General features: G+C 37.1%; 2 protein-coding genes across 4 annotated transcripts; one reads left to right on the plus strand and one right to left on the minus strand.

The window, feature by feature from the left end:
• Positions 1 to 12015: 12015 nt before the first annotated feature.
• On the plus strand, positions 12016 to 13635 carry LOC127813615 (expansin-like B1). The gene is made up of 4 exons (XM_052354663.1): positions 12016 to 12220; positions 12342 to 12448; positions 12742 to 13053; positions 13195 to 13635. Exons 1-4 carry the CDS (start codon positions 12085 to 12087, stop codon positions 13390 to 13392), a joined length of 753 nt encoding a protein of 250 aa, XP_052210623.1. The 5' UTR covers positions 12016 to 12084; the 3' UTR covers positions 13393 to 13635.
• A 13692-nt stretch (positions 13636 to 27327) lies between these two features.
• On the minus strand, positions 27328 to 60486 carry LOC127813246 (uncharacterized). 3 transcript variants are annotated; one of them, XM_052354125.1, is made up of 11 exons: positions 60251 to 60486; positions 43400 to 43500; positions 42466 to 42640; positions 42075 to 42371; positions 41910 to 42003; positions 41200 to 41711; positions 40890 to 41004; positions 39270 to 39325; positions 28846 to 28952; positions 28631 to 28718; positions 27328 to 27990 (listed from the first exon to the last, which is right to left on the minus strand). In XM_052354125.1, the coding sequence occupies exons 1-11, from the start codon at positions 60380 to 60382 to the stop codon at positions 27817 to 27819; spliced, it is 1851 nt and encodes a 616-aa protein (XP_052210085.1). In that variant the 5' UTR covers positions 60383 to 60486; the 3' UTR covers positions 27328 to 27816. The 3 variants fall into 3 exon arrangements, with proteins under 3 accessions (XP_052210085.1, XP_052210087.1, XP_052210088.1); XM_052354127.1 differs by having other exon boundaries at positions 27329 to 27990; positions 41910 to 42006; positions 42108 to 42371; positions 60251 to 60484; XM_052354128.1 differs by having other exon boundaries at positions 27331 to 27990; positions 42108 to 42371; positions 60251 to 60480.
• Positions 60487 to 65080: the final 4594 nt, after the last annotated feature.

The raw sequence follows: 65080 nt of genomic DNA on the forward strand, positions 1-65080 counted from the left end.
TCCAATCCAAGATAAGAAAAAGAATGTAAATGAAATGAGAAGGAAACAAGAAGGCTAGGTGGCCGAGACGGGGGAAGAATGAGAAGAAATGGAAGAGGAAGAAGAAAATGAGAGAAGAAGAGGAGAGCTTACACGTATCAGCATCCCCTATCCTTTTAAACCACTTTTCTCATCCCTAATTTTACCCCCAAAGATTTATGCATTTGCCCTCTAGGTCCCTTTTATCAACCATTTAAATAAATGTAATTATTATACACAATCCCTCTCTTTTTATGGTTCTCTTAAATTTAACATAACACATACACACATTTAACTGGTTGCCCTTTTTCAATTTTACCTAATTTAAATTTTTTAACTTCTCAACTCATTTTAACTCTTGACTTTACCCCTTTTTGTTATTCCAGTTTATTTGACTATTTTTCCACACATGATTTAAACTACTCATAACACATTGGTTAATTTCAACATTTAAAGTAGGTAGTGCCAAAATGTAATGCACGAAAAAAATAAATAATACTGACAATAATCTAGGCCCACTAATAGGTCGTTACTTGTCTTGTTCATGTTAAGAAGTTGGAATCTAGATCTAAGAATGGTCGTTTTGTGGAATATCCTAAAAATAGTTTAAGGTATTATGTTTATTTTTTGGCTGACCAAAGAGTTATGGTCACTAGACATATTATCTTCTTAGAAGAAGAGTTCATTTAAAAGGATGGCATGGGTAAGAAAATAGATCTAGCAAGAAGAAGAGTTATGTTTCAAAAATTCCCGAACAGATTATTGAGCAAGTGGAACAACCCCATTTATCACTAGTTCTGCTAGTTAAAAAGAGGGATCAGTCATGGCACATGTGTGTGGACTATAGGGAACTTAACCAATTAAAGAAAAAGGACAAATTCCCAATACCGATGATTGATGAGTTATTGGATGAATTGCATAGTGTAGCCTTCTTCACCAAGATCAATCTGAGGCCTGGATATCATCAAATCCGAATGAGTCCTAATGATATTGAGAAGACGACTTTTTGAACTCATCAAGAGCAGTATGAGTTTCTGGTAATTCCTTTTGGTTTAACAAAAGCCCCCTCAACATTTCAATCCTTAATGAATTCAATTTCCCAAACTTACCTTCATAAATTCATTTTGGTATTTTTTGATGATATTCTTATGTATAGTAAAAATTTGGAAGAGCACTTGAAACACCTCGACATTGTATTTTCATTCATAGAACTCATAAGCTATATGTCAAAAAAGAGTAGTGTAGTTTCTGTCAGGATGAGGTGAAGTATTTGGGGCATGTCATTAGTAGCAAGGATGTAGCAGTGGAATTTGACAAAATATTGGCAATGCTCAAGTGGCCAAAACCAAAGACAATCAAGGCACTAAGAGATTTTTTGAAGTTGGCTGGTTACTACCACAAATTCATATAACAATATGGAAAGATTGTAGTGAACACTTAAAACCTAGCAAGTATACTAGTTCGTATCAAGTAATATAATGGATTTAAGTCTAAGTATCGATCCCTTATAGACTAACCTATTTAACCACTAAAATTATAGAATTACCTATCTTAAAGTTAAACTTATCAAATATTGAGAAATAAATTTAATTAATTAATTAAAATAATAAATTAAAATTGAGTTAGACAGCAGCTCAAATAAAAGAAATCAGTGGATTTTAATAAGTAAGACACATGTATGAACCTAGCTATGCAGTGTAATTATGGATTTTAAGTGAATGAATTGGTAAATTGAGTATGTCACGGCAAAATTTCCTAATGCGTTTGTTACCCTATCTCTAGGTTATAATGAGTCTATTCCCATTTAATAACTTCTTATATCTCTATGAAAGTTTAATTAAATGAAAATTATTATGATTTGTAAAATTTCTAACTTATAGTGAGACTTGTGAGTCACCTTATTGTTAAAAGTCGCACAAAGAAACTAAATTATATATTTGTTTCATTTTACTTTATGGTACCTATGGTGCAATCCCCAACTTATCTCCTCTCAATTTCAAGATTAGGCATCAAATCATGTAAATAATGATCAATCATTCATAAGCATTAAATCTAATACTACACAACTCAACATAACCTAAATTATTCAATCACATAAAATCATAAAAAATGCACCATCATACTTTCGACTATAGCATGGTCTTAGTTTAATAAATTAGTTCATGACAGAATTTGAAGAACTTTTAATAAAATTATAAACGGTATATAAACTACCTAAATCACAGTGGAATAATCGAAACCGATTTGTCTAACGACCTCCATAGGAGAAAACTATAAAAGTTTTCTTATATATTCGCCCCTTGTCCGTCCAAGGCTCGAATAGTGATGTCGAAGATAGTATATGAGCAATCAAAAACTGATTCTGATTGTTGTGTATTTTTCATAAATACGAATGAATTTCAAACAAATTCAAATTCTAAATACTTATCTTATCATTAGGGAACTTATCGCAATTCTAACAATCTTCCACTCGAGTACATAAGATAATGCTCAACTCATCTCCTCATACAGGACGTCAGGGGTGCAACATTGATGACAATGATAAGAGTACTATATCAAACAATCACCAATGCCAACATAGCACTGCTGCAAAAAGAAATAAACGAGGGTAATGTCATATATGCCTTAGATAATAAATAACACATCAATCAAATGCTTCCAATCTCTCGAGAGTAACTCTAAACAACATTTGATCATCAATCGAAGTTCTTGCACTCATGACCATCACACAGATGATTATCTGGACTATAAGTTGCAAAACTTACATGATGTGGTATAAATTATCTTTTCTAAAATTTGAATCAATCCATCTCTTGGTTCAACCACTTGCCTAGTCATGGCCCACCTAGTTGCTTTATTACTGGCCAATTGGGTGACATACTAAAGTAGTGTAACTGAACCTCAACTTCATGAAACAATTTTAGGTCAAAAGGCATATGTGAATAGGGTCCCACGTAGTGATAGAGAGAGAACAATCTTGTCACTTCCCTATAGCAGTCGTACAAGCGCATGTTGTATGACGTTGCATGCTACGGTGGAGCTCCCACTAATCAGGCATGTCACACTCAAAACACCGTACAAATATTGGCTCAATCACCACATAGGCAGTAGCCTGAGTTACTCAACTCATGAATGCTCACATCCTATTATTCTCAGGCTTAATATGGAATTCAGAATATATCCATATTTGAATTCTTTAAATAAGCCTCATCTTAGCCGTACTAAGGCCACAATAACGACCTTGAATACCCCTCATGTATCAAGGTACTTACACTAACCACATAAGTCCAAGAGTAAGCTGTCTCATCCTACACACCACAGAGGTGTCAGGGCGATCGTTTACGTGAGAGGACAGATCCAAGCCTAGGGACATTCACGAACATGTGTAACTATTTCAATGTTTTCCATATCAACAACGCAATGTCATATTATGAAAAAAGAAATAAGATAAACAAATATCCATCAACATAAATGAATATAAATGTTTTAAACAGTGATCAAATGTAGAATTGAAATTCTACGTAATCCCATACGCATCACATGAGATTCAAATACATTCATGCTATGTGGCTTTCTTAATGGGTCAGCCAACATTTCAACGCTAGGAATATAACTCAAGATCACTTCCTTGTCCCTAATTAATCCCCTAATGTAGTGATATCTTCTTCCTATGTGCTTTCCTCTATCATGGAATTTGGGGTCGTGTGCGAACTGCATCGCAGCCATATTATCGATACGAATCTCGACAGGTTCATCAGCCTGAGTTGTTACCCCGAACTCTAGAAGGAAAGCACTAAGCCAAGATGCATGTCTTCTTCCTATGTGCTTTCCTCTATCATGGAATTTGGGGTCGTGTGCGAACTGCATCGCAGCCATATTATCAATAAGAATCTCGACAGGTTCATCAGCCTGAGTTGTTACCCCGAACTCTCGCACGAAGGAAAGCACTAAGCCAGGATGCATGTCTTCCAGCTTTTGAGCTATTCATATATTTTTCTTCTATGGTCGACTGAGCAACGCAATCTTGCTTCTTGCTTCGCCAAGAAATAGAGCCTCCACCAAGAGTGAAAACATATGCTGATGTGGAGACACTATCATCTATATCTCTACCAAAATCAACACGTACTTTCATATCTTTACATTGGAAAGCTAGAACATAATCATAAGTACCATGTAGATACCTCATGATTCTCTTGACAACTTTCCAGTGTTTCTCACGTAGATTACTTTGGTATCTTCTTACTAGCCCAACGGTGAAGCAAATATCAGGACGAGTACACTTTATTAGGTACATGAGACTTCCAACAGCACTGGCGTGTATGGTTTCTTTTCCATTAGTTTCTTTTCTTCCTTTGTTTTGGGGCACTGACTAGTACTCAAGGTGCAACCCTTATCAACCAAAGTATCAACAGGCTTTAAGTTAACCATATTAAGCCATTCAAGGATCTTATGAAGGTAAGTCTCTTGAGACAAACTCAAAAGCCTCCTTGAGCGATCCCTCAAGATCTTAACTCCGAGGATATAACTCACTTCCCCTAAATCCTTCATCTCAAAGACAAAGGATAGCCATTCCTTAATGGCATTGATCATCTCTAATTTGTTTCCAACCAATAAGATGTTATCTACATATAAGGACAAAATCAAGAACCCATCTCTTATCCGTTGGACATACATATAATGGTCTTCCTCCATCATGGTCAAACCTATGGAAGTGATGGCTTCATGAAACCATAGATACCATTATTTAGACAACTGCTTGAGACCATATATGGATCGTTTGAGACGGCACACTTTGCCCTCATGCCCTTCAGTAAAAAAATCGATAAGTTGATCCATGTATATCTCCTTGTCTAGTTCTCCATTGAGAAATGTTATCTTGACATTAATCTAGTATAGCTCAAGATCTAAATGAGCAACAATGACTAGAATCACAAAAATAGAGTAAAATCTCACCACAAGAAAAAATGTCTCCAAGAAATGCATACCCTCCATTTAGGTGTATCCCTTCGCGATCAGCCAAGCTTTATACTTATCGATCGATCCATCATCTCGGCGTTAGACTTTCAAGACCCACTGGTTGCCAATTACCTCTCTATTTGGTGGAAGATCGATAAGTTCCCTCGCCTTATTCTTATCCATTGAGTCCATTCCTCTTTCATAGTGATTAACCATTGATCTCGGTTTGGGGAGGTTAAGACTTCTTCATAAGAAGTCGGCTCAGTGTCATATAACATGGCACACATAAGTACCCTTCCCTCAATATCATCAAAATGACGACGAGGGATAAGCTCATGTTGGCTATGTCGAATTACTTGAGTCTCCAAAGTACTGTCTATGAGTTCACTCCCATTAACTGTAGGAATCCTCCCACTAACTAAATGCACTTCCTATTATAACTCATACAATTGGGAGTCCTTATCAACCTCACCAATTCTTGGGAACTCATCCTCAAGAAACTCTACATCCTGAGATTTTATCTCAATCAAACCCCCACTAGGATGTTCACCATATATGACGTATCCTTTTGAACCCATAGGATACCAAATGAACACTTTCTTGCTAGCTCTTGGTCCAAGTTTTCCATACTTGTGGGATGTGCTATGAACATATCTAGCTAACCCCCAAGGCTGCAAGTGATCCAAGTTCTAGCTTCTACCAGTCCATAACTCATAAGGGGTAAAGGGCACAGACTTGCTTAGAACACGATTAAAAATGTAAACGACAGTCAACAATGCATTTCCCCATAAACTAATTAGGAGATTCATTTGTGCCAACATCGATCTAACCATTTCCAACAAAGTCCTATTCCGACGTTCTGCAACACCATTTTGTTGCGGAGTGCCAAGAATCGTCAAGTGTCGAACTATACATTTTTCCTCACATAGACTTCTAAACTGATTAGAAACATATTCACGGCCTCTTTCAGTTCAAAGAGTTTTTAAGCTCTTCTCCATCTGAATTTCAATCTCATGCACAAAGCGTCTAAAGCAATCTAAAGCTTCTGACTTATGAGAAATCAAATACACATAACCAAAATGTGAGTAATTGTCTATAAAAGTAATAAAGTATGATGCACCATGATGTGCCCTCACATTCATAGGACCGCATATGTTAGAGTGTACTAACTCCAAAGGATAAGATGCATGGGAAGCCTTACTAAAAGGTTTCCTCTTGGCCTTACCAGCTAAACAAGGCTTACACACAATGAGCCTCACTTTATTGAGAGATCCCAGTAGACCTTCTCGTGCTAGCCTTGCCAGCCTTTCTTGGCACACATGGCCAAGTCTTTTGTGCCATAAATCACAATCAACATTTATGATAAAAGAAGTTGAAGAAACTAAAGCAATAGAATGGTTATCATAAACATGATCAAAATTAAGTTTGAAAAAACCATTCACTAAGAAACCATTACCAAAAAATATATCATCCAAATAGATGTTCACACCAATATCACGAAAAAGAAAAGAATAACCTTATCCTAATAAACATGCTATTGATAATAGATTACACCAGACTCCATGAGCATACATAACGTCCTTCAGGAGTAGACTCTTGCCATTCTTCATCTTGAGCTGGAACGAACCAGCTCCAAGAACTTCTTGTGTGCCATTCCTAAGCGTGACCTATTGAGTCCCTGTTGGAACCCGATGGTAATCCACAAACCCTTCTTTCTTAACACTTATATGTTGGGTAGCTCCTGTATCCACAATCTACTCAGAACGTGAGTATGCAACTAATTGATGTGAGTAAACATGAATCAAAAGGGAATAAGAAGAGAAATGTAACTTATTCGACTCTGGACAATCCCGAGCGAAGTGACCATTCTTCTTACAATTGTAGCATTTCAGTTTAGACAAGTCTTTCTTTCCACGTGCCCCTCTCTTGGCCTTCTTGCCCTTGTTAATCTTAGGTGATGCCCTTGATCCTTGTTTCTTGCATTTGGGCCCAAAGCCCTCATGCCTATCAACCTTGGCTACAAAAGACGTTGCACAGTTCACCGCTTTGATGCACTCCACCTCAAGCTCCAAGTCACGTGAAATATCATCAAAAGTTTTGATATTTTTGCTGTGTCATAAAAAGCTTCACCTAAGACCACTCAAGGTCAGGCAAGGATCTGATCATCAGTAAGTGCTACTCTTGCACATTGAAGATCTCTAATCAGTGAACCCATCACTCTCAAATGCTCAGCCATGTTATGCCTCGGGTTCTTAACATATTGTTGAAATTTTCATTGTAAAGCATGAAGTTGTGTTGCAAATGTCTGACCAAAAGTGATTTTCAACTTTTGTTACATTTCCATGGCAGTCTAGCAAGACTCAAACTGGCCCATGAGGTCAGCCCGCATGCTAACAAGCATCGCAAGGTGAGCATAACGGTCACTCTCAAACCATTTGTCATAGGCCCGTTGTGTCACCAAGGAAACATTTTCCCCTTGCGGCATGGGATGTGAAGTCTCTAAAATGTCCCATACTTTCTCCATTTGAAATAGATATTGAATTTGCTTCTCCCATATGGAGTAATTGGATCCATCCAACTTTTCTATCCTAGTCATGCTTCTAACAACTAAACTGATGGCCATTGATCAATGAATCAGGCACAACATAAGATATTCAATGCACATGTTCAAGGTAAACAATTAAATCAAATATTTAGCTATGCATTTCAGGATCAACAGATCGTTAGGCCTGAAAGTCATCACCCATGATGCACAACTAAAAATGCTTTGACTCAATTACTTATGTGGAACTAATCCATTAAATCCAACAATACATTAGGACTCACACAAGGCCCAAGATCGGTACTAAATCGAAATTAATTATTAATAAGCAAATAAAACTAAATATTTGCAAACAACAGATAACTAATTAAGTTAATTTCTATTGAGCAAAAATATGCCACATCACATCATCACATCTATTTATAATTTTAGACTCAAAATTAAACTTATTAATTTATGGTCTAAAAGAATAATCCAAACAATTATCATGACAAAATTAAAACACATATTAAATGTCATGAAAACAATATTACTAATTACAAAAATTAATATTCCAGAATTGGATATTCAAAAAATAATTCTAGATTTTTTTTGTAATCTCAAAATGGATTTATTATTTAATTTATAATTTTAGGCTTAAAATTAAACTAATTAATTCATGGCCCAAAAGCATAATCCATATAATTAAATAAAAACCCACAATATGACCCAATACAAAATTGAGGCCCAAATGATTTTAATTAAAAACTGATCCAATTTTCAACTAAATAGCCCAAGCCTAGTTCAATTGGAACAAATCCACTAGCTAGATCTGATCTTGGATCTTTAAATGAAACAAGCCAAACCTATTTGGATCTGACCTAGTGGGTCAACCCAACACTTAGTGGGTCTTCTTCCCCATCACATCAATTAGGGTTTTCCTTTTTGAACTAGCGTCGTCGTCGCCTTCTCCTTCCCTGTCTTACTTCGCTATCGGCCACCTTTCCATCCCTTTCGCCTCTCATCGCCGTTAGCCACCTCTTCTCCTTCTTCTTCTTCTTCATCCCTCATCACCGACAGCTTTGACTGCCTGCTTGCATCCATTTACAATGGTCACAGGGGCTATCATTCATGCAAGGAAGACAAAGGAAGGAAGACCAGAAGCAATGCAGCGATGAAGGACGCCATAGCTGACGACACGCACCATCGACGATGACTAACGACACCATGGTCACTGATGTCGCCACCTTCTCTCACTGGCCGTGACAAACCAAGCCTCTAGCGACTGGCATACGCAACTGGTCATGGCCAATCGACACGCGGCTATAAACCATGGAAAAACTGCCCCACATTAGCCTGCGACGGACCTCCCACTAGCCGCGACATACGCAGCCGTCGAGGACGACCTCACTTCACGCCTCTCCGCCTTCGACACCAAAGCATCACCCGCGAATCGCAAGATACGCGACCATCCATCATGCCAGAGATTTCACAGAAAATCCATGGAAGAAGACCCATGAGCAGCAAGTCCAGCAGCCATGACAAATGTGGCCTCCAACACCGACCTCAGTCATCGTGAGGATGACCGACGAGTAGCAAGCCCAGCAGCCATGACGAACATGGCCGCCGGCTACTGCCTCAATCATATTTGTATTGTAGCGGACAAAATATAATTTTACACGTAAAAATACCACAAGTTACAAAAATTCGTGAATATAAATAGTCAATCACAACGGTGTAGACAAATAAACAAAACTCTAATACCACTAAAGAACTTTTAATAAAATTATAAACGGTATGTAAAATACCTGAATCGCAACGGAATAATCAAAATCAATTTGTTTAATGATCTCCCAAAAAAAATTATAAAATCTTTCTTATATTATATTCGGCCGCCACTCAAGTCTTCTGTCTTTCCCCTCTGTTCGTTCCCAACTCCACTGTTTATGATTATTATTATATATAAATGCATGGCCACGCTAGTCCTCCTCCAATTTCAATTCTCCTTGAATTGCAAATTATTTAATTCTACTCCACCACTATCTCCAATTGTCGCTTCTAATTTATTATATTTTATTTCGCTTGGCTGCTCTTCTAATTCCAATCTTCTAATTTATTAATTATTAATTATTTAATTATATGATAATATTAATTTTAAAATTAACATTATAAATTAATTAATTTATAGGCAATCATGATTACCCTTTGCCTTGGCTCTTTGTAGTGAGTGCATATGTGGATTCTGGAGAAGTAATTGCTTGTTCTTTTCATTAGGCCCATCCAATCACCTTCCCCTTTCTCTTCCCATTTTTGAAATTGCTTTACACCTGGTACTGCTTTCTAATGCTACATGGTGCAGTTGCTGGTTTGAAATTGAGATCTGTGAGTGAATGAGAGGAGAGGCTCCTGTTGGCTGGTACGTAGCATCATCTTCAGACAGACAACACCTACTTGAAGATAAATTAACTATCTTATGAAGGGGGTTTGCTCCTTTACTTCTTTTTTTTTATCTTGTTTACTTTCTTTTTCAAGTACACCAGTGAGCGTTGCAGTTACTTTGCTTGTTTCTCCATTTGGAGTTTCTCTGAAACAGAATTGTCTTTCCCTGACAACATGCACTGCTGCTAGAGAAAACAATGCAATGGTGATAAGTGATAACACTTCATCTTGATGGTGTGGTATTACTTGTTATGTGTTTAGATTTTAAGTATCTGGTAATTTGGGATTTGACCACCACCCACAGTGACGGATGCAGTAGTGAGCAGAGCAACTCACAACAAAAAATATTGTTGAGATTTGATTAGCACCCATGCTTATGGGGATATGTGACGTAGATCTATGATATCAAACCGAGCAATGAATGAAGAGATTTGACCACCACCCATGCTTATTGTGGACTAGCGTGAGGGAATGAACCCCCCTCCCCCTCGCCCCTCCAAGCCAAGCCATGCCAAGACATAGCTTAGAACTACTTGTCAATGAAACAACTCCAACTACCTCTACTTCGAGCACCTAAGTCTTTCTACAGTTTTTTTTATTATTATTTTTTATTTTCATTTACAAAATAAAATATTATTATGATTGACAATTATAATTTTTTTTAATTTTATATTTGACTTTTTTTCATTTATATAATTGTTCATCTTAACATCTCTTTTTTTTGGGAGGAGGGGGGGGGGGGTCATTGGAGACTTAAGTCATCGAAGATTACCAATGACTCATTTGGCCAATCAACATCTAATTGTCCTAAGTCGTCACAATATTAAGTTGTTAGCATGATTTCTAAAAAGTTTTGGAAATCATCTTTGCAATAGTAGTAGTCAACATTGGTGAATGTTGAAGGGTGACATTGCAAGAGAAGAGAATAAATATATAAATGAAAAAAACAAAAGACATGCATAAATTATCTAATATATATTTAATAGTCAATTTTATTATATTTAATATTTTTATCTTTAATTATATTATATTTAAAAAAAATTGGGGTATATAAGAAAATTATAGAAGCCCCTTCCCCTTCTAATGTTGCAAATGACAACCTCCATAGAGATGATGCCACATTGATTATGTGCAAATGACCACCTCCATAGGGAGGATGCAACATGGTTTAACATAATCATTCAATTTCACCACTTGCTTGCTTGGTGGGTTTGATAGAATGTTGTGACTTCATTGGACCATGTGACACTTTTCATTCCCTCCATAATAACTTTATGACAATGGATGAGACAATAAAATCCAAATAAAAATTGTAAAACAATGTTCACAATTTTGAAACTTGAATGTCTGATAAGTTTTTCAAAAAAAAAAATAATAATAATTTTCATATATTTGTTTTTAATTAAAACAATGCAATATTATCCATTCTAGTGTTGTTCTTTTAATTATCGTTTTTCATATATATATTGAATACATGTTTTGTATATTATTGAATAAATTTAGAGAATTTATTATTCAGTGCACACTCAAAAATAAAAAAATAATAATTATAAATTATCATCAATTGAGTGGAAAAAAAAAATAATCTAACTCATTGATGACAATTATAAACATATCACTCTCATAACTTGATTAATTTCATCCTATAGGGCCAATTGCTTGGTTAGGGTAGGATGAAATTGAGGATGTCGATGATGGAAGCAATTGGCCCGATAGATATAGAAGCACTTCAACTTAGAATCATAGTACTAAAGTACAATGATGAAAGCAAACATGCTCCTATGATCTACCTAAAAAATGCATACAGCAAGGTGAGATGGAAGTTGGACCAAGCTCATTGGTTAGGCTGCTTGCTGCTAAGATACAAATTATTAAGTAAAAAATACATATCCTAAGTGGTCTTTAGGGCCAAAAAGGTCTTATTGTTTTCCTCTCCAACGCAGTCCTAACACCCACTTGGGCTCCCCACTCCTTTAGTGGAAGACAGAGACGTGGCAATTCTATCATCCTTCAAGGCCCCCTACATCTTCACCTATAAATATATTGGGTTTCATATGAGCTTTCCGTCCCAAAACTCTCTTTATTTATTTTCTTCTTAGACAATAGCTCTCTTTCTTTTATTGCACTGTGATTTTCTGATCTAGACAACAATGGGTTTTGCAGCTAAGAGCTATTACTCGCTTCTTTGCATGTTGGTTCTTTTGACCACAATCTGTTATTCCCATAGTAATTATGTGTCTTCTAGAGCAACCTATTACCGCAGTCCTGACAACTTAGGAACTTCAAGTATGTATTACACTAATCTATTACCATAAGCACACGATATTTTGTACATGTGTATTGTGCATTTACTTATATTGATTATCTTATTGCAAAGATTGATATGCGTTTGATGATGTCAATTTAGCTGGGGCTTGCGGGTATGGTGAATTTGGACGAAGAGTCAATGGTGCCAATGTGGCAGGAGTTTCCATGCTGTACAGGAATGGATCTGGCTGTGGTGCATGCTATCAGGTAATTCAAATAAAGCACCTAGCATATTATGGAAGACCTACACTTGTAATAAGACTTGACTTTAACCTACTAGGTCTTGAAGTACCAGGTTAATCAAATTAAAAAAAAAAAAAAAGAAGAAGAAGATGAAAAAGGAACAAGTGGATAGTGATTGTGGTGCTCATGACTTTATACTACACTTTTTCTAAAAGACAATAAACAGATAGCCTATAAAATGTCATTCTTCCAAACAGTTGCCCTCGGATCTAAAAGCATAAAATAATATTTAATACTAAAAAGTTTACCTACTGCAGGTTAGATGCAAGATACCCAAACTTTGCAATGATGATGGAGTGAAAGTAGTGGTCACAGATTACGGCGAAGGAGATAGGACAGACTTCATCCTCAGCACTCGTGCCTATGCAAGATTGGCTATTCCAAATGCAGCCTCGAAGTTGTTTCCTTTTGGCGTAGTTGACGTTGAATACCAAAGAATTCCCTGTCGGTACCCAGGTTACAATCTCAAGGTCAAGGTTCATGAGTATAGCAAGTTCCCGGGGTATCTGGCTGTGCTTGTATTGTACCAAGCTGGCGTATATGACATCACTGCTTTAGAAGTGTGGCAGGTACGGTCGCGTAAATAGAATTTAGTATGTAGTTTAATGGATATAATATGCAAATTAATAAAGTTTTTGCAACTTATATCAATTTGAACTAGATTGATTGGTTAGTTGATCAATGTTATTTTCTTGTTGATTTTATTGCAGGAAGATGAGCTAGAATGGAAGTGCATGAGGAGGGCCTTCGGTACAGTATGGGACCTACCCGGCCCACCATCTGGTCCACTTACATTCAGGGCCCAAGTGAGTGACAACGGAGGCACAAAATGGGTGCAGATGACAGAAGTCGTTCCTAGTGAATGGAAGGCTGGGGTTGTGTATGACACACCCATTCAATTGTCTTAAACAAACCCCTACCCTGCAAACTCCCTATCCTTATATACATATAAAATAATTATCAAAAAGTTGTAGACAAGCTCCCAGTTGCATGTTAAGTATTAGTTACTAGTAGTTTTGATTAATAGTAGTAGTGTTTGTTCTCTAGACTAGAGCTAGTATTCTGCAGCTTTCTCGATAAAGGGTTGGTTTGTACCATGTTGAAGAATAAAAGTTTGCTTATCAAATCTATATATCAATGGTTGTATAAGATTCCAAGAGAGCATTGATCACCATGCAAGATAGCTTAAATGGGAAACAAAAATTGTTGGATTTAGATGACAGTAAGAGATCGACTTAATCTCAATACCGAGAAATCAGTTCAAATTGTTTGGCCCTTTTTGTACTACAATGTCACTGCAGAATAAAATATAGGAATTGGAAGAGATAAGTGTGTATTTTATATTCCATATTCACACAGACATAGAGAATAAAATTTCGTCACCAATACTTTATCATTAGTGACGAAAAATTACTTTCATCGCCAAGCACAAAATCATTTAGATGTTTAGTGACGAAAGGTAAACTTTAGTCACGAATGCTCTAAAATATTAGGACAACACCAAATTATTCTTTTGACTACGACATCCATGATGCATTAGTGAAGAATGTTTTTGTCATTAATGGTATTAAAAATAGCGACAAATAATTTGGTCACTGATTCAAGAACAAAAATATGGACATGTTACGCCAAAATTATTGACTTATCAATGACAAAACAGTTCTGTCAGCAATAGTATTAATTATTAGCAACCAACTTTTTCGTCAATATTTTAAAGATATAAACCAATGGTGAAAATTGTAACTTATTGGTGACGAAACAATTTTATAGTCATTAGATAACACATTTAGTGACGAAATTCTGTCACTTTTTTTAAGAATAAAAAATGTGAGCAAATTAGCTGTAAAATTAATAATTTTACATAAACTTTTACTAATAATAGTATTTAACTATTAACAAATAGTTTTATCTCTAATTTAGAGATAAAATATGGACAACAAGTAATAAACTAATTATTAATAATGAATAAACATCCATTAGAAAATTAAAATTTTTACTGGTGCTCATTATTTACAATAATTAAATAAAAAGACTAATCAATTTAAAATTGTCAAGTAATAAAAATAAAATAACAACAAAACCCGTTATACATATCTAGTTGATGTATGAGCATATATAATTGTTACTAAAAATAAATTAGCAACAATGTTATTTAGAAAATATCAACTTAATAAAAATTATATAATTTAATTGTCTAATAATGCTATTTAAACACAATGTTTGTATGAAAAGTTTATATACTCAAAAAATTATAAACACTTTCTCAAAAAATTCACAACCTTTTTTCAAAAAATTATCAACTGATTTCAAAAGTTTTAAACACTTCTACAAAGTAAAAGTGTTCATAATTTTTGAGAAATTATTAATAATTTTATGAAAAATATTTTTAATTTTATTTACAAATATAAATTGAAATGGCATTACCAAAAAAAGGTATTTCATATGATTATCTAATATATTTTTTGAATCTTTTTTAGTGTGTTCTGAGAAGCAATCAAATCATAGTTCAAATAAATCAATTCTTATAATTGATTTATATATTAATACAAATAAAATTTAAATTAAATTAGCACAAATTAAAACTGCACATTAAAATTTTTATAAAAGAAAAAAATCAATTTCAAATTTTAAAACATTTTTTGAAAAATAATTAAACTTTTATGAATTTAAAATAAAACGATCCACAAAATGTTACACTCAATAACATAATAAAACTATAATAGTAAACCATTGAACTGTAGGGAGTCGCAACCCGACAACCCTTAAGAAGAAAGCTGAGGTGGAGTCCCTAAAGAAGAGATAAAAACCTACAGAAACACAACGAGAGCATAATATACATAGATAAGTTGTCAAGTTCGGAGAAAACTATACACAACAAGAACCACTAGCCAGTCACTAGGGTATTACCTTACACGTCAAAAAAAACAAAACCACATCCTCCCGCACCCAAGAACAGCAACCATTCTCGCAAGGGTCTTCAGTTGGGATTGCCTTGCAAACACTCAACCCTATCAGATCAGATACTGTCCTCAACCTTCATTTTTCCCTTACCTGGAATGATGGAGAGGAATAGTGAGTCACAAGACTCAGCAAGCATAAGGAAACAGAAAGGATACAAGCCTATAGAGACTACCTTGCCCGCATTCCGCACACAAACCGTGCCATGAATCACAACTCAGACTATACAATAACACATGCAATAATGCACAAGTAATGAACTGAGGACCCACACATAGGACACAGATCAACACCCAAGGTTCCATACCATCCTGCATGCAGCCATGAACTAGCTAGCATATCCCAAGCCAAATGTTCCCAAGCCCAAAGATCCCACAACAATTGAGCTAAAGCTTCCTCGAGACAGTCTTCCCGTCACCTGAGCATGTGGATGTACATCCTGCGGATAAATTCGCAACGCGCAATAATAACCATACAATGCAACATAGAAGGATGCAACACTATTGCAACATTGACGATGATACATAACTCTCATAAGCCACGCATCAAGCCATGTTACGCCCACATAAGAATATGGATGCCATCTAGATGCCTCCTAAACGCACACCCGTGACATACTTGCATGCTCATGCCCTTGCATATTCTAACACATGAACCCCCAAATGCCAACCACCCATAACCATGCAATAATAAAATAAAGTTGTAAGCATACAAACACCACCCCCAATACCATCTAGGAACTTATCCCCGCATGGTTAGAAATCATTCCACAAAAGAATTATAGGGCGATCCAAACACTATAAAGTCAAGTGTCCAAGGATAAAGGTTTTTAAGCGTAGATCATAGACCAACTAGGAATCAATTGATCAAACAATCAAAGAATATAAGAACTCGCATGGAAAAGAGGAGAACTTGCATAAAAAATAAAGAGCTGGCCAAATGAAAAAAGTGTGATAGTAACTTGTCTTAATTTTTCGTTTTTAAACCTCTCACAGTATATTATGGTTGTCGTCGACTCAGCTCAAGTCACTTCTTAATATTTTAAAAAAAATAATAATATATAATTTTAAGTATTGAAAATAAATTACTGAAGATTTATAGTTTTAAAGAATTTAATTGAGGGATTATATCGATACTTTTTTCAAGCAAAAAGAATTATGTACCTTCTGTTGTGAGAGATAGGGAATTAAATTATTATTATGTGTTAAAAGGTGGTCAAATATTATTATTCTACGCGTTGAGTGGCCATCAAAGGAAATGAAGTAAAATAATCGAAGGAAAGGGAGAGCAATCTGGAAGTGGCCGAAAATAAGCATTTCTTGGGATTAAAATATATACATACATAGGTGGTGAAAGTGAAGCTATGCATATGGAATTAAAATTCATGTATTATATTATAATAATAATAATAATAATAAGGAAAATTAGATGTGGGCGGCCGTGCATAACTGTATGCATGTGTATATAATGATATATTATATTAATAACATATATTATCTTAAGTTAATATATATATTATATCACATACGGTATTAATTAAATTAGCAAATAAATCATGCAATATAAAAGCAAGGGAAGTGGGAGGAGTCTTCCATGAGCAGCCACGCGTCCAGCTCCAATTTCTCTTCAAATCTCACCCCAAATGGCTTAATTGATAGTCTCGGGGAATGTGAGAAACTTGGTTGCCGAGGTAGGAAAATGCCTATAAATAGGTGAGGAAGGTTGAGGGAATCGGGAGAGAAATGAGATGTGCGGAGAAGGGAATTCTGTGGAAAAAAATTAAAAGAAAGTTGGACATTGTGTGTCAAGGGTTTGGAGTCATGGCGTTGACCTATCAGATAATTTTTAGCAGTATAAAAGGCGTTATCTCAGGCAAATTATCGTTCTCTTTTACTCCCAAATACAAATTCCTATTTCGTTATACTTTTCGTGGCAAGTCCTTGTATCCTCATCTTCTAGAAACGTGAACCTATTTTATTAAAAGTCAAAATTCTTGATTATACAGTTATGGAGACGTCTAAATAGATCGTGGTTGAGGAATTTTCGTATCTCTTGTTGTGCCTTGTTCATAGCCGAGAGGCACTTGTATATCTCCTCAGTTTCTTGTGGAATGATGCCACACCTTATTGGGTTAGGTTCCAGATGGTGGTTATGTGTGACGGATGGTGGGTCTTGGGTCTCTTGTATGTGAATTTAATGTTTATTTAATTATAGTCTGATGTTGACAGTGTGTGTCGGGATTTGGGAATTACATCAATGGTGGACCATATTCTGTGAGTGCTTGGGCACAGGCATCTTAGGGTGTCTAGGGTCTGTCTCGCACGAGCATTGCATTGAATATGTATTACTATGTGGGTGAAGCATGGCCTAATGCATGGCTTATGGGTGCCTTCGTATCACATTTATGCTTACTACGCCATTGCATTCTTATTTGTGCATTGTATGGTTCCATTGTGTGCAGTTATTATTATTGTTATTATTACTTTTACTCTAGACCGGAGGACCGTGCCGGGTCAGGTGACGAGAGTACTGACTCGTGGGAGCTTTGGCTCGATTTTTAGACTAGCTTGGGGGAAGCTCGAGGGAAGACTTGATTTTAGACTAACTCGGTTAAGTCCGGGGGAAGACTTGATTTTAGACTAACTAGGTTAAGTCCGGGGGAAGACTTGATTTTAGATTAGTTTGGGAAGGGCCTGAGGGAAGACTTGATTTGATATGAGGTTTTGCGTACATAATTCACGAGCTAGATGACCAACCTTAGGAAGCTTGGGACTACGATGAAGGTGGTGTCGATTGAGATTGGTGTTCATGGTAAGGGATTCAGCGTTGGAGCATAAAGTATTTATGCTTGCCAGTTCATGCCAGCGACAAGTTTGTTAGGGACTTGGGTGTCGGTGTCCTCTATGTGGGCCCCAATGACCATTACATGAATGTTTATTCATGCTATTATTCTTTGTCATGTTGTAATATCTCAGAATTTTGGAGATAAATAAAAATTATTAATTCCAATATTTGAGGTCATATTCCAGAATTTTGAAAATAAATAAAAATTATTAATTCCAGTATTTGAGGTCATTATTGAATATCTGAGAATTTAAGAAAAAATATTAATTTATATTGATTTGAGGAAATAGGTGAATATTTGGTAAATTTGGGGTATAAGTGTAATTATTAAATGGGGTATAAATGGGGTTTCTAGAAACTTCGGGGGCTTAAACATGATTTCCAAAAGTGCCAGAGAAGTTTCTCGCGGGTTCGAGACACGAGGAGGTTGCCCGCGCAGGAGGAAAAATGGCCAAATTAATTAGCCCAAAAGCGGTGTCTTCCAGCAAAACGACATTGTTTCGACCCAAAAGCGGTGGCTTCCAGCAATGCTTCCAGCGACCACCATGTGGCCTTCTCTTAGCCTTTCATTTTACCAGTTTAAAGGCTGATCTCGGCCATTCCTTCCAACGTGAAACAAAAGAGAAAATAAGGGGGAAGAAGAAGGGTTGCGAGCAGTTCAGGAAGGGGAAGAAAAGGGAAAAAGTAAGGAAGAATTAGGATATTTTGGGATTATTCGGTGATAAAGGTATGCAGGTAAATGGATAAAATTAGTAGAAGTATCGTATGTTTAGATTATACGTTTTACGCGGTTAGATTTGATTATTATGAGTTGTAATCTTAATATTTACTGCAAAACGTTTTACTTCGTAGCGAGAGCACAAAAAATGCAATAATTGGCCATTTAAAGGCAAGCTCTTAACTCTCTCCTTACGTTCTTAAGTTCCTACGTGAGTCTCCATTATTTTTCATATTTTACCTCCTCCCACACCGTGACTCAGTTTTATGCATTAATAATACAAATCCGCGTGGCAACCATCCTATGACTTATATGTTATTAATGGATCTATTGTTGAAGGAATGAGTTAAGAAATGATGTCTTGGTGTCGTTCACTATGTCCGTCACGAAGCTTTGTCCCGCTCCACTTCCTTTGGGAATGATGTCCACTTCCTTTGGGAATGATGTCTTGATAAGGGGTTTAATAAGAAAAGTGAAAGGTTCATTAATATGACAAGAGATAAGATGAGGAATGGTATATTGATGATTATGTCGCAAGTGCATGATGAGTCATGAGGGAAGTTTTTGAAATGTTGGGTCTAAAGTGTATAAGTCTAATGACAAATATGTGTCTAAGGGTATGGGGCACAAAGCCACTGACTATCGACCGTGGGTCGTGGCAGTTGATGGCTAGATGTATGGGCGCCAGTCATCAGCTGTTACGATAAGTGATAGACGGGCCAGAAGAGTTAGTACTACCAGATTCTCGCCTTGACTTTGTGCATATCATGATGTGTGTGTTACATGGGGATTGGGTTGCATTCATTGGGGGGACATGCTTTGTGTGTGTTGGGGTGTATGAGCATTTGCAGGACCTGGTTGGTCTAAGAGCCAATTTGGGTACGCTAGGTAAGCAGGTGCATTTAGAGCATTTGGCATGTGTGTATTCCTATGTGGACGTAGCATGGCCTAATGCTTGGTTTATAGGGGTCTTGTCATCACGTTTATGCTAAAAAAAACCATTGCATTTCCTATTTATTGCATTGCATAGTGAGAATGAATGGCTATGTGTGATGGTTGTGGCCCACCACGAAGCGTAAGCCATGGAAGTGGCCCACGACAAGGGTAGGGTACAACCCACATTAGTGCGTAAGCCCGTGGGGAACAACCCACGACAACTACAGGTTATAATGGATGATAAGATAAGGCATGTTGGGAATGAGGATATGGTAGCCTATAGTGGGCTACTAACAGGTTTGTATGCGGGACTTGGGCTCTAATGTGTGTATTTAAGTGGGCCCCAAGGACCCTTTATGTGTAATTTACTTTATGTTTATGCATTTAGAGCTAAGGCACATATTGATCATGGTATAGTGTGTTGTTGCATTGACATGAGATGCATAGGATGTTGGGGAAGTCTACTCTTAACCTACTACATTTCTTTCTAGAGCTTACTAAGTCTCGCGACTCACCCTTGCTTTCCATCATTCCAAGTAAGAGAACCGCTTTAGATAGCAGATACGTTCAATGGGGTTTGGGTCCAAGCGCCGAGCTATGATAGCAAGTGCAAAGTTCTCTCAAAATTAAGTCCTGGGTGTCGTTGTGTTTGGTCTGGGTAACAATTTTATGTTCTTGAGATAGGTGTATGTTATGTAAGCTCCGGTGAGCTCATGTTGTGAATGGTTATGTAAGGATAGTTACTAAATGTTATGTGATAAAAAGGTTATGGTTTTAATGAGGGTTGTGAGTAGGTTAGCTTGCGTTATTGTTCTATATCATCCAAGTAATAACCCTCTCACGGATCCTTTATACTAGCGGGGGCTCTGGGGGGCAAGCCATTACACATATGGTTCATGATGTGGAAGTATATGTTTTGGGCACATGGTGTGCAGGTTATACTAGGTTATTCTCCCGAAGCCTTACTGGCCTTTGTTTCTTGTATATACTTGCTGAGTCTTGTGACTCACCCTTGCTTTCCATCATTCCAAGTAAGGAGGACCTTTGAGTTGGCGGGTTTGTTCAGTGGTGCTGGATCCTATTCTTGATTCCTAGGCTTGTGTACAGAGCTATCCTGAAGAAGCGATCCTGGTGAGAAAGGTTATGTATTTTGTTGTCAACCTCATGTTTTGTGGTCACGGATTGTGGAGTATGGTATACGATAGTATAGGAACCCTGTCTATTAGTTGTTAAAAAAAAAAGGCCATGGTCTCTATTATATTGAGTTTGGTGAGTGTTTTTGCCATGTGTTATTGTTCTATAGCATCCTATTGATGACCCTCTCACATATCTTCTATGTTAATAGGGATTTCGGGAGGCGAACTGTCACATAAACATTAGAAAAACTACCTTTTATTTAATTCTAATTAATTTTACATTTACCTTAATCGCGTTGTTTGGATTTTCCACTAAACTTGCTACATTCCTTCTCGTTCTTCAAATTCCTTCCCAGCCCCCTCATATTTATAAGCCCGGCAAAAGAGGTGAGTGGCAAAAATGCCACGTGGAAACACGAGGTCATGCCAAGTTGCGCTAATTTTATTTTTAAGGTAATTCCACTCCTAGTTTCCATAACTACACTTAAACTTCAACATTTTCATATATTTGTTCTTACTTTGTCATTCAAAAATACATCAAATTTAACATCTTTTACCTAATACCTCAACCCCATAAATTGACATTAAATCATGGATAAATGGGTCATTACATAAACACTCCAACAATTTTCAAGTTGCCCAATGAAATATAATTCCCATTTATAGGATTAACATACAATCATAACTAATCTCAGTGGGAAAACTTTCAAATAAAAACGAAAGCTTTTCTTATCCCACTTCCATTTCAACATCCTTCCATAACAAAATCCCTAAGATCCTTAATTTAGATTATGCAAAAAAATACAAACCACCAAACAAAACAAAGACAGAGAAAAGTGAAACTAAAATCTTCCAACTCTTATGAACTAGAGTTGCATCACCCAATCAGCCAATAAATAAATATCATCACAATTTACTCCATCTTCCCAACAACACCCTTGATTCCTAAACAAGATAAATAGAGATCTTCTTTTGTAATATGGGTTTAAAAAACAAAAAACAATAAAAATTCAATCAAAACCAGGAAAAAATTACTTACATGTAACGACCTGACCTTCCCTGGCGTACCATTATTCTCGGGATTTCTTTTTTTTTTTTTTTTGTATCATCACAAATTCCTCAATATAAAATCCCCATATATAAATACATTCAGCATTCCATATGATAAGCTAAGGAATGGTAATTTAAACACTTGCAGAAGTTAGAATCAAAACCTGAAGGATATCGTAATTCCATACAAACACAAACGTACACTATTGTTCTCAACAACCAATAAATTACAATATTCGGTAGGTGAGATAACATATAAAATTGTCTTTTAAACATAGGGAATAACATGAATTGAAATTAAATTATGCTTCGGCCACTCCTTTTTCCTTCTTACTACTTGATTCACCTGGAATATGGAATGTTCTAGGAACAAAAGTCCAAATTATAAGATGAATCTTCTAAGTGAGGGTTAAAATAAATTTTATAAATGAATTATGCATGGACATGAATAAACCGACACCATAGCATAACTTTCACTAGCATTTTAGCCCTGCGCGCGGAACCCTAAGCATTCCTCCCAACAATTCTCACTTTGAGAAAAATTCATCCCTAACACAAGAGACTCATATGGGCTTCCAAAAAAACTCACTTGGGGAAATGCGACTATGCTACCAAGGCAACATCCCATCCCACCATGGTCAACATGGATGACACAACTATCGATATGCCAATAATATTATATCTAATGCAATATCATAATTATTGAGATAATATAAAATGAATATGCATATGTATATCAAGATGCACATAAATCACATAAACTTGGCAAATACCTCGTAAATTCCATACTTATTTAGGGAAACATACTACGTGTAAATTTTTAGGGCAAACCACTCACCTTGGTTTAGCTTTTCAAACCTTCTTGAAATATGTCTGGTCTCGAAGTTTGTGCCATAATAATTTCTTGACCAAAGTTTTTGAAAAATTAATAAAACTAAATTTTTCAATTTTTTCATAATTTTTTTTGAATTTTTTCTCTTTTTTCTCTTTTTTCCTTTTTTCTCTATTTTTCCTTACCTCACACACCCACACCCACACCCACATGCCTGGAATGTGCTCCCACACACCAGAAGCTAGTCGTCTTTTCCAATCTCCCTTCATCGACCGGCCACTGTTTTGGATAGATTTACAAAATGAACCTCCAAAATTGATGAGAAAGACACTTGAAACTCACATAGATAATTTCCCGATATATTCTTGCATTCATCATCTTTCTAGAGGCCAATAGTTTTATATTTATAGTTTTTAATCTTCTCTACAAAAAAACCTAGCTGTTGGGGGTTAAAATGGTAAGGTGACACTGCAAAAAAGTAATCATTAGTAAATTTCCAATATAAATGATGGACAATTTTAAAATGCAATCTACAATTTGGTAAAACTAGTAGATAGTTTAATGAAACTTTTGATTGTAAATGTTATAGAAACGGCCAATAACAAATAACAGAGAGCGTGTATTTTGTATAGTCAATTGTTTCAAGAACTAATCAACTATTTTGGGAGTCTGTCAATAGTATACAAAGTCTTGTTGACAGTTTTGACATTTGACTTTGAAATACAAGATCAAAATGAATGTTTCAAGTTTATTTATTTATCTTTTTAAAACTTTAACAATGTTTTAGGATCCACAAAATTCTATTGATTTGAAGGACAAGTTCAAAACCATTTTCAAGAATTGTTTAAGATCAAAATCTTAAAGTTTCAAGACACTTATTTCAACATGACCAAAACCTTTAAGTCCAATATTATCAAAACATCATTAAAATCATGTCAACAATAGATTCAATGATTCCCTAATATTTCTTCCATTTTCAAGTTTTTTTTTTTTTTTTTGTCATTTTAAAACTTGATTATATTTTTAGATCCGCAAGACTTAAAAAGACAAATTTAGAACATTTTCAAGAGCTTTTCAAAATAGTTTGAGAAACAACACTTATTAAAGTTTGTTGTAATGATACTCATTATTAAAATCATGTCAAAATTAAACCAACAATCGTTTCTTTTTTAATGATGGCAAAACATTAGTAGGATTTTACCACTTCTATATATTCTACTTCTTATTTTGATGGTATATGTTATGATCATTAGAGAAAAATAAATTGTATTTATATGACATCCATTGATTATAGATTATGGAATATTGTAAAAAAATGAATTTATTTTAAAGCCAAAATTGAAATGGGATGAGCATAACAAAATGAGTTTTTCTTTAAACATTAGAGCCATGCATATTTTGCGTCATACTTTAAATGAGAATGATCATGCTAAAATTTCTAGATGCTCAAATGCAAAATATATATTAAATACTCTTGATTCAATATATCTTACTAATTGATATTATGAAATTGTTGATGGTGTACAAAGGGAAAATGAAAAAATCTATTGTTAAACTACACAAGTTGATAAAATTATCCAGGGCTATTAGTACCAAAAACTCAAAACTTTTCGAGTTGTGGCGATTTTATCCAATCCTTTTAATTTTGGCAATTAAGGCCAAATTTGCAAAGTTAGTAGCAATTTTATCCAAATTGAAAAATGGGCTGCCTAGCCGTTATTTTAATGGTTATTTTTTTTTTAATAAAATGTTAAATACATTTGTTTTAGTGTGTGAGTTTAATTTTATATTTTTTATAATAAAATGTTAAATACATTTTTTTAGTGTGTGAGTTTAATTTTATATTTTTTTTAATAAAATGTTAAATACATTTTTTTTAGTGTGTGAGTTTAATTTTATATTTTTTTAATAAAATGTTAAACTGTTATACAAAGTTATATTTAATAAAATTATATAACCGGGCAGCCCGTTTTTACAATTTGGCTAGAATTGCAGAATTGAAAAAATGTGCTGCTCAGTCATACAATTTTGTTAAATACAGTTTTGTATAACAATTTAACATTTTATTATAAAAAAAATGTATCATTCAAATATAATATATTTGCACCTTTTTAACATTTTTTTTTGCACCTTTTTAAGGAAGTATAATATTCTATCTTGTATTTCAAAAAATTCTGATGAATGTATATGTGTGTATTACTTTAGTTGCCTTTATAAAATAATTATTTATTATTGCTTATAAAATAACTTTGTTATCTGTTGAAATTTTTTAGTTGCCTTCATAAAATAATTATTTATTATTGCTTATAAGATAACTTTGTTATCTGTTGAAATTTTTTAGGGACTGTATAAAAATAAAATGAGAGTGGGGGTAATTTGTTGTGAAGCTATCTAAAAAATTGGTTTGAGATGGAATGGACTGTTCGTTTGGAGCTATTTAAAAAGAAAGTGAGGGTAATTTATTTAGTTGATTTTACTACAACAAAAAAATTAAACTCACACACTAAAAAAATGTATTTAATATTTTATTATAAAAAAAATTGTTGTTAAAATAACGGCCGGGCAGCCCTTTTTCCAATTTGGATAAAATTGCTACTAACTTTGCAAATTTGGCCTTAATTGTCAAAATTAAAAGGATTGGATAAAATTGCCACAACTCAAAAAGTTTTGACTTTTTGGTGCTAATAGCCCAATTATCCATATCAAAAGTTAATCTACTCATCAACAAATGGAGGATGAAAAAAAATAGGTCAAATATATATTTTAACCCTCGTACTTGCACGTTTTTTTTATTTACACATTCGAATTTTTTATTGTTTCAATTATATTACTGCACTATGCATTTCAAGTCAATTATACCCTTAAATTTTTTGTTGTTTCAATTACACTCTTGAACTATGCTTATTTAATTATCCTCAATAAATTTATTTTGTTGTTTCAATTACACCCTTATACTATGTTTATTTAGTTATTATCAATAAATTTGTCGATGTATGTAATTGAGTCAAAATTGCATAGTTCGGGGGTGTAATTGAAATAACAAAAAGTTTAGAGATATAATTGACTTGAAATTACAAAATTTAGGAGTGTAATTGAAATAACAAGAAGTTCAAATGTCTAAATGAAAAAAATATGCAAGTATAAAGGTCAAAATATGTATTTGACCAAAAAGAATCTAAAAAAATTCTACAAGATAGCTCTCATGCCTCAAATGAAAGCTCAAACTCAAATGCATATGTCATTCCTAAAGAAGAAGATAAGATAACCTCTACTTCTGCTTATATTTTTTTATCACGATACTTTTCAAATGAAGAGTTATTAAATGCTTTCAATAAATTATAAGTTAGATTTAAAAATCTTTGTTTGGAGAACAAAACTCTTCAAAAAAATAATTGAATTTGTTATCAAGTAAGTTGGAAACTTTACAAGTAAAGAATCAATATGTCATTACCCCAAAAAAGAGTTTTCAAAGGAAGAAGATTTTCACAAAACTCAATACAAATCTTCTAACAACGCCTTAAATAAGAAATCTAAAAAGCAATTATCAACCGCAATTATAATTATAATATTATAGAGGATTTTAAATTCATGTGTTCATAATAGAAGTGTTCATTACTCTAAAAAAGCAATTATCAACAACTCATCTTTACACATCTCTCATGTTCAAAATATTATATATTTTTACTATTGCAAGTTCCATCACATTGCACATAATTGCTCTCTTAAAAGTAAGTCATCGATCCAAGAAAGAAAAATATAACTAAAATACATCATGACTTACATTTTGAGCTAAACAACATAACTAAAATATCTAAAATACTATTCACCTAAAGTGATAAGGTAAGACAATGTAAAACGATAAAACGCATGGCTAGAATACCCCACCCAAGGTCGTGAGGCGGTGCGAGACAGTAAAACATGAAAAGTATTTTTATCATTTGTAATGTATTGTGTAGCTCAAAGAGTACCAATAACATGATCCAAAATAAATTGAAGATACAAGACTATCTAGTGTTTCTCATACTAACTCCAAGGATCCGAGCAAGTTTGGATACAAAAGTAAATAAAAATTGAAATCAGCCATAAATAGAAAAATAGAGTAAATTATGCTGCGGGAAACTCAAAAATGAAAACGGGAAATTGCAAAACAAAATACAATATTAGAACGTAAAACAACCAAAAGAAATGTAGAATTAAAGATTGGAAATTTTTGAATTAGTGATGTTTTTATCATAAGAGTTGCCCAAAAACATCATATAAATGTCACATTTAAAAGAAAAATAATTTAGGGGGCACAATATTAGTTAAATATATAGAAGCAACATAATATGACCACACTTATATAAAAAATTATTTTCCTTACACGTCACGTGTAAATGCATGTGATAAGAGAAAAACAACTAAAAACATATTTACAGGTATGTTTGTCACATGAGTAAATGTGTGACTTCAATTACCTTTAATTGAAATTAGAACAAGATGAAAAATGAAGTTAGTTATCTACAGGTATATGATGAATCCAAGAACTGCATAAAGAACATTTCATGACCATAACTTGAAGCAGATAGCAGCCAAAGCAGCAAGCAGAGACGGATGAATCGGGCTTCTGCTCTGTCAGTTGCCTATAGATCAAATGAATAGGTCAAAAGCAGTTTCTGGATGTAAGTATTTACAGCTCTATCTCTCAACTCAGTAATCATATGCACTCGACTAGACTCAGCTCCACAAAATTTTGACCAAAAGGTGCTCCATGAATTACTACTACATGGAAACGAGTGTGATGAAACAAAGGACTCTGTAAACGAAATGAAATTTTGTCCATGTTTGAAAGCCTACTACCACAAACCAACCCAAGCATCTACATAGTGCCATCGGTTGATGGGCGACGCCACTGTAGATGAGATCTGGGATAAAAGGGTCTGCCAACGGCTGCTTTCCTGTTGATTGGGGAAGATTGTGCTGGGGACAGCTGCCCAGTACTACTCTCGGGTGCAGCCAAAGACAAAGTAGCTTCATGTGCCTTCCTTACAACCTGGACAGAAACTGTATCTTCAAGAACATAGCAGTAATAACAAAACAAAATGATAAAAGAGTAAAACAATCCCTCCCTCTCTCTCTACAAGTTACTTCTTTATTCAGCGGTTCAATCTACAATTGTGATTTTCAAGGCTACGTTGCTATTATATTGTTGTACAAAGGGAATAGAAATATAATCAAATAGTTCTATAGTAGCTCAAAGGTCTTGTATTTATTTGTGCCCCCGGGTCCCTTGCCCAAAACACAGCTCAAGATAACTGTTACCAAGGAAGCCTCAAGGTGTCTCAGCCTTAAAGTTTACCTTCCCAAGGGGAAATAGGTTGTCAAGGTCCAGTCTAAGTGGTAGGACTAATATTACTTAACACATAAACCTAACAAATGCTACACGATGGAGAAGGGGAAAGGGGGTACCAGTTATGATTTTAGTTTATTCCTCGTGTGCACATCAAAGTTGGGAACCTCCATAACTCAATCTACACCAAAGTATAGCACTATCTTACAAGGACCTCTCCGCAGTGAAAAAGAGAATCCCTTGTTACTATTTTCTAATTGTAACCATCACTTGCTAATCCAAACACCTATCATAACAATAAACTATGGAGACTTTCATCTTTGAGATGTAAAGAATTGCTTACCTTAAGAAACCTTGAAAAGAATGAGGTCCCACTCAATGCCAATGCTTTATCAACAGACTCCATGTTAGAAAATGTCACGTGCGCAGAGCTAGACAAGAAGTACCAAATTTTATCACTAAACAGTTACAGTCTCAACACATGACAAGCATACATTTATATATGCATAAATGCATATAGTGTAGATAGAATGATATCATAAAAAAAAAGGCATTTACCCTTTCAGTTGACCATTCATTTTGTCAGTCAAAATTACGACATTGACAACCACTCCACACTTGGAAAAATGCAATGATAAATCTTCCTTAGTTGCAGCAAAATGCACCTGATAACACAGAAGTTAGAAAGGAATCATTCTCCTGAAACATTTACTAAAACAAACTTAAGCTTAATAGAGGATGGAAAATAGAAATATATTTTTGAAGGTCCCTGGAGCCATATAAGTCGTATTCTTATGGGAGCCAACCAAAAGACCCTTGGGGCCACCACTAATGGTTATCAGCGTATAATGGGACTAATATTGCTTGGAACATTGAACAGCCTGACAAGCCTGAGAGTCTGAGTTTTGAATAAGAAACCATCCACATCCTACAATTAAATCGAGGTTTAACTGTATCCCTCCCATTACCCCAAATTAGGTCTAATACAGTCTGAAATCGCACCCCAAATTAGGTCTAAATACAGTCTATCCCCCCCCAGTACCCTCATGATATCATGGACCGGCCTACTTTGTCTTTCTATTTTCTTCCCCCTCTTTAGTCAACTAAACTAAGCCTTTCCAACCATTAGGTAACAGCTACTTGGTGTATCTCTTTATACCACCTTTTATCTGTAACATCCCGCTTGAGCAATAGGAAGATCCGGAACAACTTACCCCCTAATGGACCTACACGAACTTCCCAGGGGGGTCACCCATCTAGTGTTGTTTCCTTTCTTACACTATCCTCGATATATACTAACTTCTCTGGGCTCTCGGGGTATTACATTATCAATGGCCATAACTTCTATTAAACCCCAATTTATTAATCCTTTGATTATTACCACAAAGAATGTTAACTTTGGCCTCCCTTGAATACATTATCCTCAACTTGGATGGCCCTGATATCACATCTAGCTTGCTCACTCATCCTTCACTTTAAATTGATGCAGTCATAACAGCATCTGAATTTCTAATTTTCACTTTATGGCCACCAAGAGGGCCAGAAACTATGCATCTTTTCACCATGGATAACCAAAACCATGCATCTACACATCATGGACAACCACCAAGTTGCCAAAACATTCAAAAATATTATCATCAATCCAGTATTCATGTGCTCAACCGTGATAATAGCCTCTAAGGGAAAGACTATATAGTCCTACTGCTCCCAGGGTTCTGTTACGTGGATCCCTCCACTTACAAGCACAGACTAGCCCAGCAGCTTTAGTTTTCGGTAAGTACAGTTAATAGAGCCCTAACCATAGACAGCAACAGTACCATCATTCACCATTTAGCCACATCTACGACCCATATATTACTTAATTACATGAGCAGCATCAATTAACCACAAAGAAATGAAAAAAAAAAAAAAGTGCTCTAAGTGTCTGAGGCTTCCTATTTTGCAAGGGTCAGGGTAGCTTCATAATTGCACACAACCTTCCACTTGCTTTTTTGCAATGGGTTGTTTCCCAACTCAAACCTGTGACCTTAACTCCTTTAATTCTATGTAAGACGATTACATTAAAAAATTGCTTTTATGGACAGGGACAATTTGTAGAAAGGCAGTAACCATTACCTCTCTGCCACATCAGCAACTGCTTTGTTTTCCAATTAATAAGAAACTAAAATTAAAAACTCTCAAAAAGATGCAGTGACAGGATAATAAACAAAAAAAAGCATCAAATAAGAATACATCCAAGAGCTTTGACAAATGTTTTCAGACAGTACAGAAACCTATTTCAGCACTAATGCCTTGCAATCCTCCACAAAACAACTCTCTATCCTAAAGAAGCAACCATTTCAGCTTTAAGAATATCAACCCAGCCAGTAGAAGAATATATATTAATGCACAGTACCACAAACCATCTCAAAAAACTCCATTTCCTATTTGACCACAGTTGCCAATTAAGCATGTTAGAATATCTTGGGAATATTGCTACAATATTTTATAGATCTTTTATATATTCTAAATCTTTCCATAGTTGTTAGTTACCTTTTTAGGCAAGTCAAAGACCTTATATATACTCATTGTATACCTTCAATGGTAATATATATGAAAACAATGCAATACAATACTCATTTCACTTTTAAATGGAACCAAAGCCATATGCCAAACCTAATAATCCTAACCAGAACCAGCCATCCTCACCGACACCTTATTGGCCATTGTTCTCACCGGTCACATACTCTCAGCTAGTCATTCCCCCTGTTTCAGAGCACAGATTGCAGCCCTATAGATCGTGATCGCACCCACTCCTTCCTTTTGCAATCAGCACAACTGCTGTCTCCTCCTCCAATAGGTGCGCAACCTTCAGTCATTGATTGCTGATCAAACATTGCAATGGTGTTTTTAAAGGCTCTAAGTACACTCAAGCACAAAGGCCTTCTAGAGCTTATGCATGAAGCACTATTCCACCGCCGAATCAGAACACTTCCATTAGAAAGAAGTATGGAGGCTCTGCCATTAAAGCGACATGTTGTGATGACTAGGAGTTCTATTGAAGATCCAAATGACTGAGACATGACAGGGTGACTGGGACACATCAGGGCATGCGACTGGATGTGCTGTGGGGGTGCAATTGGCTAGCCATGTGGGAATGACCACGCGAGCTGCATGGCACAGCATGAGAGGACCCCCCATGAAGAGTCACCACATGGTGTGCTGAGAGGATGTGTCACGTTCCTAGGGTTCAACCTAGGGTTTGGGAGATAATAGGAAGGAATTGGGGAGAGAGATCAGAAGAAATGGGAGGGAATTAGAGAAGAACAGAAACAGAGAGGGAGAATAGGGAGGACCGAGAGAAAGAGTGGGAAACTAAGAGAGAGTCTGAAAAATCATATTTCATTCAATAATTGGTTGTTCTTTGAATCAGATTGGATCAGTCTTATATGCTGATCCGGTAGCTAGGTTTGGCGCCAATAGGGTTGCCAATTATTCAAATGAATACAGCTGGAGGTTGTTACAATACAACTAAAGAAATTCCACTATTATCTAATTACTACTATGTCCTTGGATCATGACAGGATACACTACATGGAAGCCTAGCAAGCAGATTTTGAAGGTTCCAGAATTATCCAAAGGGAGATGGAATACAGATGTCCATTGTAGAGTTGTAGATAAGGACCAAAAGTGGTATTTTGGTCTTTTGCACTCTAGCTTGAAAACTATAAATAGGGGGTCACCTCTGAGTTGTAGTCATTCCATTCTCAATAAAGTTTTTAGAGTTTCTCTACAAGCTCTCTCTTACTCTCTAGAGTTCTTTTGTGGTGGTTGTTCAAGGTTTCAAGCAATGAGAAGATCCAAAGGCAGGTGCAGGTCGGAGATCAGTTGACTTAGCCATTACTAGGAGGGCAATTGTGAGCTAAGTGCCAGCACAGTTGGCTTCGTGATTCCATGGTCATAACAGCATGCTCAACCAAAACAAAGTGCAAATGTTAGAAAAAATAAAGGGAGAATATTACTAGATTATAGGCGTGTTAAGACAAAAATTCATGCTAAAAGCGAACAAAATAGGATCATCCTCCTCATCAGTGCCATCTAATTGATTTTTCAACCAAAAATGGCCGTGAACTAGAAGTTCAAGTGGGCATTCTAGTTGTTAAATTGCCGCCTTAATTTGCTTGTAATATTAAATCTAGACTCATCAACTCTAACTATATTAGAAACACCCCATGTCAAATAATAATGATAAAAATTGTTCTCTTCTACAACACTACAAGATATTTATATAATAGATGGGTGAGTTTTGGTGTATTAGGGTACAAAATAACTTCTTTACTAAAAACAATAAAAATTAAAAATAAAAAAATTAGCATACTTTGCACTTAACAAAATAACATGTGCTTTTAGCACTTTAGCTGCATTTTATCACATGTGCTTCACTTTGACAAGAAAAGGCACTAGAACTGTGCTTCACACTTTTTTTCCACTAACGCTTTAACAACACTGCATCATACACACCTCCAGATTGAGCAACTTTCTTTCAAAACACAACCTCTAATCGTGTGAATTCTAATCGCCACTTTTACTGCTTCCTCTAGCCAAAGACATACATCATGATATCTACATCAATAAGCAATGTTACTTCACTTAGGCACTTGGTATCCAAACACAAGTTAGCTAACTTCTTAGCTTCATGAGTTTGAGGGTGGATGTTAGAATATCTTGGGAATATTGCTATAATACTTTGAGAATAGTTACAGATCTTATAATATCTTGGGAATATTTTGAAAATATCTTGGGAATATTGCTATAATATTTTGGGAATATTTTTTGTAATCTTTCCATAGTTGTTTATTACCATTTTAGGTTAATCCTTATTACCTTTTTAGGTTAGTCAAAGACCTTGTATATGTACATTGCATGCCTTCCAGTACAACAAAAGAATACAATATTCTCTTAGTTTAACACAGCACAACAAACATATTCCAAAACATTGCCATAAAGCAAGCCCTATATTTTTCCAACAACAACATGGGTTGGTCCAATATTCACACCATCTACAAATAAAGTGGCACTAGATAAACAAAAAGAATATAAAATTTCAATAAAATCTAAACAGATTATGAATATCATCTCCTCGTCACTCAGTAAAAAAGAACCTGCAGTTCAGAACTAGTTCCTTCACTACCTAGTTGAAATTTCAAAGGCAAATACTCACTCCTCAGGAGCACTTTACCGAAGGTAGCCAAGTGCCATACTTGCCATTCCTTTTAGACCACCTCTGTAAGCTGCCCATATAAGAAGCAATTCAACAGTTTCCACAATGAAAAGCCCATGGTGTCCAAGCAAATCTGCACTAGCTGCAAACTCCCGATAAATGGGACATCCTTTGTGGAGCCAATTTCTATGAATGAATTGTTTGACTCCCATTGAGGAATACCTCTTCCTTTTCAGTAAAAATAATTTTAGAGGCTGCCAAAGCCTAATTGCTTGAATTCAAGTGTATTACCCTTTAAAAGATCAAAATGTACGTGCAATAGTCACAATTGAACATATTGTAAAATCTCTAGGAGAAACTTAATATATTTCATATCCAAACTATGAACACAAACAGCTCTGTTGTAGAGAGAAAATACAACAACAAAAGGAAAGATACAAGAAAAGAAAGGACAGATAATCAGCAATAAGGAAGAAAGGAAAGATATATATAAGATCCTAATTCTAGATTAGGAATTAATCCTAACCAAATCTCCATTGCCTTAATCTTGGATATCCTCATAATCCAACACTCCCCCTCAAGCTGGAGAGTGTATGTCAATCATTCCCAACTTGCTTACTAAATCCTCGAACCTCTTAGTTGCAAGCCCTTTAGTTAACATATCTGCCACTTGGTCTTTAGATGAAACATAGGATATGTTGATCAAGCCTGCATCCAACTTCTCTTTAATGAAGTGTCGGTCTATTTCAACATGTTTTGTCCTGTCATGTTGAACAGGATTATGGGCAATACTGATGGCTGATTGGTTGTCACAGAACACCTTGATTGAGCCTTGAACCCTAATCTTCAAATCTTCTAGGATGATTCTTAGCCACAACACCTCACATAGTCCAAGAGCCATCGCTATAAATTCAGCTTCCGCACTTGATCTTGACACAACACTTTGCTTCTTGCTCCTCCATGACACAAGGTTTCCACTGAGAAATACACAATATCCACTAGTTGATCTCCTATCAATAAGAGATCCTGCATAGTCTGCATCTATAAACCCCTTAATATCCAGCTCTTCTCCTGATTTAAACAAGATCCCCTTACCTAGGGTAGCCTTCAAATAGTTTAAGATCTTCCTTACTACTTACATATGTTCTTCTGTCGGGTTGTGCATGAATTGGCTCACAAGGCTAATTCCAAAGGCAATATCAGGTCTAGTGTGAGACAGGTATATCAGACGGCCTACCAGCCTTTGGTATCTACCCTTATCTACTGGTTGACTATTATGATCAACTCCCAACTTGCTGTTAGGCTCTACCGGCACATTAGATCCTCTCCCTCCTGATACCACTGTCTCAGCTAACAAGTCCAGCACATATTTCCTTTGGGAGATAAATATTCCAGCTTTCAAATAAGCAACTTCAATCCCTAAGAAATACTTGAGAGAACCAAGGTCTTTAATCTCGAATTCCTTGGCTAACTTGTCCTTGAGAATCTTCTGTTCCTCTGCATCATTTCCTGTGACTATTATGTCATCTACATATACCAATAGAGCAGTAACCTTCTCTTTGTCTGAATGCTTGAAGAAGAGTGTATGATCACCCTTGCTTTGGTTATATTCCATATCTGTCATGGCCTTGGAAAACCTACCAAACCATGCTCTTGGGGACTGTTTGAGCCCATAGAGTGCCTTCCTTAGTCTGCACACTTGCCCTGCTTCCCCTTCCTGAAATCCAGGGGGCAATTCCATAAAAACTTCTTCGTCCAAATCTCCATGTAGAAATGCATTTTTTACATCCAACTATTGTAGGCTCCATCCAAAATAAGCTGCTAATGATAAAAGAATTCTCACAGTTGCCATTTTTGCCACAGGGACAAATGTCTCGAGATAGTCTATGCCATATGATTGAGCGTAGCCCTTGGCAACCAATCTAGCTTTGTATCTCTCTAGGGTCCCATCGGCATTGTATTTGATATTGAAAATCCACCTGCAGCCAACTGGTGTAACACCCTGTGGTTGAGGTACTAAGTCCCATGTATGGTTCTTCTTCAAAGTTTTCATCTCTTCCAACATGGCTTGCCTCCAGTTCAGATCTTTTAGAGCCTCTTCAACTGACTTGGGGATTTCAATGGAGTCCAAGGATACTAAGAAGGCCCTGTGATTCTGGGAAAGACGATGATAGGACAAGAAGTTGGTTAATGGGTGTTGAGTGCAACTTCTTTTCCCTTTTCAAATGGCTATTGGTAGGTCTAGGTCATCAGGTTGAACTAAGGGTGAAGATTGAATGGGATTCATACCTTGACTAGGAGATGATGATGGTGCATGCTGGGGCTGTCTACGTTTGAATACATAAGGAGATCGCTTATACCTGACAAAGGATGATAGCTCTTGATTATCTTATTGCCCCTGCTCCTTCTCAGTCATACCTTAATTGAGGGCTGAGTCATGACTGTTATTTGGAGATTGAGGAGAGATAATAGGATGGCTAGGGGGGTGAGAAGATGTAAGAATAGGTTGAACAGAAGGAAAGAAGATGTCACTATCACATAAAAGGTTGTCACTAGAAGGGTGGTCACCTTGAACCAAAGTTTCCCCCTAGGGACCAACCTAGGATGAGCCAAAAAAAGGTGCAGATTTCACAAATGTGACATCCTTGGAGACATAAAATTTTCGAGTGAGAGGATGGTAACACTTGCACCCCTTTTAAGTGGGTGAATATTTAAGGAAAACACATTTGAGTGCTCGAGGATCAAGTTTATCACGGTGTTGTTTGGGAATGTAAACAAAGGATACACAACCAAACACCCGAAGGGGAAGAGGGGAATGTAAGAATTGATCGGGAAAGAAAGAGGATAGACAGTGTAAAGGACTTTGATTTTGTAACAACTTGGTAGGGACTCGGTTAATGAGATAGGCAGCTGTAAGGACTGCTTCCCCCCAGAAGGATTTAGGAACATTGTGATGATGAAGAAGAGATCGAGACACATTAAGGAGGTGTTTCATCTTCCTTTCAGCTACCCCATTTTGTTGGGGGGTATCAACACAAGAAGATTCATGGATTATTCCTTCTTGTTGGAAATATTGATGCAAGTGATGATTAAAATAATCCCTCGCATTATCAATTCTTAATCGTTTGATAGGTGAACCAAACTAAGTTGCAATCATTTTACAAAATGCTGAATGAAGGCAGTTACCTGAGGAGTCTTTGTGTGCAAGAGAGCATGCACCATCTTGTAAGGTCTTGAGGAACAGCTTCAACTTAGAGATCTCTTCAGTGTTTAAAAAATCAGCACCTGGAGCAGGCTCACTTTGGGTAGTTAATGCCTCTTCTTCTTGGCCCTTGCTGCATACATATGCCTAATTCTTGGCTGCCAGATTTTTAAAACTTCCCAAACGATTTAAAACCACTTCCTTTCCATGGAGCTTGAAGCAAGTCTCTCTAGTATGTCTTGGTTTATTGCAGAAGGTGCACCAGAGTGCCTCCTTGTTTGCAGCCCGAGACTGAAATTCTCCCCTTCCTGCTTTCATCCTTGATCCACCTCCTTTGTTGGACACCATGGCTGATTTTTCTAAACCAGTTTCAGTCACTACAGCAGCCCTTTGATTGGAGATCATGGCTGATCTTTCTGTTCTAGCTTCATGAAGCATTGTTGTCCTTCAATTCTCCTCACTTCTAACCATAGCGAAAACCTCATGGAGAGCTGGAAATTTGCACCCAAACTTGATCAAACTCTGAATTGAGGCCTGCTAGTAACTCAACCACTCTATCTCTTTCAAACATTTGACTAAGAGTTGCAACATCAACACTGCATACCATTTTAATATTCTGATAATGGTCTAACTCTAGCCATAAGCCATGCATCCTATTATAGTATTCAGTAACACTCATGCTCCCTTGTTTAGTGCTACTAAGTTTAGTTTTAACCTCAAATATAACTGATGCATCATGAATTTTGGAATAAGTCTATCGTATAGTTTCCCAAATCTCTCTAGCCGAACCCAAGAACATGTAGTTTTTACTTACCTCGGGTTGCATGGCATTCCAAAGCCATGACATGATTTGAGCATCTTCTACCTCCCATGGCTGGAAGTGCAGGATCTGTTGGTTTTGGTGGAGCCGAAATCAAATGGTTGTTTTTTCCTTTACTCTTGAGGAATGTTTGTACCAGTTGGGCCCATTGTAAATAATTCCTACCATCTAATCGGTAGGATTGGTGGATTCCGGGCAGCTCTCCAGTCCCTGATCCAGTTCCGGCTTCCATTGATTGAACCATTGGAGTTGATTCTCCAATTTTCAAATTTGGAGTCACGCTTGAAGGTTCGGACATGGCTGTTCCAGATGGAGAGGAAGAGATCGGATGTGATGAAGGTAAGTTGAACACCAGGAATGAGAGATAAAAATGTCGGAGGGCTGATCTGGAGAAGCTGGAGGCGAGAGGGTGGCGCACTGGCGTGTGGGGTCGGAGACGAACTGGGCAGTGACGCGTGACGGCACGTGAAGGATCTGACGGCGGTGGGTCTCCAGTGGTCGGTCAATCTGATAGTGGCGACCTCAGTGGCAGTGATGGAGCTGGTGGCCAGACAGTGCGCTAAAGGCACTCTTACCAGGTTAAGACCGATGGTGAAGAGGAACCCAATGAAAGGGTGGCAGCTGATGCAATGAAGGCACTAGGGTTTTAGTGTATCAGCCTATTAGGCTCTGATACCATGTAAAATCGCTAGGAGAAACTTAATATATTTCATATCCAAACTATGAACACAAACAGCTCTCTTATAGAGAGAAAATACAACAACAAAAGGAAAGATACAAGAAAGGAAAGGACAAATAATCAGCAATAAGGAAGAAAGGAAAGATATATATAAGATCCTAATTCTAGATTAGGAATTAATCCTAACCAAATCTCCATTGCCTTAATCTTGGATATCCTCATAATCCAACAAATACCCATAATTTTCAAGCTGAAGTCCCAATTAAGTTGAATTAAACTTAGTGATGAGATAGACCCTTAGCCTTATCTGTATACCAGACCAGGATTTTAGTCTTCAGTCCTTCTTGCCCTCTCAAATTTCAGTCAATGCCACCTATTTCAACCAACAGTTGAAGTAAAACTTTTTCTTAGTTTCCTCAGCTTCCAGTAATACAGACATTACCAAAGAAATTAAATTAAATCCAATAGTGCAACATTATTTGTAATTATTCCAGAAAAACCTGCATCTTAAAAATATCTTGAATAACAGAAAACAATGCATATGTTGAAATTCATCTATTAAAGAACTCCAATCAAGGTTTCTTTTGATTAGTTCTGTACCCCTTCCCTTGCAGTGTACAATTTAAAATTCTCCATTGAAACCCACATATATTTTGTCCCCTTCCTGTCCAGTATCCTAGGAAGTTTCAACTTCCAAGTAAAGTTCTATCCAGTCAGAAAGGTTTTACAGGTGCATTATACATGCTTAAGAACTCCTAGACTCACAAGTGAAAGATTTATTCACAGTTTTCAATAGCTCATATACTCATAGTTGAGTATGTAATTTCACAATTGTTACTCAAGCTTGAAGATACATTGGTCAAAAAGAGCCCACATGGGCTACATTCAGCTTGACTTATACCCAGCATAGAATCAGCAACCCACCGCAAAAATCCCAGTGGTTTAAATATGCTAAAAAGACCCATAAAGAATTTTGCATTAGGCATAAAGTTTTGTTTTTAATAGAAAAAAGAATAAAAATAGAAAACCAATAGCATAACCCATCATAAGAAAAGACAGGGAAAAAGTTCCATGAGGTTACATTAGAAACGAACACAGTTCTTGACTCCACATCTTCCTCAGAACGCTCAATTACACCTGCAAAAGCACAAATCTCAAAAATTGAGCCTTACCACTATATATCATCTCGATTAACTAGTTACAGTATGGATATACACAGAATTTACATCCAAACAAAGTAGTTTAATGACCCAAGTCTCCAGTAAGCCCTTAAAGTGTCCAACATTTATTGGACACACATTGATACATGGGGGACAAGCCCAATGGTGTATCTTAAATATTTTAATATTATTTTCATTACCAAATATGTCTAGAAACATGACAAACAAGCATCTCCATAGGTTGGACATGACATCCATTGGTTGAACATGCCTTTCTAAATAAGTTTTTTTTTTTTTTTTTTTTCTCAATAATCACACTTGGTTCAAGGTAGAGTGTACAGATTTCATAAGTCTCTATGTAAGGGATAAGAAGTACAAAATTGAGCTCTAGTTTCACTAAAATGACAGAACACTGATGATGGAAAAGGTGTAGGTTCTCTCCCCATCTCTCTCTCTCACACTCTCCATCTGACTCAATTTCTTTTTCCTTTTCCAACAAAACCATTATTCTTCCCTCAACACTTCTAGCCAACCTAATTCCAACACAGGTCACAAATTCAATAGTAGCCTTACTCCAATCAAAACCCTAATGACAACTGTGGGAAAATTTTATTATTTTTTATATTGAATGAATTTTTAAACTTTTCATGACCCCAAGGATAATTTAGTAAATATAATAGTAGGAGTTGGCATGCAATATACAATAATTGTAATTTCTTTTCCTTTCTTCTGTTATAGGGCTTTGTCCTATTCTATAGGCAGTTAGGCTAGTTGTTATATTGCACATGGGAGCATGTGGGAGGCTGTTAGGCTATATATAAGCCACAGCTGAGGTTGGGAAGGATTATGCTTGAATTGAATGAATGAAACTCTCATTTCTCTCTAAGATTTCTCTCCAATCTCCCTCTCGTTTCTTCTCTAATTCCTCTCACTCTTTCTACTGATTTCCCCCTTCCTTCAATTCTGATTTCTCCCCTAATTCCTATCACAATCCTAGCTAACCCTAGGAATGTGACAAACTTTTTATATATCAATATTTATATACATGGAATAGTATCTTGATATTGAAGCAGTGGTACTCTTTTACCAGTTTAGGTTTTTCTTTTTTCTATTATATTCTTAAAATTTACTAAAGGCAAACCCAGTGCATGAGGCTCCCTGCTTTGCGAGGGTCAGGAAAGAATCATTTTTCTAGGCAACCTTGATTTATCTTTCCTTTGCAAAGAGGTTGCGTCCATGATTCAAACACATGACCTTCCTATCAAAAAATAGCAATCTTACCATTGCAACCTCACCATTACTAATAAAAATATTAAGCGTATGTATATCCATATCCATGTTTGTTTTGTATCCATATTTATGCTTCTAATTATAATAGCCTAAGAAAAAGAATGTATTTCTCACATTCAAAGAAGGTAAAAGAATGGGATAATGCATTCAGCATGACATAAGTTAACATAATGTGTTGAAAATTTGGAATGTATTTCTCAAGTGCTAAATTTGAAATAGAGCATTTAATCCAACTATTGGAAATGCCTTACCAGAATCTGATGGTGCGTAGGGTTGTCCACCTCTTTTCATCTGTAGCTGCTTGGTTCTTAGCTTAGCCATCTCTAGTTCAATTTGTTGCAACTTTTGTTTCATGTCTTGTACTCGCTGCAAGAGGATAAAATAACCAATTTAAAATTTCCAATGTCAATATCAAACCACACATAATAAATAAACAAGAAACAGATTTTGTTTTCGCTTGGGGTTCTTGCCTTTGAATTCATCTCTTATTGTTCACAAAAATATAATCTCAAATCCAAGCTAAATGTAGAGCAGAATCAAATTTGATAGCAAGAAACATACTGAAACTAAATCTGGAGCAGTAGCCCCTGCACTTGAGTTCAATTTTCTAAAATCATGTGATCTTTCATGGTCTTGTTGGTTTATGCCACCTTTACCCACCAAAGAAACTGAAGGGGAACTGGGGCCAGAACTAATCTCACCAAAATGTCTCTTTCGTCGAATATTATTTGCTGCATGAAGTTTACTTATCATGTTGGCACCCTGCTCCAGTTTCCTACATTCACTGAGTTTATTGCCACTCTTATCAAGTTCATGAACTTCACTTGGACTTGAACAAATTTTGCTGTTGAGAGCAAGGTCTACTGAGGTACTTTGGTTGTAAACTTCTTGATCTTTCTCAGTGTTAACAGTAGTATGTTCATCAGCAGTCTCAGCATTATAAGAGAACTTTTCTTCACATGGCTTGCCCAATCTATCCCACACACTGACCCTAGACTTTTTGCTTTGGCAGGTTATTTGTTGAACTGGTCTTGGAGCACTTCTTGCAGAATCATCCACAGCATGAAGGTCCCCTGAAAGCAAAAATAATGAAAAAAAATATAAAGACAAATAACATTGGATCATCTACCAACTGCCTTTATACATATTCAAAATGAGTATTTATCTGTTTGTAGAACAAGAAGGCAGTTAAAATATAGTTATGTCAGCCATGCATGCATAAACTCATAAATCCAGGACCACTTTTGGGAAGGTTTCAGACTGCACTATACCAATAATAGAAAACTGCAAATTTCTCAAAGCTATTTCTCTTCCAGAAAAATCCAAAAGTGGGCCAGACAATTCATTGCCTTTATGGTTGACAATCTGCTGGACAACATGAATTGGTATTAGAAATACATGAAAAACGTATTAGGAAAAGGGTCTGCTTTGCTCACCTTCTTAGATTTATTGAGACATTCAAAGCTTACCTCTCCTCCAGTTGGAATCTGAGAATAGTCTCCTACTTCATGAGGCCTGTGCAACAAGGAATTATCATGAATACTTTCAGTTGCACCAATTTCCTTGGGAACTGCTTTCCACCCTTTTTGTGACTGTGTCGTATTGGTATTTACTCCATTCAAGTGGGTAATAGGACCTCCAACATATTCAATGCCTCTGCTAAACTCTGTACCACCTGAGGGAACAGGACTAGAAGCATCATCTGATGGATGGCAATAGTTCCCAATTATGGTCTGCAAAAGGTAAGTTACAAGATTTAGTGATGAGTAAAGAAACATTAATTGTGGAGGAAAAAAGAGACATAATTAGAAAGTAATACTATATTACCGGTGACCTATCAGCATTGCCATTATCATGATCATGGACATCCTTTAACATGCTGCTTCTCAAATCACTATCTGCACCTCTGCCATTAGGACTAGTTACAGTGACATCTTTTGTATCTATTAAACCAATACCAGAATTTGGTTGATGGGCAAACTCCAACAAGTGACACCACAGCCTACAAATATGAGACACACACTAAGCAACTTGAAATCTTCAGTTACTAAGACAGAAATGAATTTAAGAAAGATGCCCAAACCTTTAGGTGCCACTTAATAGAGCTTTCATTTTTCAGTTTTCCTTTTCATTTGCTTGTCTTTCATTTTCATTTTAAAAAAATAAAAACTTTAACACATTGTTTCATAGCCATGGTTTGTGTTCAATTTTTTGTTTGATTTTGTTTTTTTTTTCATTTTCTTCTTTTCCCTCTCCTGCCCTTCCCACCACAGGGAGGAGTCACTGACAACTCCTCCAGCAAGTTGCCAATGTCTCAGCCACTGCCAAAAGGTTGCGAGGCTACCCCTTTAAATCCTCTCAGGCAACTTTGGACAGAATAGGAGGAAGAAAGAAAATGAAAATTATGAAAAAGCATGTTTCTTGTTATCACTTTATCAAAAAGTGCTCAAAATTTTTGAAAATGAAAACATGCAACCAAATGCCATTTTCTGTTTTTGATTCATTATTTTGAAAATGAAAACAGAAAACTAAAATGGCTACCAAGCAGACCCTAAGAATCTCCCCATTAGGTAGGTTTGCAAATGCAAGGTTGAGGCAAAACCACTTCATGCATCCCCAATAACTCCTCCTTTTTCTTCATTAATTTGTGAGGTTTCAGAATTCTATGTGCCTAATTAGCAAAACAAAAAAATCCAGGAGTAACTATAACTAGAAAATGAATTATAACTGACAATCAGAACAAATTCAGTAACTATAGTACCAAGAGATAAACTCAGCACTTCTTTCCCCAAGAAATGCCTCCAGATCATCTCTTGCCTGAATCTGATGCTTTCCATTGCAAACTAGCACTATAATATACTCCTACAAGAGAAAAAAATATCGCATTATATGATAATAGAATAACATCTTAAAGCAGATGTATAATGTACTTCATTCATGCTACAGTAGAAAGTCATGATCAAGGGCAAAGGAAAAGATCAATATATATCCTATGCGTTATGCATCAGAAGTCAGAGAGAGAGAGATAAGCTGACAAGCAAGAAGACACGGGATTCATTTAAAATCCCATAAACTTGTGTTGCAATCTAGCAAACAGGGTTCTTTATAAGTTGTGTCCCTTCAGAACAAGGTCATTATCCATATTAAGTAGAAAAGAGTATCCATTGATGAATTAGATTGGAGGAGAAAGTTATTATAAAATGATTGCCTTTCCAATAACATCTGATCAAGGAACCATGAGAATTTAGTGGATTCTAAACATTAAAACAGTAAGTACTTCAGAAACTCCTATCAGTTATGGCAATCAGATTAGTAAGATATCCTTGTACAACCATTATTTGTTTATTTGCTTAAAAACATAAGCCTTCATCACTTAGGAAAAGGCTATCTAGGTCTAAGGAAAGACAAAATCAATCTGTAATACAGTTAAATGACCAAACTTAGGGTCAATAAAATTCATTTGTTGTCTTTAATTTCTTTTTTTGATTTTCATATTTTCTTTTAGTTTAGGGTCGTTTGACAAAGCTTTCAATTATCTGTTTTTAATTTCTAAAGTTTTCAATTTCATTTCAATTTTGTGTCCAGTTTTAGTTTTCATTTTTAAAAAAATGAAAAAAAATAGCATCTGACCACTTTGTTTTGTTTCTAGTTGTGTTTTTTTTTTTTTTTTTTTTTTTGTATTTTCTCTGCACCCCCTCCCACCATCAGTGCCAGAGATTGCCAAAGCAGTCCCTGGTGACTCCTTTGGTAAGTCGCTGGCACAAATCACTGGCAAGTGGCTACTGCCGTTGTATCGTCAGTGACCCCTTGTTCTTGTTTTCAAAATCTTTGTCAAATTAAATTGGATAAGTAAATGCAATTTTCTGTTTCTTTTTCATTATAACAAAATGAAAACTGAAAACTATAACCCTGCCAATTGGACCCTTACAACTTGTGTACGTATACCTTTTTTTAGGTTTTCTAAGAGGCTGTTCAGATAAATTATAAGCAAATTAGTCACAGAATTGTCCTAATTCTTTTCTTCCTATTGGCCTACGCCTTTTTGAATTTTTCTTTTTTTTTTGGATAGGTATCATTGCATAAGGCTATCCCTCCACTAATATAGTATTCGCTAACAAGTTCTTCATCTGTATAGTTCTCGTATAATATATTAGCATCTCTATGTTTATACCTAATTCTACTTTTTACCTTTTCATTGAACAAAGTTGATATTTAAGAAAGAAATTTTTACCCCCAAATGCAGAATTTACATCACGTCTAATACGTATTTTGGAAATAAATGCATCCTTATACCATCTAAAATGGGTAAGGTCAGTGAATTTTAGATTGATCAGGAGTTCTTTACTCCTATCAATGAAATGGAATGGGGTTCCAATAAATTGTTTAAATTTCCCAGCTGTTACTACTTCTTGCCCTTTCTCAAGTATATCTTCAATTTAGGTACAGGGTGTCATAGCCTCTATGGGATGATGTAATGATCCAGTATGCCCTCCCAACCAAATTCTCCAACCTCGATGATATTTCTAACACATCGACTTGCGCAAGAACATTGCGGAGATGGAGAGGGATAATAATTTGATTTGTTTTTAGATAAGAACAAAAAGTCTTCTTTATATTGTTTCAACTCGTCCAAATTAGGAATTTGGAAATATCATATTCTAAATGAGTTAGATTTTTCTTCCTGAAATCCTTTATTAATAGCTTATAATTTTGGAATTCTTTAAAATGAACATTTAATTGATAATAATATCACTATCAATTTCAAAGGGATTTTTAGTATAAATCCCATGAGGAAATATTATTGGCATTATCTTAAATTTCTTTGGCTTAAGATTTTCAAAATACACGGATTCTATTTCACAATTCTTATTTGAAATAAACAAAGTCATCTGGAATCCTAGACCTAACTTTATGCTCGGTACAAGTTTTAAAACAAGGTAGTACCACTTGAATGGGTAATACCTTGTTTGGTGCAAAAAGCTACGTGGGATTATCTAATCCCAGCACAAAATTATCCCATTGCAGTGGGATAAACTAAACCCACGCCCCCCTGGTATTATTTTATCCTGTCTCGGTGGGATTAAAAGTGTGCATCCTTTTGACTATTTTATCTTCTCTCATCATAAATGCCTCCTTTTTTTTATCTTCTCTCTCTCACATCACAATATCACTGGTATTGGCCACCTTCACCGACAGACCTCTCTCACAGACCATCAATTTCTTCTTCTTATTCCAGATCTAATTTTTGCCTCTTCCAATTTCTTCCTCTGATTTTTCTCCCAGATCTGATTTGAATACACGATGCTTATTCTGATCTCTTCATCTAATCTGCTTCAGATTTCTTCGTCTTCCAGATCAACGTTCTGCTTTTCTTCTTCCTCCACAATATATAAAAGGGTAAAATGCACTCAGACCCCTTGTGGTTTGGGTCATTTGCAAGGAGACCCCGTGTGGTTTAAAATGGTCTCTCAAAGACCTCATCCAAAGACATTTTTGGATCTTTGTGATTTAACGTCACTAGAGGTACCTATGGCTTAATTTTTGCTCAAACGCAATCCAATGTTCAAAAAAAGTAAACACAACACACAGCATGCTTAGGGCTTTTGTGTCAAAATCAGCAACTTTAGCTGAGTGCGATTAATGTGTCCTCCAAAAATAAGCACTTTTTATCAGATAATATGAATGGTTGGATTTGTTTAAATTTTTGCAATAATGTGGCTGCTTGAATGGAAACCTTATGATAGACCGCTGGTGCACCGGACCTACCAAAGACGCCACAAGCAGCAGCAGGCATGAAAATTAGAATAAGGGGTCAGCACATGCAGGTGTAATAACCAACATGTGCGCATGGGAGGGGTAGAATTGTAATTCACATGCTGAGGGAATAATCAGCATGTGAAAGAGAATTTAGTTAGAAAGGAGGTGAGGAGAGGTATAAATAACAGAGGAGAGGTACAAACCAGGCGCACCTAGGCAGATCTCATCCGCCTGGTTTGTTTCTAGGCGCCAGGCTTGCACCTGGAATCAAAGCGTGCCTAGGCGCGCCTTTAATAGCACTGCATCAGTCAATGACACTCCCAAGTTCATAGAAGTAACACAGGGTTTGCAATCTTCCATGGCTTCCTTTTTCAATAGATCTAAGGTATATTTTGATTGAGAGTGAGATATATACCATTAGCATCTCTATATGCTTCAAAACCTAGAAAATAGTTGACAAATCCTAAGGTTTTGAGTGCAAAATGTGTGTCCAAATCCTAAATGCAAGCTCGAAGAGCTATAGGGTCAGAACTCGTAACAAGTATATCATCAACGTACACCAATATGAATAGCACGTACTTAGTAGTCTTTTAATGAATAGAGATGCATTAGAAACACCCCTTATAAATTCCTAATTCTGCAAGGCTGTTCTCAACTTTGTGTACCAAGCTCGAGGAGCTTGTTTAAGGCCATAAAGTGACCTTTTCAGTTTACACACATGAAAAGGAAACTGAGAATTTTCAAAGCCTTCAAGTTGTGACATATAAACTTCTTCAGTTAAGTCTCCATTAAGAAAAGCATTGCTAACATCTACTTGTTTAATGTCCCAGCCAAAAGTGACAACCAAAGAGAATAAAACTCGAATGGTAGGAGCCTTAATAAGAGAACTAAATGTCTCAACATAGTCAATCCTAGGAGTTTAGAGAAAACCCTTAGCTACCAACGAGGCCTTGTACTTAAGAACCAACCCATCAAAATTATCCTTGATTCTAAACACCCACTTGTAGCCAATGAGGTTCATATCAGAAGAACAAGGGACAAGATCCCATGTGTGATTACACTGTTGTGCTAACAACTCTTCTGCCAAGGCCTTATGCCAACGAGTATCTAATAGAGCTTCATGGACTGAACTAGGTTCTAGGGCACTCACTAGGGCATGAGGAGAGGTAACATCAAGCTATTTAGCTTTGGAATAGGTGACCATAGGATGAACTGAAGAAGCTGGAGCAACTCTAGGTTTGGGTAGAGAGTGTTTAATGGGTTGACAAGGATGCTGATCCAAAGTAGGCTCTAAAGGATGACCAGAAGAAGAATCAGGAAGAGAGATAGAAGTGGATAAGATAGGAGCAGAGGACTGTGCTAATTGAGGAGATGAGGAATTAGAAGATAAAGTAGGAAGGGAATGAAAAAGAGTAGTAGAAGGACCAGTGGAAATAAACTGAGTATGAAAGGAAGAACAAGAGGAAGGTGAAAACAAAAGAGGATAGGGATATTCATCCGGATTGAATTGTACATGTCTAGAGACATAGATTCTGCCAGAGGGATGCAAACACTTATACCCTGCTTGCACATGGCTATAACCAAGAAACACACATTTGGTAGAATGGAAATCAAATTTATGCTTGTTATAGGGTCTGAGATAGGGAAAACAAGCACATCCAAAGGGTTGTGTTAGAAAAAATAAATAAAGGAAAACAGCCGAGAAGATAAGGGGTATGCCGAGAAGCTTGAAGAGATAGAGATATGCTCTATCATAAGAGAAATACTAATCTGAAAATTAGAGATTATGGTTGTTATCTATACCTAAAAAGTAGGAAATTATCTAGTACTATATTTTAGGAGATTTCTTAGGAGTTCATGTGTATAAATTAGTTCTTTATGCTCCAATAATATTAACGGAAGAAGTTTTCCAGTTAAAGAACTTCCGATCCATTTATTTCATCATGGTATCAGAGCCTTAAGTTCCGTATCAAGGTGGTCCTCTCGGTTTTCTTTTTCAGTTGGTCTAAATTCTGTAAGTTCTCAATATGGCTAAAGATTCATCAGCTAGTAGAACTTCTACTTCCCAACCAACTGTTACCCGAGTCTCTCAGTTTCCTCAACATCCAACTACTCTTGAAAATCATGCTCTCCAAATCACCCAACATAAACTAAATGGAACCAACTTCAGGGAGTGGTTCCAATTTGTGTTGCTGGTAATTCGCGGCAAGGGCAAGATCGGATATCTCAATGGAACAATCTCTACGCCAAGTGCTGATTCAAAAATGTATGGCATATGGAAAGCTGAAAACTCGATTGTTATGGCATGGCTAGTCAACTCCTGGAGCCTAAGATTGGAAGAACTTATTTATTCTACAAAACAGCCCAAGAAATATGGGAAGCCGTGAAGGAGATCTACTCAGACATGGAGAATACTGCACAAAGTTTTCAGCTACGTTCCACTCTCCGAACAACACGACAAGGTAATAATTCGGTGATTGAGTATTACAATACATTAACTGAATTATGGCAAGAAATAGATTTATTTCATGAGATTAAATGGAAGTATTCTGACGATGGAAAGAAGTATAAAAAGATGATAGAAAAAGAGAGTTTTTTTATTTTTACATGGTTTAAACTCTAATCTTGATGAGGTGAGAGGAGATTGCTTGGAACAAAACCCTTCCCAACGATAAAAGTGTTCGTAGAAGTAAGGAGAGCGGAAAGCCAGAAGAAGGTGATGCTAAATTCCTCAAGAGTTATTAATTCTGATCAGTCATCAGCATTAGTAACATTGAAACCAAGAACTTTTGGTCCACCTAATAGTGAGCTAGTGAAAGATAAACCTTGGTGCGATCATTGCCATAAGCCATATCATACCAAGGAAACTTGCTGGAAAATTCATAGGAAACCATCAAATTGGAAGCCCAAACACCTACGGAAGGGATCACAATCAGCCTATGGAGGAGAATCAGAAGCTGGAAAAACAGCTAACTTTACTATATCTATAGAACAATTGGAGATGCTACAACAACTCTTATGTCAAACTAAGGAGAAAAAATAAGAGACAAGTGAAGGATCCAATCCGATAGCATCTCTTGCTAAGCAAGGTATAACTGTACACTCACTAATCTCATTTAAACCCCCTATAGATTGCTGGATACTTGACACAGGAGCCTCAGACCACATGACCGGTTTTAGACAATTGCTGTCAATTTATGAATCGTTTGATTGAGAAATACCAGTCTCTATGACGGATGGTACTACAACTGTGGCCAAAGGGAAAGGCTTAGCCAAAGTAGCAGGCTTAACCCTAAGATCAGTATTATTTGTGCCCAATCTAAAGTATAACTTGCTATCTATAACTAAGCTGACAAAACAGCATCAGTGTGTGGTAACTTTTTCTTCTTCTGGTTGTGAATTTCAAGATCAATTTTCGGGGAAGATGATTGGCAATGCTGAAGAAGCAGGAGGTCTTTATTATGTTACAAAGAATGGTCAGTCTACTAGATCTAGCTCTCAACCACCAACCTCTTTGACTACAGTTTCAGATTCTGCACTTATGCTATGGCATAAGCATTTAGGGCACCCTAGTTCTCATTATCTCAAGACTTTGTATCCCTCCCTTTTCATCAATAAAACCAATCATACTCTTCATTATGAGCAATGTATTTTAAACAAACTAGAATTGCTTATCCTTCTCATGCATATAAGCCTACAAAACCATTCTACTTGATTCATAGTGACATTTGGGGACCTACAAGAATATCTAATTTAACAAACACCAGGTGGTTTATCACTTTCATTGATGACCACACAAGGGTTAGTTGGGTAATCTTGATGAAAGATAAATCTAAAGTGTATGCCACATTCAAACAATTTCATCAAATGGTTAGAAATGTTTTTCAGTCCTCTATCCATGTGTTACGTTCCGATAATGGTAGAGAATATTTTTCCAATGAATTTACCAATTATCTAACTACCCATGGCATTATCCATCAAAGTTCAGGCCCCTATAATCCTCAACAGAATGGTGTGGCAGAACGAAAGAACCGCCATCTCCTTGAAACTGCTAGAGCACTGCTATTTACTAATTATGTTCCTAATACCCATTGGGGAGAAGCTGTTCTCACATCCTCTTACCTCATTAATAGGCTTCCGTCCAAAGTTACCTCATTAATAGGCTTCCGTCCAAAGTTCTTTCCTTTGGAACACCTTTAAGTGTTCTCCTTAATTACTTTCCTCACTACAAACGTACTTTAAACACTCTCCCACCAAAATTTTTGAGTGTACTGTATTTGTTCACAACAACTCAATATCTCAATCCAAGCTTGATCCTAAGGCACTTAAATGTGTGTTTGTTGGGTATTCACCCACTCAACAAGGTTATAAATGCTATAATCCCTCAACTAAACGATTTATAGTGTCATGTGATGTCTCCTTTCTTGAAGACCAACCTTTCTTTTCTATGTCTCATTCTGATTCCAACACAACTCGAGCAGAACTATGGGACTCTCTTTTCCCTCCTCACCAGTTTCAAAGTCTTGCGCCTTCTTCTATCATTGAATCAGCCCCTGAATCGTGTTTTCCAACTCTCAATTCAATGTCTAATTCAGGGGGAGATCAAGTAGACTGGATTCAAGACCATCCATCCTTAAATAAGCCACTCTTTGTATATTCTCGAAGGCCTCGTGACCCTCAATCAAATCCAACATCTGATCTAGAAGTTGGTTCAAAAACAAAAAGTTCTGACAGTTTACAAGAGACTGAGGCTACTTCTAATGAGGAGGATCTTCTTCTTGATATTCCTATAGCTATACGGAAGGGAGTAAGGTCATGTACACAGCATCCAATTGCCAACTATGTGGGATATTCTAAACTCTCTCCACAATTCAAAGCATTCAGCATGAGTATAGGGGAAGTGGTTATTCCAAAAGACATAAATCATGCATTGCAAGATAAGAGATGGAAAGAAGCAGTGATGAATGAGATGCAAGCCTTGGAAACTAATAACACGTGGGATATAGTAGAATTACCAGCTGGAAAGAAAGTTGTGGGAAGCAAATGGGTGTTTATAGTCAAATATCACTCAAATGGAAGTATTGATAGGTATAAGGCAAGATTAGTAGCCCAAGGGTTTACCCAAACCCAAGGACTCAATTATGAGGAGACATTTGCCCCTGTTGCCAAACTAAACTCTATTCGATTGTTGATTTCAATAGCTGCTAACCCAGATTGAAAATTGCACCAGCTGGACATCAAGAATGCATTCCTACATGGAGAGTTGGAAGAGGAGATCTATATGAGGATTCCCCCCGGTTTTGAGAAAGAAAACACAAAAGGGAAGGTATGCAAATTGAATAAATCATTATATGGCCTAAAGCAATCACCTAGGGCTTGGTTCCAAAGATTTAGTGATACCATTATTCAGTTGGGATATACACAAGGAAAGGCCAATCATACCATGTTCACAAAGGTGGAAGAAGATGGCAAGAAGACTGTCCTTACTGTATATGTTGACGACATAATCATTACAGGAAACAATGATCCCGAAATTGAATGGTTAAAGAACAAGATGAGAGCTGCATTTGAGGTAAAAGATTTGAGGGAATTGAAGTATTTTTGGGGTATGGAAGTAGCTAGAAGCAAGGCTGGTATCTGCATATCTCAAAGAAAATATACACTTGACTTATTAAAAGAAACGGGCAAGTTAGGGTGCAAACCAACCAGTACACCATTAGAGCCTAATTGGAAGAATAAAGAAGACAACAAGCAAGATTATCCAGTAGACAAGGGAAGATATCAACGTTTAGTGGGAAAATTGATCTATCTATCCCTTACAAGACCCGACATTACATATGTTGTAAGCATAGTAAGCCAATTCATGCATGCTCCTAAAAAAAGACATCAAGAGGCAGCTTATCATATACTGAGGTACCTCAAAGGGACACCAGGAACTGGACTCTTGTTTAGAAAAAATCAAAACAGAGAAATTTGTGGATGCTGATTGGGCTGGTGCTATAGAGGACAGTAGGTCTACATCTGGGTTTTGCACAAGATTATGGGGAAATTTAGTAACTTGGAGGAGCAAAAAACAATCGGTAGTAGCAAGAAGTAGTGCCGAGGCAGAGTTTTGAGCCATTGCATAAGGAATATGTGAGCTGATTTGGGTAGAAAAGATAATGAAAGATTTGCAGCTACCAATATCCTCACCAATTATGCTATATTGTGACAGCAAATCAACTATTAGCATTGTCAACAATCCGGTCCAACATGATGTCACGAACCTAGGGTTTAATCTAGGATGAGATCGAAAATCAGAAGGATCCGATAGGTTTAGAACTAAGCATTGCCTGGTTTGGGGGAGGAAATGAGAAGAATGAGGGGGAAAATCAGAAGAAGAAGAAGAAGAAGAAGGGAGAAGAAACAGAAGAACGAGAGGGAGAGACAGGAGAGGGAAAGGAGAATTAAGAGAGAGATAGAAATCAGATTTTCATTCATTCAATAATCTCCCTTCTCTTCCCTCCTCCTACCAACAGCCTTATATAGGCTTCCTCTAACAAAAATAACCGCATCCATGTGCTATAACAGCATTACAAAATATCTCCTAACAACTTGCTAAATCTATTACTATAATGCCCTTCTATGGAATCTTGGGTCATGACAATTCCCCCCTCCTTAAGAGAGTTCTTGTCCCCAAGAACTTGCAACAAATAGCCATGGCTCTTCATCCAATTCCAGCCTTTTCCATCTGGTTCATCCTCCTTTCCTTCTTCCTCCTTCTAGGCTTCTTCTTCTTCGTTATTAGGTTTACAAGATCAAATCCAAGCATAAATTGGCCCAGAATTTCAGTAGGGAAAACTTCATCACCGTCCAATACAAGTAAGAAGGGCAGATCTACAGCCATTGTTGCTATTACTATATCCCCATTCAACCCACAGCCATGTTTTGCTGCAGAAATATCTACAGCAGCCTCAAAATGCAGCAATGGAGGTTTGTATTCTTTCCTTAAATACTCATACCAAGGCTGTTTGTGAGCATTAACATCAGGAGATGCTGCAACTTCACTTCCAGCCAACGATTGTTCAATGATTGACACTTGGCCAAGTGTCTTAGCACTAGTAAGAGTACTTGAGAGGCTGTCAATTGATTGATTGCCTTCCTCCAATTCCTTTTCCTCACTTTTTTTCTTCCTTTGGCTCCTCCATTTTAAGAAACTCCTCTTTGTTGAAACTTCCATGATAGTCATCGAAGTATTCGGCGGGAAAACTGTAATGATACTCTTTAGATAGTATCATTGCAAACTCTTGCAACTTCTCGCAAAACATTCGGCCAAATTCCTTGCACTCTTCATGAATCCCATTGCTTGTTCGTTTGTCCCTGTTGATGCCCACTGAAAATGCAGCCTTCTTTCGCTACCATTGAGGCTCCCTTTCAGCTGAAAATGAAGCATTCTTGAGTTGCAATTGAGACTCCATGGGACTCCTTCGAGCACTACTCCTCCTGGCCAAAATCTCGCTGGTTGGAAAAGCAATAGGCCAAGAAACAGCAGTTCTTTCCATCCTAATTACCTTCTGTAACTGCCTCACCCAATCACCTCTAAAATTGATCCAATAGGTGGCAAATTGCAGCCACTGTTATGCTTCAAGATCAAATCTATTGTAACAGCAGAAAAAATTGCACACTTACAGGAACTTGATCAGCCTTCTAAAGCATCTGACTCTCAGCCGAAAATCACAATCGGCATAACAGCAGTTGGCTAATCAACTGCCTCAAGGTCAATTAGCCAAGAATCCCTCCGTCGGAATCAAGGAGGTTGATTTCGCCTGCAAGTTCTAATCAACCGGAACTCCTAGTGCGTCTGAATCCAATTCCGAAATCCAGCAGGAATTTGATCACGGGAACATAGCAGAGAGCGATCGTAGTTAGAGAGTTCGCCTAGCTTGTCATAAATCACGGCCAAGGACCTTGCTCTGGTTAGTTCTCTTGAAGATCAAACTTCTAGCGCCGAGGTATGCTTCACCTTCACACGTCTTCAAATCTAGGCTGAGATTAGCAATGTTTCCAACCACGAAACTACCGATGCACCACTCTGAATCGCCTCCAAATTTAACTCGGTATTACTGCGGACCTCTCCTAGCCTACCTCGTCTTCAATTCCGAGCCGAAGTGACTTTGCTCGGTTTTGCTTTTCAAATCCGAGTTTGCTCTACTCGGCTACGCCTTCCAAATCCAAGTTCGATTCTGACTTTAGTTGTTGCTTCTTCCCCGAGGAGCGTTGCCTCCAATATTCAAGTCGCAGTGGATTACGGAACCAGCTCCCTTGCTGTTTTCGACTTGCAACAGTCGCGAACCTCTTGCCAGTGATAACCCACCCAATCACCGTCCACAGGCTCCCAGCCCAATTGTGCTCGCCTCTGGTATTTCCGAAATCTGGTAGCAATTACAATGGGTTCAAGGAGTCGCCCAGATCCCTTCTTACCGTCTGGGTCGAAATCACTGACCAATCAAAGCGGCAATACCCCACAGAACTCCAGTTGGAATTTCTTGATCATAACCGCAACACCCAGCCGTGCCTACAGGAACCTTATCGGTCTGGTAGCAACTCTCTGGGTCATCCGCTTCACCTCGACGGACTCACGCTCGCCTCAACAGTCACACTTTAGTGGTCGTAGACCACCCTTCCTTTGTTGCCTTCCAGCCGAACCCTGCTACACAACAGCGATCTCTTAGAACTCCTACAACAGTCGCGACTTCCTGGCTCGCCTGCTGCCAAGCCTCATATTCTTGCCTCAAACGCCTTCCGACTTGGAAATTAGCAGCCTAGGGTGTCGAAACTCACCAGCAAAGAAGTTGGAGGAATCCGTCTCTTCGAACGGAATCCGCGTACAGTTTCGAGTCGAAACTGCTTGCTCTCCTTCGATCGGAAATTAGTAACCTATAATCACCGTCGGAACTCACCGATAATCACCGTTGGAACTCGAATCAAAAGCATAGCCAAGGATGGACGGCTCTGATACCAATTGTCACGAACCTAGGGTTTAATCTAGGATGAGATCGGAAATCGGAAGGATCCGATAGGTTTAGAACTAAGCATTGCCTGGTTTGGGGAAGGAAATGAGAAGAATGAGGGGGAAAATCAGAAGAAGGGGGAAGAAACAGAAGAACGAGAGGGAGAGACGGGAGAGGGAAAGGAGAATTAAGAGAGAGATAGAAATTAGATTTTCATTCATTCAATAATCTCCCTTCCCTTCTCCTACCAACAGCCTTATATAGGCTTCCTCTAACAAAAATAACAACATCCATGTGCTATAACAACATTACAAAATATCTCCTAACAACTTGCTAAATCTATTACTATAATGCTCTTCTATGGAATCTTGGGTCATGACACATGACCGGATGAAACATGTAAGGATCGACCGACATTTTGTCAAGGAAGAAATAGACAAAGGAGAAGTAAACCTGACCTATATACCTACCAAGAATCAAGAGGCAGATATCCTTACTAAAGCCATGAATAAGCAAGGGTTTGAATCCATTAGAGGCAAACTGGGAATGATAAATATCTATTCACCAGCTTGAGAGGGAGTGTTGGAGAAAATAAATAAAGGAAAACAGTCGAGAAGATAAGGGATATGCCGAGAAGCTTGAAGAGATAGAGATATGCTCTATCATAAGAGAAATACTAATCTGAAAATTAGAGATTATGGTTGTTATCTATACCTAAAAAGTAGGAAATTATCTAGTCCTATATTTTAGGAGATTTCTTAGGAGTTCATGTGTATAAATTAGTTCTTTATGCTCCAATAATATTAATGGAAGAAGTTTTCTAGTTAAGGAACTTCCGATCCATTTATTTCATCAGGTTGCAACTGCATATAATTAGGTTGTTTGTGGTAAAGTAATTCAAACGAAGAATGAAACTGCAAAGGTAAAAGGTTAATGGTGTAGACAGCAGTTTGGAAGGCTTCTACCCAAAACTTCAATGATATGAGCATGGACTAATAATATAAGGCTTATCTCAGCTACACGTCTGTGTTTTCTTTTAGCAACATCATTTTGTTGGTGTGTATGGGGACATGTAAAACGAGGCTGAATACCATAGCTGTGAAAGATAAGGTAAAAAGGCTTTAAATTCCCCACCATTATTAGTTTGAAAGGCTTTGAGTTTGGAGTTGTATTGTAATTCAACAAATTTGTGAAAGGTTACAAAGGTGGCTAAGGCATCAAATTTGAGTTTCAATGGGTATAGTCGTGTGTAACTAGTGTGAGCATCAACAAAGATTATGTAATATATGTACACTTCAGTGGAAATAATAGGAGAAAGACCCCACAAATCAGAGTAGACTAATTCCAAAGATTTCTTGGCTGTAATTTGACAATTAGCAAAGGGAAGCTAGTGTAATTTCCCAACTTTACAAAAATCACAAAAGGAAATATCAGAATTTGAAACACTTTATTCAGAATAGACTGCAGTACAAGAGATAATGGATGCCCTAATTTGGTATGCCATTGCTGCCATACATTGTTTGTGTGGGCTACATTTACACTAGGTGACATATCTGAAGAAAGCAAATGTTGTCTTTTACATTTATTGGAAGAAATAGAAACAGCAACAGCAAAATTCGTAGGTTGTTTGGGCTTGACAGCATGGGCAAATGCTGGCATCAACTGATAAAGGCCATCTTTAAGAGTTCCTCAAAGTAGCATCAGCCCGAAGTCCTTGTCCTTAACCAAACAGGAATCAAAATTAAACTCAACAACAACATTATTATCTTTAGTGAGCTGAGAGACACTAATGAGACTCTTCTTCATATTAGGAACATGAAGGACATTAGGTAAGGAAATGAAAGAATTAGGATTAGTTGGAGTGTATAATTGACTGATACCAACATTAGAAATAGACAACCTCTTACCATCACCAATGGCAACTTCATCAATACCAGTATATGGAGAGTCAAGTGACAGATTGTTAAGACTGGTTGTCATGTGGTTGGTTGCTCCAGAATCAACAAACCAGGGAGAGTTTCCATGATAGGAGGACTGAGATTGAGAATCGGGAGACTGATGCAAAAAGCCACAGTGAGTACCTAACATAGACCTTACTTCAGCCATAAAAGATTCATTAGAACCAGCTAGATATACTAGTGGATCTGATTGCACAAGAGAACCACCTCTACCAAAATTCTGATTAGGAACTCGTTGAAAGTTCCTGTCAAACAGATGGAAACACTTGTCCACAAAATGGCCATGTTTTCCACAAAGTTGACAGTATATTCGCCTACCACCGGACCTACCACGACTTCTTCCTCCTCTGTTCATGTAATTTCCTCCACAAAACATAAAACCTCCTCTATTATTATTACTAGATCCATTACCATTTATAGGCCAATATGAAGCAACATTAACATTCATAGATGAGGAAGCAACAGAATCAAAATTAACAAATGAAACTGACAAATTCTTAGCTGCTAAATGTTGCTCATGCATTAACAACAAATACTGAACCTTCTCCAAATTTATATCATCCATCTGATGTGTAATAAGACTAACCACGGTCTCATAATCATGATCTAGGCCATTCAGAATAGCTAACAATAAATCTTTGTCACTTAGGGGTTCATCAATGGTAGCTAGGGCATGGCCTATGGTTTTGATTTTCAGAATATACTCATTAACAGAAATAGAATCCTTCTTAATTGATCATAATTGTTGCTTCAGCTAAAAAGACTTTACTACCGTTTGCTGCAAATAGAGATTTTCAAGTGAAGACTATACCTCCACAAATAATTCACACTGAATCACCTGTGCGAGTACCTCCTTATCCATTGTGGAGAAGAGCCATCCTAGCAACAACTGATCTGATTGGATCCAATTGGTGTATGCAGGATTGACTATCGGCAAACCAGAGCCATCGCATTCAGGATTTGGAATGTATTTCAATGGTGGTGGAGACTTGTTGATGAACGGCAGCAAGTCAAACGCCCTAATTGTCACTAAAATTTGCGCCTTCCAAAAGAGGTAATTGCTGGTGTCCAACTTGATCAGAATGAAGTTAAAGGCCTTTGAAATCGAGGAGAAATCGGATTGTGATTCCAATTATAGAGAGGAGGAAGAATGAGACAAGGAAGAAGAACTGGATTCATGATTAGCAACCATGGATGCTAGTCTAGGGCTCTAATACCATGTGAAGCGAGAGCTTCAAGGTGTAAAACAGAAAAGGAACACAAAGAAACGAGAAGAAGAAGTCGTGAAAATGAACTTTAGAAGAATGAATTAATCAAATCAAGAAACGAGGCATAGTTGGATATGTATATATATATATATATGCCAGCTATCCTTGCTAACAAACTGTTACAACTTGCAACAATTGCCTTAACAACTTAACTAACATAGTCACCTAAATACAACAGCAATACAACAGCATAACTAATTACCAATAAACTATACTCGTGTAAATCAAACTACACAACATTAATCCCTTTTACATGGCAAGCCATTCGATTTCAAGAATGAATATTTAGAAGGTGATTCAATTTTGTTCCTTACTTCTTAACTAGTGAATTTTTCACACAGAGCAGCCCAACTTGAAGATTTTTTCCTTCAAGATAAAATCTTAATGAAAAATAACATGTAGCCCACACGAGCAGTTCATACAAATATGTACAGTTATATCTTTCCTGAAGCATATATGTAGTAATCATCATGAAAATTGGCTAGCTACCAAGAAAAGACTTTTCAGATTTTGAAGCCCACACCATGATGATACACACTGATGGACCTAATTATCAATTAGTGAACCAATGAATGGTACAACCAAGTTTTTGAGTTGTTTCACTTAAGCTAGCAGCACCCTCATGATCCAGACCACAATCCACCTCAGAGATATTCAACATCGATAGTGGTTCATTTCATTAGTGCAACTATTAACATCAACATTTAGGTAAGGCCATTTCTTTGGCATTGCCACAACAGTAAGGAAAGGAGCCATGCAAGCAGTCCACTCATCCAGATAATAACTCACCGTAGGGAATTATATTTGGGTTTAACATACCTTGAACAAATAAAGATATATCACATCATCTGTGATATGCCATACATTTATGAAAAGGAATTTAACATAAGAAATGTTATAAAAAACAAGCGCATGCCGCATAAGCATTGTGAACATAAGGGTAATTATAAAGATAATAATGTCAAACAAAATTCAATTCAACAAAAAGACGTCCCAGCACACAAGGCTCCCTGCTTTGTAAGGGTTGGAATAGTCATATTTGTCCACAACCTTGCGCTTGCATTTTTGCAAAGAGGTTTCCACAACTCAAACCAGTGACCTAGTTGTCAAACCAAAAATTAAGCAAAGGATGGTTGGTATGTTCAAAATGGCCACACCGAACCGTTGTTTAATGTAACAAACTCTCAGGTGGATTAAAACAGCGTGAAATAATAAATAAACCCTCTTACGCTAACATTTCCCTAAACCCTAAAGCAAAAAGGACATTCACGCCAAAGTTTCTCATTACGCTAACATTTCCTTTTCCTTTCGGCACGAAAACGGACACCCTTAGTCACTGATTGGTTACTAAATAAAAATTAAGACCAAGAACCACAACAACAACGACAAGAAACAACCATTCGGTCTCAAACATCATTTCCCTGACTGAACCGAGTTGTTCATTTCTCCTGCATACTAAGAAACATAAGAAGGCATGTTTCCCTTTCATTTAACGCAGTTCTATTTTCTTATCAACCAAACAAGTCCTCCGTAAAACTATTACATCACAGAAATGATACGAAATAAAAGAAACGCAAATTCACGGCACTAGCGTATCAGTGGAATTGTGTGAGCGAGCGACCGAGAGAGAGAGAGTTACCGCGAGAACGTCGTCGGTGTAATTCCCGAGGAATTGGAAGAGTTTCCGGGAAATAGAGGACTTGATGGAGGACGCCATGGGAGACTTGCGATCCATTTTAAAAGATTTGCGGCTCTCGGAGAAGATCTCCATTTCGCCGGCGGTGCGCCTTTCGCCGATCTCTCTCTTCACTCCCACGCACTCGGCTATCGAAGTGTCTGTTTCTCTAACCCCACCCCTCCGCCCATAATAATAACTAATCGGACGGGCACGTTTCAATCACGTGACCGGCACGCAAAATAAGCGGAACGCCGCTGAGAAAGGGGAAATTTTGTACGCAGTAGTGACAAACAAGCGCAAGTGAGCTGTAATAATCTTCCTAATTGTCATAAGAAATAACTTTTAATGCTGAACTTAGTAATGGTAATGGTAATGGTAAAAAAAAAAAGAAGAAGAATATATAGAATAAAAATAATAAATTAACAATTAGATCTTAGTGCTATATATATATATATATTGAATATTATGATTGTATCTATTTTTTTAATAAAAAATTCTTACCTAGATTAATAAACGTGATTTTTTAAATATAATAATAAATTTATAATTACGAAAGAATATTCGTCTCGAACTTCTATTTTCTAAGAGACCTACAAAAAAAAAAATGATTAAGAGCATGGGGTATCTTTCCTTCCGTGCGAGGCCTCTAATGCTTAAGTTAGTGTTTAAAAGAAAATAAAAAAATTATAATCAGAATATAGATTTTGTTTTACTTTGATAAATGGAATTAGCATTTATTTATAAAAGTTGAGTTGATAAATGAAGAAGAATATGTTTCAAATTTTTAAATAAAGATATCGAATATTAGTTTGACACATTTTAAACTAAAACGGCTTTCAGAAGGGCCTCCCATGAACAATTTCATTGGGAAAGCCTCATGGGCTACTCTTTTTGAGTTTCTTTCTCCTGAACCCAATCTCACTTCCCTCAACACACAACATATGTGAATCACATTAAAGATTGAAAGTTTCATATTTTATTTGATGCAATATTAAATCATACCCTCATCTTCATCAACACCGATCTCTATTTTTCAAAGGATAATGCTACACGAACTAAATGGTGGACAACTTGGTGAACAACTCCAAGTGTAAGCACCCTCGCCCGGATATCCCAACCACCCGGTCTATCCGAACGGGAGCGCCTATGGGAGGAGAAAAGTAATAAACACAGAGACAAAGACCACCCCGGCATGCATACACAAAAATAAGAACAGCGGAAGCAAAGCTCAAGACATGCATGCACTATGGGTACCCCGCTAACACAGCGGTCACAAGATAAATAAAAGAATACGAACTCCTGTGCCGACATACACAAGACTCGAGAAAACACCTGGCACAGTACGAAATAATAGGTAAATCTACTTAGACATCAGAGTGGATAGGGATTGACGAGACTGTCTGTACATCACACCGACTCTGCTGTTAAAGATGACTCCCTTGCCATGGCTCACGCCGCCACTACCTAGAATGATGGAAAGCAAGGTGAGTCGAGAGACTCAGCAAGCATAAGGAAGAAAAGGCTGAAGGCTACACAAAACCAGAAATCTCACCCTAGAATAAACCCCCAGGTACACACAAGCCATGAAACACTACAACACAACAACTCAATAGCATAACAAAATAAAAGCACATACCGGTCCTTGGGGCCCACATAAGACACTTGGCACCCAAGTCCCATACCAACCTGTCGCTGTCCTGAAAGGCAACAAATATCTGCAACACACCTGCGCGCGCTGTCCCAGGCCGGTACTCCCGTCACCTGTATCCGTCGGTACTCCCGACAACCGAGCCAAAGGCTCCCTCGGAACGGTACTCCCGTCCGAGAACTAAATACTACCAATATCCATGCAATGCACATAAAAATGCAATGGCGTAGTAAGCATCAACGTGATACAAGGCGCCCATACATCCAGGCATCAGGCCATGCTCCGCCCACATAGTAAACCACATGCCATGCATATGCCGCGCTGGATGCAACCTAACCAAGCTAGAATGTTCGTGTCCAAGCATACTCAATAAATGAATATCCCAACATGCATCCCGTACCCATGTGCATATCAAATCATGAACAGTAATACAAGGTATCTAATCATGCAGTAAATCACATACCGGCAGAGCTACTCAGCAGTGCCCGACACCGGCCAACAGTTAGTGATTATGAGTGTCCGCCCGACGGTCCACTTCAGGGCCGTACCGTAGTCTACCCCAACGTCACCAAACGGTTGACCCCTGCCCCACTGCTCAATAGCTCTAACCAAATCATACGTAAATCCGAGAAAAACCGTAAATAAAACCCGCATGACTAGGAACCTAGTTCTCCAACTGGGTTCAGCATCATTCCGAAAGGAATGGGGGTGGTACAAACCCCCGTAGGCTCACAACAAATAAAATTATAGAAGCCTCAGATTTAATTTAAATTAAAACAAATGAATAATAGTTCAACCAATAAGGCAATGTGCCGAATTAAAGTAAGGGAGGTGATAAAATACAGGAAATCATGGAGTCTTACACGGGAATTAAAGAACACGAGAAAAGATTTAGGAACTTGCCTGAAACTAACTGATTCCGACCTCTCTCAAGCTCCCGAGACAAATTAAATCATTTCCTAGCAAATAACACAACCGGGATGCAAATTAATTAATTTTAATTGCGTAAAATTTATAATTTAAACATGACATTCTTCGACTAATTTTTACCCACGTACCTGATCACTTCCTATGACGACAAAATCCCAAAATCGCCCCATTTTCTATTCTTTTCTTCTTCTTTCCTTTTTCTTTTCTTTTCTTTTCTCCTCCTCTTCTTCTTCTTCTTCTTCTTCTCCGCGCCGCTGCTCCTGCTCCTGCGCACCATTTTTCTTCTTCTTCTCTTCTTCTTTCCTTTTCCTTCTTCTTCTCCCTTCCTTCTTCCTTTCCTCTTCTTCTTCTTCCGCGCAGCCGCGGCTTCTTTCTTCTTCCTGCAACAGCGCACCAGCGGCCGCCTGTCGCGGCCGAGCTCCACCGGTCGCCGCCTCGACCAGCGCTGCCCTCGTCCGCCCCTAGCCGGCCTCCGCGCGCCACCGCGCTTGCTGCCACTGTCGCTGCTCGCGTCGCTCCCTCTCGGCTACTGTGCTTCGCTGGGCGGCCATGGCCGAGCTTCACTCGGCAGCTTCCATGGCCGCCCTGCAACTCATCTCTCTCTCCTTCTCTCTCTCTCTCTTTCTCGGTCTCGATCTCTCCCTCTTGGCCGAGCTCTCTCTCTCGCATCAGCTCTCTTGCCTTCTCCCAATCTCCACCTCTCACTCTCTACTCCTCTGCTCACTCTCTGTTTCTTCTTCACTTGGCCAGAAGCTTCAAGAAGCTTCAATTTCTTTTGATGCACAGCACACTAACACACGCGCATCGCCTCAAATTTAAAACATTAATTCAATTAATTTAATTTATTATTTTATTATTATTTTAGTTATATAATTATCCCTATTATTTTTGGGATATTACACCAAGTTCTCGCAATAGTTTGACATCAAAATATCACGAGAAATTGGCATGTTTGTGAATACCCGTGCCAAATATTTTTGAATTAATTTTATCTTTACTGGCCTATTTTCAAACCCAGACACTCTCTCTCAAAACCACCATATCTCAAACTCATTCTATCTATCCCCCACTTTTTTTTCTCTCAAAACCACCCTCTCTCAAACCCACACTCTCTCTCAAACCTACCCTCGTGGGTTGCAACGTTCGCCCCCTACACTGCTCTCACACCACCGTCGTTGTCACCCCCGCCACCGCTGCTCGCACTGCCTTAGCCCAAGGATGGCGCCATCGTCATTGCCTGTCGTCTCCTCCGCCAACACCACACGCCATCGTCGTCTCCCTAGCCACTGACCACTGTTCCCCCCCCCACACACACACCACTACTCTGATGCCCATCGTCGACCCACCCTGTCAGCTGCTTGCACAGCACCATATTCGCCCCTACACAATCGCCTACCCCACTCCCACCATCACCTACCCGCCGCTCACAAAAACCCTCCACCACCGTCGCCTACCCCCCACACTGTCGCTCGCACCGCCACCATTGACCCCATCGTCACTGCACTGCACCATTTATATATACATTTAGAAATATTTTGAGTTTTTGCGTGTATATACATACATTTATATATATTTCTATTTTTTTTTCTTCTGTTGTTTTTTTATGGTGATTTAGCTCTTGAAATGAAAATTAAAAAACATGATTTATTTTGATTGTATATTTGACAATCAGGTATAAAATATTGTTTTTGTTAATTCTATGTGTTTCATGTTTTGTTATTAATTTTTCTTCAATTTGAGGATATTAATCAAATTACTTAATTTAAATTATTTACTTATAAAATTTTAACACTTGTTAAATTCTTTTTTTGGCTTGTGTGTTGACTCTCTGATAGAGTTAAAAATCAATGTAATATAAGATTAGAGTAAAATTAATATTTCTAAGATCAAATCCAATATAATTAGATATATTTTTTTATTATTTTACGATCAAACATAACAACAATTTTTTTCTTATTATTTTGCAATCAGATGTAACAATAGCAATCTTGATAGTTGTTGTTGCCCAGAAAAATACTGAAAAGGAGGTGAATTGGGTTTTTCAAAGAAATAAATAATTTTAACTCTTTTGAAAACTTTTAAATTTGTAATCTTAATATGTGATGATTGCAGTAAGATTAAGAACAATAAAATCACACAACTACAAATAACAAGAGAAATTTATAGAGATTCGGCTCTAAAAAGCCTAATACTCACTCTCAAGACTTAGCTTG

The sequence above is a fragment of the Diospyros lotus genome, chromosome 11 (genome assembly GCF_014633365.1).
Source record: "Diospyros lotus cultivar Yz01 chromosome 11, ASM1463336v1, whole genome shotgun sequence".
Classification (NCBI taxonomy): domain Eukaryota; kingdom Viridiplantae; phylum Streptophyta; class Magnoliopsida; order Ericales; family Ebenaceae; genus Diospyros; species Diospyros lotus.

Coding starts and splice junctions, on each gene's coding strand:
- LOC127813615 (XM_052354663.1), top strand. CDS start 12,085: ATGGGTTTTGCAGCTAAGAGCTATTACTCGCTTCTTTGCATGTTGGTT. Junction 12,449..12,741: donor GCTGTGGTGCATGCTATCAG/GTAATTCAAATA, acceptor TACCTACTGCAG/GTTAGATGCAAGATACCCAA. Junction 13,054..13,194: donor CTGCTTTAGAAGTGTGGCAG/GTACGGTCGCGT, acceptor ATTTTATTGCAG/GAAGATGAGCTAGAATGGAA.
- LOC127813246 (XM_052354125.1), bottom strand. CDS start 60,382: ATGGAGATCTTCTCCGAGAGCCGCAAATCTTTTAAAATGGATCGCAAG. Junction 41,712..41,909: donor TTTGCAGTTTTCTATTATTG/GTATAGTGCAGT, acceptor TTTTGCTTTCAG/GGGACCTTCATGCTGTGGAT. Junction 28,719..28,845: donor ATGAATGGTCAACTGAAAGG/GTAAATGCCTTT, acceptor CTTCTTGTCTAG/CTCTGCGCACGTGACATTTT.